The sequence below is a fragment of the Arachis stenosperma genome, chromosome 2 (genome assembly GCF_014773155.1).
Source record: "Arachis stenosperma cultivar V10309 chromosome 2, arast.V10309.gnm1.PFL2, whole genome shotgun sequence".
In the NCBI taxonomy this organism is placed as follows: domain Eukaryota; kingdom Viridiplantae; phylum Streptophyta; class Magnoliopsida; order Fabales; family Fabaceae; genus Arachis; species Arachis stenosperma.
The window spans coordinates 25,248,277-25,320,365 of NC_080378.1; the positions used below are offsets into that span (position 1 = coordinate 25,248,277).

General features: G+C 35.0%; 2 protein-coding genes across 2 annotated transcripts; one reads left to right on the plus strand and one right to left on the minus strand.

The window, feature by feature from the left end:
- Positions 1-3,289: 3,289 nt before the first annotated feature.
- On the plus strand, positions 3,290-19,079 carry LOC130961107 (uncharacterized). Its single transcript, XM_057886788.1, has 12 exons — positions 3,290-3,533; positions 3,646-3,735; positions 5,075-5,152; positions 5,336-5,410; positions 5,924-5,976; positions 12,801-12,954; positions 15,034-15,144; positions 15,935-16,061; positions 16,245-16,342; positions 17,009-17,147; positions 17,895-17,947; positions 18,741-19,079. Exons 1-12 carry the CDS (start codon positions 3,480-3,482, stop codon positions 18,822-18,824), a joined length of 1,116 nt encoding a protein of 371 aa, XP_057742771.1. The 5' UTR covers positions 3,290-3,479; the 3' UTR covers positions 18,825-19,079.
- An 11,803-nt stretch (positions 19,080-30,882) lies between these two features.
- LOC130962718 (glycine-rich cell wall structural protein-like) lies at positions 30,883-31,230 on the minus strand. The gene has a single exon (XM_057888894.1). It carries the CDS (start codon positions 31,228-31,230, stop codon positions 30,883-30,885), a length of 348 nt encoding a protein of 115 aa, XP_057744877.1.
- Between the last annotated feature and the right edge of the window lie 40,859 nt (positions 31,231-72,089).

A 72,089-nucleotide genomic window follows, 5' to 3' on the forward strand; every position in this document is an offset into this window, starting at 1 on the left:
ATTTATCATTTTGTTTTTTGACTAGCACTATATTGGCTAGCCATGTTGGGTATTTGACCTCTCTGATAAAGCCGGCTTCCAGGAGCGCCTGTACTTGCTCTTCTACTATGGAGGCCCTCTCTGGGCCGAGGTTGCGTCGTCTCTGCTGTACAGGTCGGGACCCTGGGTAAACCGAGAGCCTGTGAGACATGAGCTCGGGATCAATCCCGGGCATGTCGGAAGCCTTCCAGGCGAAGAGGTCGGAATTAGCTTTTAGGAGTTCACCCAACCTTTGTTTCAGGGTTTCCCCTAGGTTGGCTCCTACGTAAGTGTTTTTTCCTTCCTCTTCACCGACTTGTATCTCCTCGGTTTTTCCACCCGGCTGGGGTCGTAGTTCTTCTCTGGTTCTTGCTCCACCCAACTCTATGGTGTGGACTTCTTTGCCCTTTCCTCTCTGATTTAGGCTTTCGTTATAGCACTTCCTTGCCAATTTTTGATCTCCTCTCACCGTTGCTATTCCTCCTGGAGTCGGGAATTTCATGCAGAGGTGAGGAGTTGATACCACTGCTCCGAGTCGATTAAGGGTAGTCCTGCCAATTAAGGCATTGTAGGCTGACCCTTCATCGATGACTATGAAATCTATGCTCAAAGTCCTCGATTTTTCCCCTTTTCCGAAAGTTGTGTGAAGGGGCAAAAATCCCAGTGGTCTTATTGGCATATCCCCTAACCCATATAGGGTGTCGGGGTAAGCTCTCAACTCTTTTTCATCTAACCCCAGCTTGTCGAAGGCGGGTTTGAAAAGGATGTCCGCCGAGCTTCCTTGGTCCACTAGGGTTCTGTGGAGATGGGCGTTGGCCAGGATCATAGTTATCACCACGGGATCATCATGCCCGGGGATTATCCCTTGCCCATCTTCTTTCGTGAATGAGATGGTGGGGAAGTCGGGTGTCTCTTCCTCGACTTGGTAGACTCTTTTGAGATGTCTTTTGCGAGAAGATTTGGTGATCCCGCCTCCCGCAAATCCTCCCGAGATCATATGGATATGTCTCTCTGGGGTTTGTGGTGGCGGATCTCTCCTGTCCATATCATCCCGCTTTCTCTTTCCATGGATGTCCGACCTCTCCATGAGATATCTGTCAAGCCGGCCTTCTCTAGCCAGCTTTTCTATCACATTTTTGAGGTCGTAACAGTCGTTGGTGGAGTGACCATATATTTTATGGTACTCACAATACTCGCTGCGACTTCCCCCTTTTTTGTTTTTAATAGGTCTTGGGGGTGGCAGCCTTTCAGTGTTGCATATCTCTCTGTATACATCCACTATAGAAGTCTTTAGAGGAGTATAAGAGTGATACTTTCTGGGCCTTTCGAGACCGGGTTCTTCCTTCTTCCTGACTTCCTTTTCCCTCTCCCTAGAGGAGGAAGTAGGTCCGGGTCGCGAACTCAAGTCTCTTAATTTGGCATTCTCTTCCATGTTGATGTACTTCTCGGCCCTTTCTTGTACATCACTTAGAGAAACGGGGTGTCTTTTAGATATGGACTGTGAGAAGGGACCTTCTCTAAGTCCATTGACTAACCCCATTATTACTGCCTCCGTGGGCAGGTCTTGGATTTCTAAACATGCTTTATTGAACCTTTCCATATAGGCTCGTAGAGACTCTCCGACCTCCTGTTTTATCCCCAGGAGGCTCGGTGCATGTTTTACCTTATCTTTTTGGATTGAGAACCTCATCAAGAATTTTCTTGAGAGGTCTTCAAAACTGGTGATGAATCTCGGGGGAAGGCTATCGAACCACTTCATCGCTGCTTTCGACAAAGTGGTCGGGAAAGCCTTGCATCTCGTAGCGTCGGAGGCGTCAGCTAGATACATCCGACTTTTGAAGTTGCTAAGATGATGCTTTGGATCCGTAGTTCTATCATAGAGGTCCATATCAGGGCTTTTGAAGTTCGTTGGAACTTTTGCCCTCATTATGTCCTCGCTGAAAGGATCTTCTCCGCCTGGGAGTTGATCTTCTCCTTCGTCGCGGGAGTTCTTGAGAGAGGATTCTAGCTGCAAGAGTTTTCTTTCTAACTCTTTTCGCCGCTCCATCTCTTCTTTAAGGTACCTTTCGGTTTCCTTTTGCCTCTCCCGCTCTTGTTCCAATTGCTCCAGGCGGCTATGAACCAATCCTATTAGTTCAGCTACGTGAGCTGGTCCGCCTTTTTCTGATTCACGCCCATCTGAGGAATTTACCTTAGGATTCTTTACTCCGGAGGTACCCTCTCTGTGTTGATCATTGTCTTGATGTTGGGCTGTGTCTTCATTGTCATTGCCCATGTCTAGATTCTCTTGCTCAGAATCTGTTTCGACATGGCCTTCTTCATGGGATCTTTCTGCCATCGAGGGATGATCTCTCGGGTCCCCGGCAACGGCGCCAATGTTACGGTAGGTAACCGGAGATTAATACAGCGGATGGCGTTAGGCGGCCCAAGTGTGTGATGGAGGAGGACTCCGAGAAGGTCCGCAACTCGGGAGGCTCCGTCCGACTTGTGCTCGCGTGTGAATGGGGGGTGGTACCTGCAAAGACACTCCGATGCCTAAGTTAGCAAGAGTGTGAGCAGGTCTTAGAGAGTATTGGACTTAGGGATACCTGAGGGGATGTCAGTGTATTTATAGAGGTGAGCCAATAACCACCGTTGGTGTAGTGCCGTATCTTTAGGGTGGTAACCGTCCCCATTATCTTGGGGAGGTTAAGATATGGCTTTATGAGGCGGTTAGAGAGATTTTAGGGGCGGTTACTCATTTGAATGAGTATTTATCTGCCAGCTAATCTCACATCCGACCTCTTCATACCAAGTCGTGGTTGACACCGACTTCTTATGTGAAAGTCGGTATTTTGTAAGGTTTATCCTATTGGATTAGGCCTTTCGGTTGGACCTGGGCCCTTATCATTGGGCCAGGGTATGAACAATAATAATAATAATAATAATAATAATAATAATAATAATAATAATATTATTATTATTATTAAAATTTTTTTTCAAACAATATGAACTAATTATTTTTTTTATCAATATTTAGTCAATAAAACTACTTTTATATTAATTTCTAACCGATAAATTATAAACTCTAAATTATAAGAGTATAAAAATAAATATCGTTTTAATATCAGCAGTTTATTTTAACAATTAAATATATTTTTTTGTTTTGTTTATTAAAAATAATTTAAATACATAATTAATTAGCGATCGATGATCATTTATACAGAAGTCGAGAATATTTAATACATGAATAGTATTTTTGTATTGATAAAAAGTGTTTGCCTAATAACACTTCTTCGTCCTCCTTTCTATATAACGTGTTGATCGCTATCACTACCTTCATCTACTCTTCAATTCTCCCAACCCCCCTCCCCCCTCCCCCCTCCCCCCGTTTCATAAACACACACACAGTGATTGTTTAAATCTTTTGTTTCTACTCTTTTCCCTATAATCTATATTAACATTTAATTTGTAACCCAAAAATGAGTTCTGATTCTGATGAATACGATCTTCCTCTCCCAGAGAGTTGCATCATCGTAAGTGCTTTCTATATATGCAGTAACAATATATATAATGTCTTAATAATAAGCTACATTGTCGAAGCTCTTGTTGAAGTGAATGATGAGTGGCATGTGATTTTGCATGCAGGTGGGGTTTGGTGGAGTTTGTGTGGATTTATTGGCAACAGTGACATGTTTCCCAGTTCCAGACTCCAAGATGAGAAGCACCCAACTCAAGGTATTAATTCATAATTACTATCTTTCTTCTTTAATTTCTTTTGTTTTAAAAAAATAAAGAGACAAGAGATCATAGAAAGCTTTGTTGGGCCGGCGGGCTGTTTATATGATGGTTCTAAAAATCGGATACACTTAACTGGTTTAAATGAAATAATCGATAATTGATAACTTGATGGTTCGATTTAAACTAGAATATCGGTTGTAAAAAAATGGGTTAAAAATTAATTAGTTAGTTGATAAAGGATTTAACGATTCCATAATATTTGGATTATTAAGTGATTTTAGTAATAAAATATGTTTTTTAATATTTTAATAATTATTAAATAATTTTTATTTAATTTTATTTATAAATTAATTTTTTATTTATTATTTAATTTTAAAATTTATTTTTTATTTTATTGTCAAAATATGTATGGAGATCACTAATGCAAGATCTATTTGATTGTTATTTCTAATTGTTAATAAATATAAATGATAAATAATAATTATAAAATAAAAAATAAATTTTATAATTAAATAATAGATGAAGAATTAATTTTTAAACAAAATTAAATAAGGACTATTTAATAATTATTAAAAAAATTTAAAAATATATTTTGTTATTGAGACTATTTAATAGTCCAAACATTATGGGACCATCAAAATTTTTGCCGAGTTAGTTGATTGAATTGAAAAATTTAAAATCAACAATAAATAAGATAGAATAAGATTTAGATTCAACTCTATAAATTAAAAATCTTTCTAAAATTTTAATTATACTCTACTGGCAAATTTAAAATTCTCAATTAGAATTTTACTAGTACTTTAAAATCCTAAATCCAAGACTTGATCTTACATGTAAAAAAGCAATTATTTTAAAAAATACAATATTTTATCATATAACATTTGATAAACTTACTAATAATAATTATAAATTAAATTCATATTAAAATAAAAAACAACAAAAAAATCATAGCTAAATCCATGCTAAAGTCACAAAAGATACAAACATCAATTCATCAACATTTTTTTGTTAAAATTAATAACACAAATAATATTAAAATAATTATTTTAGTGATTTAGTGAAATTATATAAAGTAGGAGTGTTTCAATTTACACCACTAAGTGTATATATAATATTTTTTTATAAAATACACTAACATATTAAAAATATTAGTAGAATTAGATCTAAATCTGCGTTTTACTAATGACAGTACAATCTATTCCACCTCCAACTCTATTCATTGTGGCACGAATTGTTATGTCAATTCTATTCGTATGAATTAGATCGAATTGAATATCAATAATTAAGGTTAATATTGTCAATTCAAAAAAATTAATTAAAAAAACTGAAAATACAGGTCCAAGGTGGTGGAAATGCTGGAAATGCTTTAACTTGTGCTGCTCGGTTGGGATTAAAGCCAAGGATCATTGCAAAGGTTTCAATTCCTTCTGTCTTTCTTATTTATTTATTTAAGGCACATGATGACGACTAGCTACTTCAATGATGATATTATAATATTATTGTTCCACAACTTGATGGTTATTGGACATTGGGTGTGGCCAAATAAAGGGTCAATTTCTAATCAATAATATTTTTTTATAAAATTAATAATGAATAGGTTGCAAATGATATTCAAGGTAGGGCCTTGTTGGAGGAGCTAGAAGTTGATGGAGTTGACACTTCGTTTATGGTGGTATATGTTTTCACACCTATATAAATATCTTTATGTATTGTCTTAATAATAATGAGTATGAGTAGTTAATTATTCTTGTTTCTTTTCTACCTTATAACTAGAGAATTTTATTGTTATGTGTTAACATATCTGTAAAATAATTTATATAATATTCAATTAAATATTTGAAGAGGCAAACTCTTAATACGTGTGTGTGTTTGTTTTAGAAGATATTTATCATTTATGAGTTATGACATAAACTTAATTACTATATTGAATAATTATATTGAATAATTAATATTCATTTTAAATTAGTCCAAAGTTCTGTCAATTCTTGAAATAATGAAAATAAAATTTTAATATTTGAATGGCCAAATTTATGTCATAAATTAAACTTTTTAAAAGCTAAAATGTAAAAAACATTTTGAAGACTAAACCTACGTTACACACATAACCAATGCAAGGTTATTCTTATGTGTTTGCCCTAGTAATTTTGGTGATGTTTTAACCAAATTTATTATCTTTTACTTCTAGGTTTCTAAGGAAGGGACTACGCCATTTAGCTACATCATTATTGACACCCAAAAGTATGTACCATTGTTTAATGATTTATACATTAACTTCATATTTATTTTGTTTTATTTTCTTAAGAGACTTGGCTAGTGCCATAACTTTTATTCACCTAATTAAAATTAACTGGAACGATATAATAATGTTTTTTGTGTAAGTAAAAGTTTTAGGTGCTAATATAACGTGCCTTCCAAAAGATATGATTTCTTTTTCTTTTCAATAATTAAAAGTTTAAAGTATTGTTTTAGTCTTTAGAATTTGAAATATGTTTTAATTTTATTTTTAATATTTGAAATATTCTATTCCTGTCTTAAATGTTTTATTTTATTCTATTTTAATATTTTTGTCAATTTTTTTTTTAAAATATTCTTTTTTTATCATAATTTTCTTCTAAATATTAGTAAAAAAACATAACTATAGTAATCATAATAGGAGGAGTAGTAATTTGAGAGTGAAAATTGTAGAAGAATAAGAGAGAAAAAAGACAATAATAGAAGAAAAAATATATTTTTAAAAGAAAAAAAATATAATTTTAACCAGAGAACAAAATTCGAATAAAATAAAATAAAATATTATAAAAAACCTACAACTTAACTACAATGTTAGTTAGAGATTAAAATAATACTTTATCTTATTAAAATAGAATATTTTTAGATCATTTGTACTAACTCAACCCAAAATAGGAGAAAAATATTTTTTATTTATAGTTTACTCCATTTGATGCCATCAAGAACAAATTATAAATCACAAGTTTTTATCAAAACACAACAAATACACCTCAAAGTCTCAATAATCAAGACATAAAAAAGTTGCATGCAAACAAAATAACAAAAACAACTCAATAATCAAGACATAATATATTTTTATCCAAAAAAATCTTTTAGTTTCTACAACTCCACGCTGTCCATACAATTACAAAGAAACAAATAATTTATTTTTCTTTTTCATATTTTTCACCTCTTGATTCATCCAACTTTTAAACCACTTTTTTACATTCTTCATGTCTATCCAGACCACATCTCCTTATCTTTTGAGCCAACTACTATAAACGAGAAAAAAAAGTTGCAATGCAAAAATAAATAATTTACCATTTCTAACTCATTTTCACATAGAACACACAATGTATCTTTTTATATATTATTTCTTCTTATCAGTTTATTCTTACTGTTCATCGTATCCGTTATTACGAATCATACAAATATTTTCACTCTCAGTGAGACTAATTTTTTCATATGTCATAAAAAATATGCTTCATTATTGGAACTCCATAAAACTTTTCTATTGTTGTAGTAACAAATGATTTGGTTGAACTGAGTATCTACGCCATATTATCCTATAACCCAGGACAAACTTTTCAAAATATTTTCTCATCAATTAGTGGTTTTTCTCTCTTAAAAAATACCCTCTTCCATGGAAGGTTTCAAACCATTAGGATCCAATCTAAACATAGTCACCAATCACATGCTCTTTTCTATTTAAAATATTAAACAATCTTAAAATTTTTTCTCTAACTCTTATCTCTTACCTAAAAATCTTTCAAAATCTTGTTCGTTTCTTTTCCTAACACACATGTTGCATCTTTTCTTATTCACTTCTTTTTATGTCTCATTTGTTTTTGCAATGTTTACAATCTTCTTCTATAAACTATTACAACCTTTGCAATTGTTTTCCGTCATTAGTATGTGTATGTCCACATCATAACAAGAGTTATTAACTTTTTTTTATAACTTCTCATCTTCATCTGAGAATCTCTACTACCACTTGAATAATATTACTATTTTTTCAATCAGTATATCCCCAATTCCTAAGCTGCCATGCTCATCTGCCTTCTGAATAATACTTCACTTTAATGTTAGCATTCATTTTTTCTCATTTTATTTTTTTCCAAAAAAATTGCATCTGCTTTCAAGGGAATGCCAAGCGCTACTTAATTGGTAACATCCCAACTTGATATTTCATAGATCATTTCAATTTTTCAATCTCACCACCATGACAATTCACTGGAATAATGAACGACTTAACAAAATTAATTATAAGTCTTAACATCATAACAAAATACCTAAGAATTTTTTGATAATTCCTCAACACCCTCAAATTTGATGGACAAAATAAAATCGTATCGTTCGCAAATTGTAGACACAAAAGCAATACTTTTCTTTTATCCATTACCATACCTTCAATCTCTTGCATTTATATTCCTTCTCAATCATTTTGTTAAGAACCTCCACAACTCGAACAACCAAGAACAATGATATAGGGTCACCATGTCTTAGCTGCTTTTCCATTCTAAAAGGTTTTGTTGGAGACCCATTAATCATAATCGACATTGACGTTGTCTCAAGCATACCTTGTACCCATCTTTTTTATCCCGATTCAAAATCCATCTTTTCCAACACATGGTCAATGAATTTTCATCTGACTGAGTCTTATGTCTTTCTAAAGTCTAATTTAGCTACCACCCCTATATTGTTAGTCTTCTTGAGTCAAGCCACCTATTCACTCGCTATTAGTGCACCATCTTAAATCTATGAATTTTGAATAAATGTTGTTCAAACCTCTCCAATTAGTCCTCCCATTAAAGGTCTCAATCTTTTTCCTAATACCTTAGAAATTACTTTATAAATACATCATACCATACTAATTGTACGCAAGTCCTTTATCTCTTTACCCCGCCCAATTTTACTGCTAACACTACCTGAGTCATAATTATTTTCTTTGACATTTTTCCTTTACTAAAAAACATCCTAAACCATGTTCGTGAATTTCACTCCTCCATGTCTTCTTGATGAGCTTAAAGTTATACCCATCTACCATAGTGCTCTTGCTAACTCATATGCCCACGCAACATTTTTTATTTTCTCACCAGACGAAATATTTTTAATCATCTCTGCTTGTTCATTTGTTATTCTCCATATCATACCTTCCTATATCTTTATCATTAATATATATTATTGTGAACATACATTTTTAAAATACCTCTTTGCCAATTATTTAATTTCTGGCTGAATTCTTCACTATTTGCCCATTTTTTCACTTTTTCGATTCTGCTTTTTTTTTAATAGTAGATTTTACATGAAGTATCTCATTATTTTTACCAACGTCTTTTATATACCTATCCCATTATTGTATTTCCAATATTCGTCTTTCTTCTTGTACCACACCTCTAATTGATTTTTCAAAGCTGCCTTTTTAATTAAGTTCTCATCTTGGTTAATTCCATATTTTAACATTTTTTCAATGTTTCAATCTCCCTTTTGAAATATTTTAATTTCTCTTTAATTTTTATGAACATCTCTCTATTCCAATTCTTTAGAATTTTTCTAATGTTTCTCAGCTTTATAGCAACCGACTTTTTTTCTGTTTTTTTCCATTTCTTATCAAACATCTTGAATTAAGGATGTGTAAACTAAACGTCCAAAGATCTGAACGATTTAGGTCACTAATCCTTTATCTCCTTTTCAAAAATTATCAGCACATAATCTAATTTAGCACACTTCAAGGATCTAAATTTTTATGCAGGAAATTTTTGAACCCACGTCGTATCCAAGCATAACTTGTTAATCTTGCTTATACTCTTTCCATCTCTCTAAGTGTATTTTCTGTCCACCAATGACATCTCCATTACCTCAAAATCTTGTACCCCTCTTTAAAATCTACAATGGTCTCAGTGTTGACTCTGTCATTACTCCTCTTATTTAGATGAGTAATCTCATTAAAGTTCTCAAATACCATAATAATAGGGATGTTATGTTGATTCTTGATGCACTTAATCTCCTCCTATACTACCTTTTGTTCATCCTCCCTCTCAGTATTTAGGGCGTACACAACTCCAATTAGTACTTGATCATCACTTTCATCTACGATACCTCCCATACTACCTTTTATGACCTATTGGATCTTAAAGAATGCCTTCTCCCAAACACATTATCTCCATTACTATTTTCACCTGCAGCCATATTCCACTCATAGTCAATGTTATCCATAACCATTTTATCTCAAAATTCTTCACCTTTGCTACCTTCGTTTTCATCAGACCTAAAAATCTCACACAATTTTTGCTCACTAGTTCTCTAATTATTCCCATTTTACCGCCATTCTCCAGTCCTCTACAATTCCATAAGAGAATCATTAGGCATAGTTAATAAATCACATGTATCCTTAATACTCTTTTTTAGGATTTTTTTGTGCCGTGCTTTTGTGTCCTTCCTCTTCGTGCTTCTAGTCTCTCCATTCTCCTCTCTCAAGTACTTTTTTGCTACATTTTCTTCATGTGTATACAATTTCAATTTGTGTTCCCAAAGTTCATGTTCTATTTGCCTCTAAAATTTAGATATTCAATATCTTCCTCACTTTTCGAGCACACTTTGAGGTTATCCTTGGATTTTTTCTCTCTTTGTGATTTTTTTTTCTCTTTTTTCTTTCTCAATATTTTTTTCTCTCCTTTCAATCTTTGTCCTACCTTTCTTTTTGGCATCTTCTTCTTCAAACTATTGTTCTTGTATTGGTTGCCTCTCTCTCTTCTTCACTTATATTTCTATCCCCTATCTCACGTGCCTCATTTTTAAATATGGTGGTTTAGATGGACCAGAGCCTGAGTCTCCTTCATTTTTTATCTCATTATAATCCTTATTCGCCCCATCCTTCTTTAAATATGCTCATTTTTTAAATATTTTATTTCATTATTTTCATTTAGCTCATTAAGTAGACCAGATTAGACTCTCTTACAACCTCTTTTATATCTCTATCATCTTACCAAGTTTGAGTTTTTGACTCATTAGTCCAAATTTTCCTTTCTTTACTACCTATATTTTGATTGTGGGCCTTGATGACATCATTATTCATTCCCATCCATGCATAGCCATTTGCGATTCCACTTCTATCAACCTTCCCACTTCCATATTGTTGGCTATCATAAGCATATCATCTTATTCACCGTCACTAGCCTCTGTCTACGTGCCAGTGTGCCTCACTTTTCTTATTGTTTCATTGGACATATTTCTATCATTCTCACATACTACAGTGTCCTGCACACCCTTATGCTTCCCATGCATCCCTTGTCCTTTTATTATCACTTTATTCTCCATTAGCATAACCTATCATTAGAATGCGTATTCATTTGCCCTATATTTCTTATAAATTACCTGAAATTCCTCATCATCAATCAATATATTCAGGTATGCTTGTATGGTGGGATCGAAACTTGAGTTCACCAATACCTTAAAGGAGTTATAATGTTAATTTTTCTAACTATCCACTTTTATCACTATCCCCCAAACACCCCCTCCATATTATCCTTATTTTAAGCATGTATGGGGAGTTCTATGACTTCCACCTAAAGCTTCCTCGACCTATTTGTTTCTCTAAAAGTTCATCTTTTGATGTCTATGAAGTGATTTAGTAGAAAAAGAAAATTGTGCTGCTTCCTCCATATTTTTCTTATTGTCAAAAGTCATTACCATATTTACCTCAGTCATGTTGTACCAGTCCCTCATCACTGTCTATTTCACCTCCAGAAAGTCTATTTGATTAATTGCTTCCTCAATTAGACTCTCTATTTTCTCAATCATTCCTCCATTACTATCTAATACCACATTTGATTTTTCAAGTGACAGCATCACATTGTGTCATTGTCGTCTCTTGGATCTATTGTTCTTAGTCCTCCGCTTCCAAACTTGACCACATCCTTATACAATCTTTTTCCATTATATCTCCTTTTTTCATATCATCTATATCTTTTACTATGTTATTCTTCTGCTTGGGTCTTCTCATTCTTTTCATCTTTATGCATCTTACCCAATTTTACTCTTTTGTATCTAACCTCTGATAATCTTATCTTGTATCTCTGCACCACTCACCCATTTAGAACCAGTTCTCATCGCAAACTTCACAAAAGCAAACATTAGCAGGTTCCTTATCATCTTTTTCTTTGACAAGAACACATCCACTACTCTTCCTTCCCTTTCAAACACTTGTCAAATCTATGCTACCAATGTATTTAGTGGTAGGTTGTTAGTGAATACAATAATTGACCGATATTCTCGATCTCTAAGAACTTCTCCTAATCTCTGATCATTATTTGTGAGAGCCTCTGAGGTAATAGACTGTGATGTGTGATTGGTTGGTTTGATCTCCAATAGATTTTAAGTCTTCTCCTAGTCACAATTTGTCACTTTTCTCGTTCAAATCCCTCACTTTCTCTTTGGTTTTCTCTCTATTTTTCTCTTTTCTCTCTCATCTTTCTATTCCACTTCTCGTACTGAAAGAAAAAATTCAACAGTACAAAAGTACTTTATTCGATAAATTCTCATTGACATCTATCTCATCATTTTTTACTTAATTTATAACTAATCTTATAAAAGAAATAATTTATGGACTTATAAATTTGTGGTTTATTTTATTTTTTTACTTAATTTATAACTAATCTTATAAAAAAAATAATTTATGGACTTATAAATTTGTGGTTTATTTTATTTATTCTCCATAATTTGTAAAGTTAACTTTTAAATATTATTCTTAAACATGTTATTAGTTCTCTCAACTTTTAGATCTTTCCACAAATATTTTCACTCAAATGGATTTTGAAAAATGAATAATGATGTTTAATTTATTTAATATAAATTTCCTCAACTGCCAAAATATGTAGAATGAAATTACACAAACATGTTAATAGAAATGATGTAGATTCTTATTTATTATTCATTCTAAATCTATCTTCGTCTTAAGATTTTATCTTTGACAATTTCTGCGAGTAACTTTAAATTATTATCATTATATAAATTTATTAAAGAGTGTAAATTATTGGCTAATTATATTAATTAATGATAGTATTTTATGCATTCAGGAAGACACGAACTTGTATATTCAATCCAGGAGAATATCCTCCAATGAAACCTGAAGATCTTCATAGTACTAACTTGGTATCTATATTGGCTGGATCAAAAGTGGTTTATTTTGATGGAAGGATGCTTGACACCGCTATTGTCATTGCTCAAGAGGTAATTAATAAGTTACATAATTAAGTTGAATAATGAAATGTATGTTTTCAGCTCATGGAAAATTTTACTCACTAGATTAGTGATGATAATTTACTACTAATATATTACCTATTTAATTTGTGAATCACTAACTCTTAACCAAATATGTAATGTGTAAATAATCTTACTATTTTTTTAAATAACCTTACTATTATATTACACCGTTGAATAATTATTTTATCGATGTAATATATTTTGTGTAAAGCCTCTTTGATTAAAATAATTGATATACCTTTCTATATATCAAATTAACAATAGTATAAAATTTTAAAATGTATATAAAATATAAAGGGTTAATGGTCAAATTAGTCTCCAAAAGATAGGCCAATCATCATTTTTATCTTCGAATAATTTTTTTAATCAAATTAGTCCCCGAAAGATTTAACATCAATCTCGTTTGTCTTTCTGTTTTTGGGCTAAAAGTTTTTGTCACTGAGTGTCCACGTAAAACATTAAATGACAACTCAGTAGTGACAAATCGACGTCGTTCTATACCATCAGTGCGTTTTGAATAACTCAGTATTATTTTACCCTATTACTGAGATAACTCTTCCATTATTCTACCACTGTTCTCTTTTTTCCCACAACTAACGAAAAGTCACCCAAAATTAGAGTGAGAAGATGAAGCTGTTCCGATCACTGGAATGACCGTAGAAGCATTAATCGGCGAAACCTTGTAAAACCCTAGCAACAACTACCCTGGCACAAAAATTCTAACCCGAAATCAACCAATATTCAACCTTAACCCCCAGCAACTACACATTCAGACTAAAAAGAAAAAAAAAGAAAAAAGAAAAATCAGTGTACAAAGATTCATACCTCTCACCTAGAGACAGCACCTACTACGATGGCGCAGTAAAACTCTAGAGACCCAGACAAAGAGGAGCATTCGCATTCTGTATAGCGTCACCGATGATTGCTTCCTCCACCATTCTAATTATCAGAGCTTTTTCATCTTCTCTTTCTATTCAGTGACTTTTTGTAACCCTTGAGTGAAAGGAGAAGACCCGCGGCCGTGCAACGGTGCCCTAGAGATCGAGACGAATAAGCGTAGTCGCAGTCTGTTATGTGTCGTTGATGATTGCTTCTTCTACCCTTCCAACGATTGGAGCTTGTTAGTCTTTTCTGTGTTTCGTTTATTTTGAGTGAAAGGAGAAGAGAAAAGTGGGTGAATAATTTGGAGGTGAAACTGTAATTAAAATGGCATCGTTTTATCACTAAGTTATCACTTAATACTACACGTGGAAAATTGTTAACGGAATGGATTAAACATTTGATGGAAGGACAAACGCGATTGACTTTAAATTTTTAGGGACTAATTTAATTAAAAGATTTATTTGGGAATAAAAATTATGATCGGACAATCCTTCAAAAATCAATTTGACCATTAACTCGAAATATGAATGAGTTTTTAGAATAGAATCTTATTGATGTTTAATTTTTACAAAATTTAGTGCAAATGATATTTATAGTAAGTAATTATATTTAACGATTGGATCGATAAAAATTATTTTTTTTTATAAAGAGTTAAATTGAAACAATGTATGTGATTTAATATGTATGTGTAGGTATATAAAAGCTTTAGGTATCTAAAACAAAACGATACACCCAACGTGAGAAAGTGGAATTAGAAGATATTCAATTAAATTAAACAAAATTTGTTATTTAAACATTATAAATCAATAATCATATATTTGTATAGATTTATATATACTATAAATATATTTTTTAAGTGGAATAATCAATTTTTAAAATAATCAAATTGTTCATTACAGATTAATCAAACATTTCTACAACGGAATAAATAAATTTTTCATAAACACAACAAACGAATAACCACTATGTTTTTGTACTTTTATTCTTATTTTTTAATTATAAATGTGAATCTAATTCGATTATATTATCTATGTGATGTTTGATTATAAATATGAATTTAATTTAATTATATTATTTATAAAATAATTAATTAGTGCTGATTTCTAATGTATATTTAATATGGTTAAAAGTTAATTATTATGATGATATTTGACCATTATACAGGCATTTCAGCAGAATATACCTATCTTAGTTGATGCTGAAAAACCAAGGAAAGGATTGGATAATCTCTTAAGATTGACCGATTATATTATATGCTCAGAAAATTTTCCACAGGTAATTAATCAAAATATAATATCATGAAGCACCTTAGCTTATATTATTGCTTGTGAGTTTTATAATAGTTTGAGCTTTGCTTTGTAGCTAAAACAGAGAACTTGAAAAGACTATGACAAATATTCTATTAATACTAAAAATCTACCATCAAATAAGCTATTTTAAATTCATGTATATTTATTATATGTGTTTTACATATTTTGGTAGCAGATATATACAATAATCAATCACTAAAATAATTAAACTTTTTGTAACATAATAACCAAATTTTCGCAACAAATAATTAAGATTTTCAAGAAAATAAAAAAGTTAGTCACCAATGTATTTTTTAATTTTATTTGTATTTTGATTATAATTGTGAATTCAATTTGACTATTTTGTTTTTGAAATTTGATCATAAATGTAAATAAGTTTGATTTTATGTGTATATATATATATATATATATATATATATATATATATATATATATATATATATATAATTTAATTAGAAATGTCAATATAAAATTGTTTTATATTTTTATATTAGTGGTTAATTGATAACTGATTTCTAGTGTCTATTTGATGTGCTTAAAATATAGATAATAGTTAATAAAATGAAAATATATGAGAGTATTAATTTCTTCTTTCAAATATGCAAAATAGCATTAGTTTACTTTAGGTGGAAATTAAGGTAACTTTTTCCCATTCACTAAAATATTTTCTCATTATGGTCAGTCAATATGAATTAATTATTTATTTGCTAATAATATAACAACACAGTTTATTTTTTATTCATCATATTTAACAGGTTTGGACAGAGGCATCAACTATTCCAAAAGCACTAGTTTCAATTATGTTAAGGTTACCAAAACTCAAATTTGTGATTGTAACATTGGGAAAAGATGGTTGCATAATGCTTGAGCGATGCGTGGATGGTGAAAATACATCTTTTTCTTTCTCCTTTTGATTATGTTTTGAATTTTGTCTAGTTTAATTCATATGATAGAATAGAAGATTAATTAAGCACAAATTGTAGCTTCTAGTTCATTAGCAATATTTTCTATGCATCTAATTATTTTTATGATTTCTATACTGAAAATAAGTGGCTATATATGCAGATATTTCTCCATTAGAAGAAATGGATATTGATAGCACATTTGAGTCATTATCAAAGAGAGAGGATGATACCATAACTATGCCTACCTGTATAGCTTCGGTAATGATATTAACTTAATTATGGTACATTTTTAATTTGATTAATATTTTTTTTCTAATAGTAATTTATCTTTTGCTATTGAAAAAAGGTCCTGCAAGTAAAATAACAAAAATCAATCAAACAAAATTTGTACATTTAAAAATTAAAATAGCATATTTATAATTTAAAAATTATACATCTAAAATTCATGTTAGTTAATTATTGGTTGATTTTTATCATTTTTTCATATTTATCCCCATTGAAATTAAATGAGCACACTACAAGAAATTCGATATATAACAACAGTATTTTTATAGCGGTTAATCAAAACTGATACAAAAAGAAAATTAGTGGTAGATATTGCGACAATTTTGACAGGCGCTGTAATTATATTGGTATTTCACGGTAAAGTATATCTGCTGTTAAATACTGGTTTGTAGTAGTTATTCCAATGATAAAAAAAAATCGTCACTAATGATTTAGTCGCACCCTATCTTGAAACATTTCACAAATCGTGACTATCCCATTTAAAAACTGCCACTATTTGTTGGAACTTTTGTAGTGACATTGGTCAATCTATGTGTGAGAAACAATTGAATAATGATAGTTTTAGATAAAATTTAGGATAATATTCTACTTAGGTCGATAGTTTTTTTTCTTTTTTATAAATTAATTCTCTGCCACCAGTCTATAATGAAGTTTAAAGCAAAAGGAGAAGGATGTATGTGTGGGAAGTTATATATTGGAACAGCTGAAAAGATTCCACCATCAAAGCTTATTGACACAACTGGTGCTGGAGATGCATTTGTTGGAGCTATTTTATATGGTATGTGTAACATCTTTTATAAATATTAATACTATTCTTAACCATTCTATTTTTTAAATATTTTATTAAATACTTCAATGTTATCCTCATTTTATATACGGGCTAAAATATACTAATGGATGATGTATTTTTTTAACTCTATTTTTTGCAATTTAATGGAAAAAACATAGTTTTATATAGATATAGAAACTTAATAATATGGAGTGGAGAAGAATACCATAATATCTTGAATCTTTTTGTGAGTTAATTTTCCTTTATTTTTTGTTTTTAATTCTATTGGATTTTAACTATTTTTCAATTTTTTACCCCGATAATATTATAAGAGTTTGCTTTATATAGAAATTATTAGTGTGCATAAATTCACTACCTTCATTAGTATCTCGTATAGAGTTAATAGTAACGGATAACATTGAATGATTTTTAAAATGCTTGAGATACAAAAATAGAATAAAAATTAACAAAAATTGATATTTTCTTCATGGAAAAAAATGACACTTTATCATTTTTATCTTAACGCCACACACACATATAGCCTTGTAGTTTTCTCATTATAAATTTGGTTATACATGGAATTATTTTTTAATTGAATATTATAAGGCTAATGTATCATGAATTTAGTACATTATTTGCCATTCAATTTTCATTACTTCTAGTCTTTTACATATTGCTTAATTAATTAAAAATATATCGCACAAATTTGTGTACGATACAATTGTAAAATTTAAAATGTTATATTTTTGTTTTCAGCAATATGTGCCAACTTTTCGCCACAGATAATGTTGACATTTGCCTCTTATGTGGTAAGTAGTTAATCATATAAATGAACATAAAATGGTATTAGATTTAATTTAAGGGAGATAATGACATTCTTATGTTGATAATGTAATTTTCTTTTAATTTTATTTTTTATTTTTTTAAAATTATTTACCATCTTTATAGATATGACAAAAAAATATTAAAAAATATTGATATGATAAATAAGAACTAAAGATATTATTCGAAGAAGATAAAATAAATAAAATTAAGAGAGATTGGTATTACACTATTATTGATTTAAAAAGGTTTAATTACTCTATTGGTCTCTATAGTTTTGCGAAATTTTTAATTAGGTCCCTTTACTTTTTTTTTAATTGAGTCCTTGCACTATTTTTTTTTAATTGGTCCCTACACTTTTTTTTTTTCTTTTTATTTAGGTTCCTATACTAATTTTTTTTAGTTGGGTCCCTATAAAACTAAGTCAATTACTACTAAGAAGGACTTAATTGAAAAAAATTTAGTGCAGGAATCCAATTAAAAAGAAAAAAAGTATAAGGACCTAATTAAGAATTTCATGAAATTATAAGACCAACAAAGTAATTAAAATATTTAAAAATAACATTATCATTTTTCTATATTTAATGGTATAAATGTTGATGAGAAAATTACACATATATTTATATATAGATGTTTAATTTATAGCTTATTATATATCATAAGTTATTAGCATTAATGATGATTGGGATGAATTACTTTTCTTTTTCTCTTTAAAGTATATCTAGCACTTTAGAAGAGCCAAATTAATAATTTTTTATTTTATTTTGATGGAAATTTCAGGCAGCCACCAATTGTAAAGCTCTTGGAGCTCGAAGTGGTCTTCCATATCGTACTGATCCCTATCTTGCATCTTTCACACACTAGAGCCTCAATTTGGGTGCCTAAAAATTTAATATATATAGTATAGAAAAAAATCAAGTGTATTAAAAATATTAGTGTTTCGGTAATTTTAGTTATTGATTTTAACTATGTATATGTTGTACGATTGAAATAAATAAATAAAATTATTGAAACACTAATATTTTTTTATATTTAAAACTCTTTTATTACTATATGGAAAAAAATTAGAAAAACTAACAAATAAATTTCTTACTATTTTTGTATGGACATGTGTAATTTTAACCAAAATTCAAAATTTATAAGTTCTGATTATTAAAAATTGAGACAAATAAATATTTATTTATTTTCATTAAGACATATAATTCTTTTCTTATTCATATGGTTGGCACCGGTATCCGAACTCGCAGGTACCTGTCCCGCTCTTACTCGATTGGGACAGGTAATTATTCGATTCGGTACGGGATGGAATTTGACTGGGGCAGGATTTCAATCAGGACGAGACGGGATCAGGTTTAGGGTGTATCCGTCCCGATGTATATAAATAAAATAAATAAAATATATAATTTAAATATATGCATATATATTGTGAGAAGAGTAGGGTTTGTGTTAGTGTGCTATGGCCTCTTACTCTCTCAGCCGTCACTCTTCTCTTTCACTTCTTCTTTCTGGATATAAAGCTTTCATGGCTGAATCTGATGGCTCCATGTCTCCATCCCTCTACCTCTAACCTCCTCCTCCTCCTCCTTCTTCTATCACGTTGCCTCACTGTCATTGTGTCGCACTCAAACCCCTTTTTAGCCACTGTGTGGCGCTCATTACCAACCTCATCTCCTCCTAGCCACACGCAAATCACCGGCGTCGATGCATCACCTTGTTCTTGCTACTTCATCGTTTGCCTAGCTTCACCATTGTTCCTCATGCTTGCTAGTTGCACTTTACCGCAGTTCATAGCATAACCCCCTCCCTTCTACTTCATTCGCCAGCGTGACTATAAGTTCTTCAGTAACCAGAAGCTACACACCTTTCAGACTCCTCTTATACAATCCGCTACGCATCTTTATTATTTCTCAGTGAACTTCTTTATTTTAATTTTTAATCTTCAGTTTTAATCTTTTTTTACTAATCTATATTTTTGTTGTTGCTAAAAAATGTGTAATTTTTTGAAAGGCTTTAATTTGTTCATATGCATATTTTTATGTCTTTTATTATGATGATTTATATATATTTTTTTTCAGAAATAATTTAGTATAAACTTCAACTGTTAAGACGTTTTTGTTGAAGTTGATATTTAATATTTCTCATTTTAACTATTTATTTATTGTTCAAAACTAATGGCTAAAAATTCTTCCAATTTCTATAACTTTCATAGGTTGTGAAACTCTATGGAAGATATCTGATTGTGTGTGCCAACTATCCTGAGTACTAAATGCGTTATGCGGAGTTCATAAAAACTAATGGGAGATTTATAGCATCTGATTTAGTAGGATATTTATGTTTTCAAAGAGTTTTGTTTCTGTAATTGTTATTGTGGGTGTGAAAATTTTGTGGCAGATGGAAGTAGAATTATTGTAGCGAATGCTGAATATCTCTGTCACAATTGATGTTGATCACAATTTAAAACCATCTTAGAACTTTAAAAATCAGAAAGTGGTGAAGGAGATTTGAATTTGATTATGGTGTCATATTTGTTAATTTCTCATACATTAGTTTATTTTTTTAATTGTATGTTATTTGACATTCAATAAATTATATGTTTTTATTTTAATTTATGTATAAAATTTATATTTTTATTTAGATTTATGTATGGACATATAAATTTTAAAGTATTATTTAATTGTTATAGGGGCAGGTACCCGTAGAGGCGGGTTAGGGTACTGTATTTTATTACTCGCGGGTAGTGGTAAGGCGGATAGTATCTAAATTAAAAAAAGGCGGAACGGGGTCGGGAGGGGAAAAAATCCGTCCCTACCAGCCCCGCTGCCACCCCTACTTACTTAACAGAGGGATACATATAACTAATTTTTAAATAATCCGATATTTATTTGTCTTCTACTAAAAAATTAAGGTTTTGGCATATAAAATTTTATCAATGTATAAGTTTGGGCTCTTTCTACAACAAGAAACACATGAAAAATCATCAGATTTTTCCAAAAGTTTATATCCAACAACGATATACCAATAAATTTTTAACAATTAATCCATCGAAAACTAAAAGGGATAAAAAAATGAACATGCCAAATTATTTGCAAGTTGTAATACATAATATTCAAATCCTTATACTCGAGTCATAAGTCAATGATAATAAGGTGGTACGATTCAAGGTGAATTCATAATACATATATAATTAGAAGGGTTTATTATTAACCGAGAAGTCTAAAAAGAGTAAAAAAATCACGATTGAAAAACTCACGTATCGATGAAAAGAAGATAAAGCGTGTTCGGAAGGCGAAAAAGTAAAATAAGACACTAAAGGTAGAAATAGGATAAAGACTGGATATATATAAACATAAATATAATAGCCACTACTCACAACCTGCGAAATTTAGGCCGGCTAGGATTATAATAATAAAATATTAGTTTGACAACAACATTTTCTATCTCTCCCAAATATACATCAAAGCCTCTATAGGCGAGTTTTCAAAATGAAATTACATACATATAAGTTTTTTAAAATAAGTAAGGAAAGATCTAAACAAAAGTAAAACAGGAGTCTAGTATACTTCGCCATCTCCCAGATGAATCACAGCTCACTGCTGAGTACCAAGACCTGCTTCTGAAAAATAAGAGATATATACGGAATGAGAATCCCAACCCATGAATTTTCAGTACGGTAAAAGTACCAAATAGATACTGCATAAGGTAATAGGAACTCATTAAGCAATCTTATACTCCATACATCACCATATCCATCCTAAGTACTCTCTAATTCATAATTTGGCAACTATCATAAGGGAGTCTAAATCTAAGTCAACCTTTTCCACCTTTACACAACTCTCCAACAGAATAAAACCAGCCCTCAGTGTCAACCAACACTAGCATGAGGGACCTCTCAGATGAGCAAACACAAGTAATACATAAGTATATTAGAGTAAAGCAATTAGCATATAATCATGTAGGATATACAATTAGGCAAACCAAATACAATTAAGCAAACCCAAATAAATCAAACATATACAAATGATGTATGCCTGCCTTATGGCTGATGAGTCTCATCTGTCGGTTATATAGACAACTCGACATGTCCAATAGTGAACCCTGGACAGTCCCTAAGCACGCATCTCCAAGAGTCCATGAATATATATATATATATATATATATATATATATATATATATATATATATATATATCGATTCTCATCTTATCGGAAAATCTTGGGAGTTAAAGTTTCCTGTCACAGCTTGTGTTGAAGAATCAACAGAATCTCAAATCTCAACCTGGAGCAAGTGGAGCTGACCCACTGTATCTACCTAGGAAAATCCATGACTCAGATAAATTCTCATATCACATGTCATTCTCAACCAGTAGCAAGTGGGGACAAACCACTGTATCTATCTCAGGAGACTCAAACCATAACCCGGAGCAAGTGGAACATGGCCACTGCATCTATCCAATTAGGTATATCTCAATCATAACTATTTTTAATATCAATTTCATTATCCATCTTATTATCAATCTCTCCTTCAATCTCATCTCAATTCATGTTCAATAGTAATTAAACTCATTCTTCATCATCCTCCGTCATCATAAACAATTATCACTCATCATCATAATCATCCTCATTATACATCACTTCACATTTTGTTCATTTTCCTCTCTCTTCACCAACTCATCTCTTTAGCTCTCATTTCTAACTCATCAATCCTTAAATACACTGGCTCTAGACTCTTATCAGGGTTTATAAAGGTTTAGAAGGCTCGAGGAATGGTTGAAAGCTTAAAAATTCACTTTTCAGAAAATAGGAGTGGTCACGTATGCATGCACATGTTCGCGTACACATGAATGTAAATTTCAAAGCTTGCATACGCAGACCACCTTTGCGTAGGCGAAAAGTTTGGCCAGTGAAGCTTGCTCGCGTATGCATGACTTGCGTCACGTACACATGAGCGTAAACGTGACAAAATGGTGTATGCAACCCATGTTCATGTATGCATGAGCATTGGCAGTGACCAACTCCTGCGTACGCACGATGTTGTCCGCGTACACATGGCATATCAGACTTTTAAACCTTCGTATCTTTTTCCACAAAATTCATTTTTCAACCATTCTTGAACCGTTGAAACAGATTGATAAATAAATTTTCACAAAAATCAAATTTTGAAAAGTTCCAAACTCTGAGGATCGACTTACAGCTCGCCAAAGTTGGCAAAAAATTAGTTTTAACCAAAAACAGAATTTACCAACTTTTGCAAAAGTTCACAAGCCAAAACAATTTTTACTCAATAAAATGACCCCAAAACACTCAATCTCACACATTCACAACCAACCAAACTGAAACTTACTTCATTCACACATTTTAACTCAAATTCATCAATCTCACACCTCAAGTCCTCAAATTCCACTATTCTAACAATTATTACCCAATACCTCATACTCAATTCCAATCTCAAGCATCAACATACATTTCAATCTTAACTTACCAAATCTTACCTTTCCCGACCTCCGGCCCAAATGCACGGTATTTGGCCCAACATTTATCAATTCAATACATAATTCACAAATACACAATCACTATCCAAATCATTAATTTTCACAAGACATCAACTACATATATCAATTCCAACCAAATACACAGTTCAAACTTAATCCTAGGGGCATCTAGCCTAGGATTTCATATCATATTATACGGTATTTAAATAAAACTTAAACCGTACCTCTTGAAAATCAAAATCAAGCCTCTCACTTGTGAATTTCCACCAAGCCTTAGCTCCAAACTTCACCAATGAGTAATCTAATGCCTCTAACACCACTCTATACTATTTTCACATAATATACAAAATTCTCAATACATTAGAGTTTCATAAAATACCATAAACACAAGAGAAGTGGTTCTTACCTCTTGTCCACTAGAATATATGATGAAACCTAGCAAGAGCTCGTTCTAGAGTACTTCTAAACCATCAAAATCATAAGATTTCTCAATACCCAAAGCTCAAATTTAAATTCAATATATACTACAAAAATGGGGTCAAAGAATTCAAAATTCTTATAATATTTTTAGATAGAATTATAGAAGATGAGATGGGCTTTGTGTGGCCACAAACGATGCAGCAATCGGAGCTCTGGAGAGAAAGTTATGGTGGATTGAATGTTGGTGAGCTAGGATTTTCTCTCTTCTTTCCTTTCTTCTCAATTTTTTATATATGTTGGGCTTGGACCCAGTTAACTTATATGGTCCGTTTGGGTTAAAACCTTTAAGATTAACGTTTTAATTTATGTTTTAAATATTTTTACTTTTTAAATCATAATTTTTAACTTTTTAACCTTCTTTACTCATAATTAATTTTTTCAACCATAGTATCAGACAAATCTAAGCCAGTACTGCCAGTCAAATTTTTAGTGCGCATTTTTACGCCAAAAACTATGTTTTCTGATTCGAAAAAATTCTCTGAATCTAAATATCATCTTCAAATTCTCAAATTATGATTGCTAAATTTTTCAAACCTTTTTGTCGGTACTTAATTAATTACTTATTTAATTATCGTTTCACCGGATTTTACACAAGTGACTGAAATGACAAGTTAATTCCTTAGTAACTTTTGGCTCATTTTGGCAACAGTTGAAACTTTGCTAACAAAATTTCTGTCAATAAGTGAAATAATTGGTTGGTGATTTTTTCTAGTGCTCAACGATACAAAAACTAAAACAACTACGTTTATAGTGAAAAATTTTACACATAATGAATTTTTAAATATTTTCATAAACCAAATATAGCCTTAACTAGATTTCAAAAGTGAATGATTAACTATGTTTTAATTAATTAGTAAGTCTAACACATAATAAAAGTTAACGTTATGACTAACATTGACCATCTGACAAATTGATTACCCAAGAAAAGACCTAAACTAACTGATCAACTCCGATCAAGCGACAGTTAGACAACTAATTTTGTTCGATCGCTAACGATCTCGAAAAACCAACCAATTGCTTGCCTAACTGGTCAAAGACCATCAAATCATTGACACCACTAACCAATCGACCAATATATTAATATTGCCTGCTGACCGCCTATCGACAGAACTATGCCGATGGACTGACCGCCAATCTACCAACCAACCACCCTTTGACTGATGTTAGACATGTGACTGTCTGAATGCCCACATAGGACCCAAACCAATTGACCAAGCGACAATCGGACAACTTATTATGTTTGATCGGTGACAACTTGACTAATAAACCTACCGGTCGCTTGACTGACTATAGACCATCTAATGATCGACACCCGCTAACCGATCAACTGACCGCCTCCCGACCTCGACCTACCTGTCGTCTTTTTGACGATACCAAAGGAGCTACTTACTGCATATTTATCTCGCATGTCAACTAATGACTATTCGTCGACCTACCCAATCAATTCCCAGTCGACTGACTACCTAGCCCGATCAACCAACTACTAACCACGACTGATGGATTCACTGCTATCAAATTCTCGCTTATTGACCTACCGTAACCTGTTGATTCACCACCGACCTGCTGACCTATCCCAAATCACATACTCAGTCGTCAACTGACTGTGAGCCCCCACCTTATGACCTACGTCGACCTACAGGCTATTGATCTGCAATCACTGCTTGACGAATGACCTTGCCAACCTACCCAATCTACTACCAACTAACCTCGGCCAACATAGACAATTGACGAACCTCTGGCCAAAACCTGATCAATTGTTGGACGACCTTGAATTATGCAAGCTGACTATGATTGCCCATCCCTAACATCTCCCAATTGGTCTTTGATGTACTTTTTGGTCTGGTCACCTTGGCTAACAACGAGCTTTTAACCTTATGTATCTCTTGACACTATGGGTCTTTTATAAACCACATGACTAGGACTAAGTCCATATAGAGTTAATGCTATAGACAACATTATATATTCTTTTCTTTCTCTAATTTGATAATATTTTTAATATTTATTGCAAGAACCTTAGATATTATTAAATTTTTTATTTCATAGTAAAAATGAAATATTGACCTAGGCTATTTTAAAATATTTACAATTCTGTAATATTATCATGGACAAATATATTTATATAAATATAAATATAAACAAATATATAAAAACTTGATTTAATAATAAATTTTTAGTATAAACCAAACAATTTTAATATGTTTTTTAAGTATTGTACTCTATATTGTTTTTGGAATATTATAATTTACTTTGTCATATGTGTACAAGTGTACAAGTACAATTATGTCCAATCGAATTAACTATTAAATTGGTATTCTTGTAGTGACAAAAATAATATTAAAAGACTCGAAATAAAAAACCTAGAAGATTTTAAAATTTGACAAAAGTAATGAAAGGTAAGATGGTGACGTTACCTTGAATGGAAAATGCTGAATTGGCTCGCCGGATTGCCGAGATAGAAAATTGTGTTAACCCAACGCGTTACCTGAAATTATTAATTTTTTAAATTCAATTGACAACTTGAAAAATTATTTTTTCACTATTTAATTTCTTCATGGTAAATTCTAATTTAATTACTGTGATGCGAGCTCAATACCATTTTCAACTAGTTTCTTCACAATCAAACCCTCCACACTATCTGAATTCTCTCCCATGTACACCTTGATTTCCTTCTTTACACCATTGTACTCCACCCATATCATGTAGAATCGAGAGACATTACTTGGAGCCAACTCAATAACAAACTTGGAAAGAAGGATAGTAATTTTGAAGATGACGCCATTATATTATCAAGTCCAATGTGGTTGCCGTTAGGGTCAAAGTCCTTTTTTACGGTATCGAACTCAACTTCGATGATTTGTTTGGAGGAGTCGCCATTGGTAAATTCATTGGTGAGAGATTTACTGGGATCCCAAGGATGACAGGCAACATAAATAAAATTAAGTACAATTTTCTCTTATGAGAAGGATGATGTGTGGTACTCTTACTCTGTTATTGATAAACCCATATTTTGTGATATATTTTGTGCTTAGTTTGAGTGATTTATTCAATCCTTCACCCACTTATTCATATTAATTGTATGGTTTTACTTTCCCTTCCTTACTATGGGATGTATGTGAAAAACATGTTTCCTATGCTTTAAAATTAATTATTTTAATTACCTTTATTTCTATTCGATGCCATGATTAGTGCGTTGAGTAGTTTTAGATCTTCTAAGGCAGGAATGACTTAAAGGATGAAAAAGAAAACATACAAAAATGGAAGGAAAGCGTAAAACGGAGTTTTGGAGAAAATGGCATCCACGCGATCGCATGGACGACGCGGCCGCATGCCAAGCGCGAAGAAGCAGCGACACGGCCGCATGACTGACGCGACCGCGCACCTAACGAAGAACACCTATGACGTGGCCGCATGACTGACCCGACCACGCGACAAGGAAAACTCCAATTGACGCGACCGCGTGACCCACACGGACGCGTGACAGAGGCCACGCACCAGAAATTGCAGAAAACGCTTATAGCAAATTCTGAAGCCCTTTTTGGCCCAAATCCAAGTCCAGAAGGCATATACCAGAGGTTATGAAGTGAGGGAATGCATCCATTCAAGGGAGTCTCGAATTTTTAGTCACTTTCCATGATTTAGGTTTAGATGGAGAGAGGTTCTCTCCTCTCTCTTTAGGATTAGGATTTAGATTTAGGATTTTGTTTGCTTTGAGGATTATCTTTCTTATCAGGTTCAATATTCCTTTTTCATTACTTGCTTTTCAAATCAGTTTATGAATTCTTCTATGTTACAGATTACTCTTTCGAATTAATGTTATTTGAGGTATTCCAGTTAATATTGCTTTCTTTTATTTATGTTATTGATTGTTCCCAATCTGAAGACATTTTTATTCTAGTAGATTTAATTCGTTTTCCTTTTGGTCTTGGTTAAGAAATCAGTAACTCAGGAGTTATCTTAGCTCAACATAATTGATAACTGTTATCTTTGCTAATTGAACTGAACTTCAATAATCCCAACCTTTTCTTAGGAAATAAATAGGATTCGAAGGTCAAACTAATTAGTCCCTTGACTTTCCTTTGCTTTAGCAAAGGTTAACTAAGTGGAATTAAGATTCAACTTTCATTATTATTGATAAGAATAACTAAGTCTGGACTTCTAATTTCTCACACCTTGCCAAAGGGTTTGCTTTACAGTATTTATTTATTTTAATTGTCATTTAAATTATTTGCCATATTCATTCCCCATTCTCAAAACCCCCGATTTACAAAACTCATAACCAATAATAAGAACATACCTCCCTGCAATTCCTTGAGAAGACGACCCGAGGTTTAAATACTTCGGTTATCAATTTATTTAGGGGTTTGTTACTTGTGACAACCAAAACATTTGCACGAAGAGATTTCTGTTGGTTTAGAATCTATATCTACAACACGACTATTTTTATAAAATTCTTTACTAGCAAAAATCCTAACGTCAAAATGGCGCCGTTGCCGGGGAATTGCAAACATGTGCCTTATTATTGGTTATTGTAAATATTTAAAAAAAAAATATTTTTCTTTTACTTGTTTATTTGTTTTCTCTCTTCCCTCTTATTTCTGATATCTATTATGAATTCTCACCCCTCTCGCTTTGAGTTTGGTTCTAATTTTGTTGCAAGGAATGGAAGCTATAACAGGACTATGCATCAAGGTCTAAGCAATCAAAGATGGATGGAGCCACAAGGATCCGATCAACCCTTTAGGCAACAACATCCTCCTAGATATCATAGACAAAGACCTTTTTACAATGCATGCCCAACTGATAGATTTGGTGGACCGCCTTGTAACTACCAACAAGCCCCACCCTGTGCTCAGAGACCATCCTCTCGATATAACTTCGAACCACCACACTCACAAGCTTCTTTTCACCATTCACTACCACATGATCCTTATCCGCCCCAACGCCAATCCAATTACTCTCAAGAACCACCACTCTCCTACGCACCATGTCCATATCCATCAAGTCAAAAATCACAGGTTCGCTTCGAGGAATCAGTAAACCAGTTCAATGCAACCCTTCATTAACTGGAGCAAGCAATAAATCAATTATCTTCCAGACGTTCAGATACTCAACAGACTCCCATGGCTTCATGTGGAGAATCTAATGAAAAATGCAGCACGAAGAAGACACTAGAGACTCTAGTGGACAGCATAAAGCATAACTTCGTACTGGAACAAGTAGAGGATGCTGTCATTGTAGAAGAAGAAGAGTTGGTTGAAGATTTAGGAGATGCTGAACCTCCTAGGAAATACAGAGTCATGGAAGACCCCGTCAAAGATGTTACAATTGACGCTAAAGAGGAGGTTGAACAGCCTCCAATGCAGATATCTTACGAAGAGCTGGATGGAGTAACTCAAGACGCATATTTCCTTGATGATGATAGTCACCAGTCAAGTCCCCCTAGTGATGAACTTACACCCGCAAGTGAATTCTTTGAGACAGAAGAATCTTCCCCAAGTAAATACGAAGATGATGCAGAGGTCGACTTTTCTCAACCTCCCAATTATGACTCAAGTGATGAGGAAGATATGGAAGACTTTGACCAGGACATGGCTGGAATGGAAAAGGTTTGCAAGGAAGTGGAGGAATTCACTGAAGACCACAAGGGAGTAGAGCTTGCCGAACCACTAAAAACATTGATCCCAAGGCCACTACCAACCAACACAGACTTCAAGTGGGTAAAATTCTTGACTCTTATCTTTATTTTTCCACTTGAATATGGTTTACTTGAAACAGATGGCCAGCTTAGAGTTCTCTGTGGCTTTAAGAGTAAAAGGAAAATGGCTCGCACTCAGAGCTGGTATACAAGGTTCAATAAGGTTTCACGCTTCAACTCGAAGTGCACGGATTGGTATCATGTTCAATCGAATGGATCTCGGAAAATGTTTGGTCATCTTGGTGAGAATCTAATTTCTAAACCGCCCGAATGGAAAAGTATAGATAAAAACGAAAGCGGATTTGGAACCAGAGTTTGGGATCATGGAATATATTCTGATATTCATCACCCCGGGAGCCTGAAAATATGTTTGAAGCTGCTCATAAGCTTCACATGCCTAGATTGGGACCCCGGAGGCTATTGGCATTCCAAGCATTGGTAGAGATTTCTGGACGAATTCAAGCACAAGTCACCAAAACAGGAAGCTCATCAAATGTCCAACTTAAAGACTTTAACTAAAAGTGCTAGGTGGGAGACAACCCACCATGGTATGATCGTTTCTGTTTCCATTTTATTTCGTTTTTGTTTACTTTATATTGTCTATTTCTATTGAACCTGGATACTATTCATAACATTTGCATTTAGCACTGCATACTGCATAAATACATACCTGCATAAAAAAAAATGGGCGTTCGACACGACCACATCGATCATGCGATCGCGTCAGTTGCGACAAAACACCTTTCACGCGTCCGCGTCATCCACGCGGTCGCGTGACCTGGAAATCGGCGTAAAGATCCAACGCCCAGAAAGATGGGCTGGAATCGTGTGGCCATTGTGCGTTTCGCACAAAATGAACCACGCGGTCGCGTCCCTGACGCGATCGCGCCACATGCACAAACACTAATCCCACGTGACAGCGTGAGCGACGCGATCGCATTGCGTGGATAGCACACCACCCCAAAGGAGACAGAGAGTTGCGCTAAAGCGACGCTAGAATTGTGCATTTCGCACGATTTCCAGCGACGACCTACGCGATCGCGCCATTCATTATTTACCAATCCCATGCGATCGCATCAGCCAAGCGATCGTGTCAACCCCATTTCACCTCGGCCATGAGACCGCGTGTCCCACGCGATCGCATGGATTCAAATTTACTAACCCCCCACTCACGCGAACCCTACCCATTCGCATCACCCACCCACCCTTCTCCTTCCTCTCTTCTCGCCACAGCCACCACCCACAACCTCCAGCCACCATCACCGAACCATCGCCACCCCCGTCGACCACCCAGAACCCACCGCCACGCCACCCCCTTCCTCCTTCCCCCTCTTTCTTCCTCTTCTTTCCCCTTCTCCCTCTACCGCCGCCACGCCACCCCCTCCACGATAGCCACCCACCGCGCCGCCATCACCGCCGCACTCCATCCGCCCACCACCACCACCCTCACCCCCGTCCCAAACCTTTCCCCTACCCTCATCACCCCCTCCCTTTCCCAAAGTCCCTGCCCCCAACCAGCAGCCACCGCCGCCGCGCCACCCTCCTCCGCCGCGCCTGACGCCACCACCACCATTCCCCAGCCACCTCTCTGCCTCAATCTCCTTCATTAGCCTTCTAGGTTCCGCAAAACGCCACCCTTCTATTCATTCGTAGTTACTTTATATCTTTCTGTTTCTGTTCATATTTAGGCTAGTTAGATGTGCATGTTGTAGTGGATTTTAGGTTGTTAGGTAGCCTAGGATGTGGTTAGTGTATTTAGGCCTGATAATTGCGCTGTTCGTGTTTCTTGCTTTATGATTTTCGCAATTCTGATGATTCTGTGATGTTGCTATTGTTCATATGTTGTACTTTTTTGTTTCATGCTGCTTTTTACATTGCCTTTTTCATGTTCATACTCCTTATATGTGATTGCAGCTATGTTTTAATTTTCATATGAACTATTTTGTTGTTGTTTATTTTCCGGGATAATCCACTTTTAGCCAGAATGCTGCCCAAATTTCTGTAAAATGTTTTCATTCTTGTCTTGGTTTTGGCATTTTCAACTGTGCTTTCCTTAGATTTCACCAAACCAATTCATGAATTTCAGGGAACGCATTCTTATTCTCTTTGATCTCCTGGTTCATAAATTGCATTTTTGACGATTGATTCCAATTTTTGCTATTTCTATATCTATCTGAATCAACATCCCCCTGTTTTCCTTGTTTGGTTATGAGTTACCTGTAGCTTCTAATTATGAATGCTTGTTACCTAGAAACTTATCCTTATGCCACTTACCTCAACCCATTTTTCACTAACTCACTAATTTTAACTTCTTAAACTCTTTTTCAATTCTAACCAAACTAACCTTTTAAAACATCTCTTCTGGTTTTTCACTTTCTTTTAACTTTCTACTCATGGCATACTGATAATTTTTCCTAATTAACATGCCTTCTATTACATTATGGATTGTGCATATCTTTTCTCGGATTTCAACTCCTACACAATCTTTAATGCACATTGCTTAACTCAATTTTCATTCTTTTATTGCCCCTTTACCACTATGTGCTTATTTTATTATGTGCCTACCTGTTTTTCTATTCCCATTATATCCTTGATTTCTGTCTTTCAGGATGTCTGACACCCAACGAAAGGGAAAAGGAAAGGCAACTACGGGCAAACAGAAAAGAGGTGATTCCTCTATGTCTCTCATGGAACTTCTGCATGATGACTCCTGGCGGGACAAGCACTTTACCGCGCAGGAGAAGGCTGACCAACTCCTCCCTGCCAATGATCCAATCAAGTTTGCAAACTGGTACTGTGAGCTGAAGTTTCCTAAGTTTGCTACTTCCAGAAACCTGTACCTGGAGAGGACTTTGAAAATCCCAGAAGAACTACAACAGTACACCTCCGATCAGATCAAACAGAGAGGCTGGTTCTTCTTAGAGCGAAACTTGACTGAGGTAAATGCTTCCTGGGTAAGAGAGTTTTACTGCAATTACTTCAAGACTTCCCTAGATACCGTGCACCTCAGAGGAAAACAGATACTGGTCACTGAAGAGGTCATTGAGGATATTCTGCACTTTCCACCAAAGTCTGATCAGCCTGACGGTTACCACAAGGCTGAGGAGGACATGCGCTTCATGAGGTTTGATTGGAATGCTGTCAAGGCTAGGATAGCCCTTGACCCGACTGTTCCATGGGAATTGGGTCAGGACACCACCATGCCTAAGGGAATCAAGCGGATTTACTTAAATGATGAGGCTCGGCTATGGCATCAGATCCTGAGCAACTTTGTTATGCAGAGTACCCATGAGACAGCGATACCGGCCGCTATGATCACCCTCCTTTGGTGTGTGATGGAGGGTAAGGACCTGTACCTGCCACGTTTTATCTGGTCCTACATGGCCAGGGTCCACATCCGAGGCACTCTCTCCTTTCCGTATCTGATTACCCAGCTCGGACGTCGAGCTGACGTACCGTGGGAGGATGCTGATGGGAGGCCACCTGCTGCAGAGCACAGGAAGATTATTCCTCACAGCAGAAACTTTCTGGCCTTGGGCTACAGACCTGATTTCCTTACTCCTTCAGATGAGACAGCTACACCTTCAGCTGCCCCCTCTTCTTCCACTGCTGCACCTACCCCGCCCACTACACCTCTACCTGCCTCAGAACCAGTTTATCACCTAGTGCACCGCTTGTTTCAGCAGCTAAACAGAATGGAGCGCCGCTACCGGCGCCGGTATGAGAGATCTGAGCATCGCAACTGGCGACGCTCTGAGCACCTGAAGCTATTGATACGATCTGGCAGCGACATCCCCTCCGAGCCTGACACACCATCAGCTCCATCTGAGGAGGAGGTGGATGAGCACGAGGAGAAGACCCATCCACAGAGAGAGACTGCGCAGGCAGGCATAGAGCAGGCTGCACCACAGCAGGAGAACCCACCTCAGATTCAGGTTGCAGACTCCAAGATTCCCATTCAGTCAGCACCTCCTCTGCAGCAGACAGATCCTCAGACCACCACCACAGAGACTCCAGCTACCCATCCTTCTGGAGATGACACTCCTTCACACCCAGCTTGAGTGAGCATCGAGGACGATGCTATTATTTAAGTGTGGGAAGGTTGCCATCTCTGGCATATCTTTATTTTGGTGAACCACTACAAACTCTCTCTTATTTTGTTCATTTTCTGTATTTTTGCATATTTTTCTCTTTTTGCTTTTTATTGTACTTTTTGTATTTTGCACTTTGAGCTATATATATACTATTTTGGATATTTTAGCTTGATTTGCACATTAGTTTACTAGTTATATTTTAAGTGGATTAATTAGTATAGTTTACCCTTTTAGTATATGATAGTTGACTTGATGAAAATAAAAAAGGAGTAAGCTAGAGACCTCAACAGAAACAATCCACACACCTTGTATATATAGCATTACATGTTAGTTAGTTAACAACATTTCATCAAGGAGAAATACTAAAACCTTAAAGGCCACCCAAACCAATTTTTTTATGAGAATAATGGAAATTTTTAACTAAACCTGCATGACATACTTAAGTGATATATGATTTATGAGTTAAAGAACACGCAGCCTGTGAGTTTTGAGCTTTATTGTATGGTTACATTTAAGCCATAATATTTTATTCCTGTGTGTTTCGCCCTTCTTATTTATTCTGGTGTTCTTTACTTTGTTTTAATCTATATGTCCAATTATAGAATATAGATATATGCCAAGATAGGATTGAGGCCATTTTTGATTAAAACTCACTAATCCCAAATAAAGCCTACCTTTTATGCCATCCTTGTTAGCCCCCTTGAGTTTTTAAATCCCCCTTGTTTTATAATCACATTACTAGCCTTAAGCAGAAAAATAAATTAAAAATCCCAAGTTGAATCCTTGGTTAGATTAAGATAGAAATTGTGTAATTGTTTAAGTGTGGGAAAACTTTATGGGAACATGGATGATAGAAACGAAGGTAGAAAAGTTGAAAAGAATAAAGATGTTTTGGGAAGCATGCTCATGTGAGATTAAAATAATTAATTACCATGTGCAGTTAAAAAAAATGCAAATTAAAGCAAGTGCACATGGAGCAAAAATTAAAACTAATGCATGAGCATGTAACATAAAAAGTGGGAAATATGGGAAAATAGGTAAAGAAGCTTTGCTTTATAAAATATGTATGTTAGGTGAGATCTTAGACTAATCAAGGATTCACTTAATTAGCTCACTTGGCCATATACATATACCCTTACCTTTACCTTGGCCCCATTACAACCTTAAAAAGACCTCATGATCTTTGTAAGTCTATATTTTATGATTGTTGATTGGTTAGATGAAGAACAAAGTTAAAGAAAGTAAGGATAAAAAGAAGAATAGAGTGATTAACCCAATAAACACTGAGTGATTAGAGAGTAAACACAAAATCCAGTGAGAGTTCAATAACTCATCAACATATATCTATGCTTAATTTGTTAATTGTCTTGCAAGTTTATAAAATATTTTTCTTCCCATCTCAAGTGTAAAAGTGCTTTAACATTATCTAAGGTTGGCTATGTATATATGATTCCTTGAGAATGTGAATTGATTTAACTGCATGTAAGCTTTATATATGAGTGAATAAAATTAGGATTGCATGACTCATTTAGGTAGTTGCATTTAGATTAGATTGCATTGCATGGCATTCCACCACTTCAACCTTACTTTTTTTTACCTTGAATATAACATGAGGACATGCTATTGTTTAAGTGTAGGGAGATTGATAAACCCATATTTTGTGATATATTTTGTGCTTAGTTTGAGTGATTTATTCAATCCTTCACCCACTTATTCATATTAATTGCATGGTTTTACTTTCCCTTCCTGATTATGGGATGTATGTGAAAAACATGTTTCCTATACTTTAAAATTAATTATTTTAATTACCTTTATTTCCATTCGATGCCATGATTAGTGCGTTGAGTAGTTTCAGATCTTCTAAGGCAGGAATGACTTAAAGGATGAAAAAGGAAACATACAAAAATGGAAGGAAAGCGTAAAACGGAGTTTTTGAGAAACTGGCATCCACGCGATCGCATGGACGACGCGGCCGCATGCCAAGCGCGAAGAAGCAGCAACGCGGCCGCATGACTGACGCGACCGCGCACCTAAAGAAGAACACCTATGACGCGGCCGCATGATTGACGCGACCGCGCGACAAGGAAAACTCCAATTGACGCGACCGCGTGACTGATGATTTGGATTTTTGACGGTTTAGAATTCACAAATGAATTCTCGTTGCAAGTATAGTTTCTAAACCAACAATAATCCTTTCATACAAAAGATTATTTGTCACAAGTAACAAACCCCTAAATTTATAAACCGAAGTATTCAAACCTCGGGTCGTTCTTCCTAGGATTTACAATGAAGTGTCTTGTTATTGGTTATGAGTTATTTTTGGGGTTTTGACAAGAGGCATGAAAGATAAATGGCAAGAAAGTAAACTAATGGCTAAAAAGGTCTTGGCAAGGGTTGGTGGTTAAGGATCCCTATCCTAATCACTAACCACAATATGAGAATCGGCAAGGATTAATCTCATTAAATCATCCTCTAACTAGTAGTAAAGGAAAGTCAAATGAGCTATATCAATCCTAGTCCATAAGTCCTAACTCTCCACTAATTCAATTAGTGAGAACTAGAGTCAATGGATCCCAATCATCAATTACTTGGACATTAGTAACTCAAGAGTTCCTAAGTTACCTTTCCAAGCCAAGAGTATAAAATTCTACTCTAAAATCCAACCAAGCATTTCATCAAACACTTGGAAGGCATAAAAGGAAAGCATAGAAAAATTGCAAGAAAAGTAAATCTACACTACTCAATTGCAAGGAATTAAACAACAACAAATCAAATGAATACAATTATTATGAATTACCTCTAATTGAATTGAAAGAGAATAGGAAGAACAAAAGTAGATCTACAACAAAGTATAAGAACAACATAAAGGAAATTACAAGAAAAGAATAGAGGAAGATGAATGTAACAACAAGGAATTGAGAGGTAGAAGTAAAAGAAAGCAAAGATTAAAACCTAGATCTAAGAACTAATCATAATCCTAATCCTAGAGAGAAGTGAGAGCTTCTCTCTCTAGAAACTAACTCTCACTACTAAAACTATGCCAAACTAAACTAATGGTAACTAACATCTGTTTCCCTCTTCACTCCTTGGGTTAAGTAGCATCAAAAATGAGTTGGATTGGGCCCACAAGGCTTTAGAATTCGCTGGCCATGTTTTGCTTTAAGTGAACCAGGTGGCAACAACGGCGCGTGCGCGTACTATGCACGTACGCGTCACCATGCGCGGTTCAACCATAGCAAATCTTATATTGTTTTGAAGCCCCGGATGTTAGCTTTCCAACCCAACTGAAACCGCATCATTTGGATCTCTGTAGCTCAAGTTATGGTCGTTTAAGTGCGAAGAGGTCGGCTTGACAGCTTTCCGGTTCTTTCATTTCTTCATGAGTTCTCCAACTTTTCATGCTTTCTTTCTTCATTCCCTTGATCCAATCTTTGCCTCCTAAACCTTAAATCACTTAACAAACATATCAATGCATCTAATGGAATCAAGGTGAATTAAATTTATTTATTTTAAGACCTAAAAAACATGTTTTCACTCTTAAGCACAATTAAAGGAGAATATACAAAACCATGCTAATTCATTGGGTAAATGTGAGAAAAGGTCTACAAAATACTCTAAATTCAATACAAGATAAACCGTCAAATTGGGGTTTATCAACCTCCCCACACTTAAACCTTAGCATGTCCTCATGCTAAACCAAGAATGAAATAAGGGATATGACACTTATTCAAAGCAAAGAACCTATATGCATGCAACTAAATGCAAAATGATTCTACCTACTTGGTTAAAAATAAATCAATTTCCAAGACATACATGCACAAGTAGGGCTTAAGATCATATAACGATTCATGAGTCCTACCAATTTAAATATCAAAATGAAGTTCAAGTAGACTTGCAAGAAGAACGCTCATGAAAGCCGGGAATCAAGGAATTGAGCATCGAACCCTCACCGGAAGTGTTTGCACTCTAGTCGCCCAAGTGTGTAGGGTCAATTCTCTCAATTCTCCCCTAATCATGCTTTCTAAGATTTGTTTTTCTTCTAACAACCAACATATATTTCATGCATGCATACAAGTATCATGAGGTCTTTTCTTTAGGTTGTAATGGGGCTAGGGTCAAGGTAGGATCATATATGGCTAGTGGACTTAGGATTTGAATCTTTGATTAACTTAAACTTTCCCACCTAACCTATATACTAACCTATACAATTAAGTACTAATCTAACTCCCCATTCCTCACTTTTTCGCATACTCATGCATTCTCTTTTGATTATCACACATATGCATTGATTTTATTTGAACTTTACTTTGGGGCATTTTGTCCCTTTTTATTGCTTTCTTTTTTTCTTCTTTTTTTTTCTTTCTTTTCTATTTTCATGTATATCATTTTTTTCCTTTTGTTTTTCTCATTTTTTTTTCTAGAATATCAATGCATAAGGTCTTACATTTAATTAACACATGAGTATGTACCCGATTCCCAAATATAAGAGTACAAAACAAAACACATCCTTTTACCTCAACCAATGTCCCTCCCAAATTTTCCACACTTGAATGATGCTCACACACACTAGCCTAAGCTAATCAAAGATCCAAATAAAGGATATTTATTGTTTTTCGCTTTAAGGCTTGTAATGTGCTAAAATTGAGAATAAGTGGGTTAAGCGTAGGCCCAAAATTGGTTACAATGGAGAGTAAAAGGTAGGCTATTTGGGTAAGTGAGCTAATGAAATGATGGCCTCACTCATATAAATGCATGAATACACAAAATAATGGACATAAAGAATCAAACAAATCAAAGATTACATTCATAGAAAGAGAGTAATGCACACAAGAAGGACGATAAGTGGTTATAAGATGTAACCACACCACTAGGCTCAAATCTCACTTGCTTGTGTTCTTAGCTTAAAAACCATGTTCCAAAATACATTCTTTCAAGCAAGTTCAACAAAAATTTTTCAAATTGGTAGGTTGCCCTAAAACGGTTTCTTGGGAAAGAAATCATCACTCTAACCAAGTAGTCCTAATAAGAAGAAGGTAGTAAAATATGTACAAATTCTAACTAACATGCAACCTATCATGCAATGCAACAACTAACTAACATTGGTGTTGAAAAGGAAATTGTTACCCATGGAGATCGGTCGACGACCTTCCCACACTTGAAGATTGCACCGTCCTCGGTGCATGCAAAGAAGAGCAATGTGGACGGGTTGCTATAATTGATGAGCTCCTTCAAAAGGTTGTGCGGATGACTTATTTGTTGCCCCATTTAGAAACTTTTCCTTCCTTCCGTATTGGTGGCCAACCCCGAAGGAAAGAAAGAAAGAAAATTAAGCCTATAACAAAGATATCAAGGCAATTAGAACATAGGCGGGGGCTAATGCCAAATAAGAGTATGATTCCCTACTACATGTTAGCTAAGCATGTGAGTGAGAAAACAATATAAGCTAATGGCATATTAACTAATACTCGATGTAAGAGTAAAATCGAAGCATGAAAAGCATATGGCACATCAAGTTCAAATAAGAAGAAGTGGGTCATGAAAGACAAGATAAGGTCATATCAATGCACAAAGACATAAGAGTCATACAAGATGAAGCATTGATTTAAAAGTTTCATCACCCAACAATATCAAACAAGTCAAGAGGCACCAAAATAATGTAAAAAATTCTCAACAATTGAGTAGAAAAGTTCAACACCATTATTAAAATGGGAAACTTAGAAAATAAAATGAGAACAAGGTAGAAAAAACAAAATTAAAATGCAATGAAAGAAAATAAGCAAATGCAATAAAAGAAAATAGAAGAAAAGAGAAAAAAAAATTTTGTATTTTATTTATTTATTTATTTATTTATTATTATTATATTATTATTATTATTATAATATTAAATTTTCATTTATATTAAAAGAAAAAAAATTTTCTAAGAGAGAAAGAAGAAAAAAAAATAGAAAGAAAGAAGAAGAGAAGAGGAAAGAAGGAGAAAGGAGGAAGGAGAAAAGCAGGGTGCAAATCCGTGCGCGCGCATAGCGTGCTAGCGCGTGGATGCAGCAGGGACAATCCGCGCGCGCGCGCACAGCGCGCTTACGCGTGGATGTAGCAGGGACAATCCGCGCGCGCGCGCACAGCGCGCTTACGCGGATGAGGTTGTGCTCCCAGCACAATGCTAGCACAAAGCGCGCACAACTCTCTGGTTTTTCTACGAGAAGTTGCAGAAGTGCAATCCGCGCGCGCGCACAGCGTGCTAGCGCGCCGATGCCCGTTTTTTTTTTTTACCAAAAAGCAGAAAAAATGCCCAAGAGCTCCCTATAATGCCTACAACTCTTCTTTATTCAATCAAATATCATACAATTCACAAAAATGCAATTTAATTTTAGGATTTATTCATCTACTACTAGTGAATATAACATACTAACAACCAATCTTCACAAACAAATCAATATGAAATGAAAATCTACCTACAATGGCAACTCAAATCACTTATTAAACAAAACTAAAAGAGAATGGACAGAGTTTACCATGGTGGGATGTCTCCCACCTAGCACTTTTAGTTTAAGTCCTTAGGTTGGACATTTTGAGGAGCTTATTGTCATGGTGGCTTATGTTTGTACTCATCCTTGAATCTCCAAGGATCTTTGCTTCTCAATTGTTTGTCAAAATTTCCAACCATCTTCATCAAGTTTGGGCAAAGTTCTACCTAAGATATGAGTCCCCATAGTTGGTCTTCACATAGCGAACCGGGATCTCATATCTTGTTTTCGCACCCGTCTTCGATTTGGTCTTCATACTCTCTCTTTCCGGGTGGTTGACATATAGAATTCTCTTTAACATACCAAGCCTTCCGTCGAGACCCTTGTAAAGTGGCATTCTTCCAATCATCGTTCCTATACCTTGAAGCTTTGACCTTAATGAGCCTAATTCCTAACTTGCAACCACTACACAACTCATTCTTGCTTTTAATTCCACAAAGAGCTCTAAGTTGTCCATCCGTTTCAATCAAACCATATTCAAGTGAGAAAGTAAAGCTTAGGGATAAGAATTTTACCTACTTGAATGTTGTGTTGGATGGTGACTTGGGGAGAGAGACTTCCCCACACTTGGTCAATGCAAGGTTGACTTCCTTGTGCTCTTTTTTGTATATTTTCACCTCTTGACAAATTTCTTCACTTTCAACCTTTTTCCTTTTATCACTTGGCTTGGTGTTGTCTTCAAGAACTTCATTTTGCCCAATGGGAGGTGAGTCAATTTTGGATAGGAATTTATTGATGAATGAATCCATTTCTTGGTCAACCTCTTCATATTCTTCAATTTTGATATACACCATGCCAATGTTTTCCTCTTGGTAACTCTCTTTCTCATTGCTCACCAAGGGTATGGGAGGTTGTGCACACTCTTTTGTAACTTCAACTTTATGTCCAATGGGAGAGGATTCCATTGTAGAGAGAAATTCATCCATGATTGAATCCATCTCTTGATAAGCCTCTTCCAAGTCTCCAACGATGATATGCCTTGGAGGTTGCGCACCCTCCTCAACATCGATATCAAGCTTCTTGGAAGAGTGCTCCATGATGCTACATTCCCTTGGACTTTCAACATCTCCTAAATCTTCAACCACCTCTTCCTTTTCTTCAATGATCATAGGCTCCTCCAAATGTTCTAACACAAAATTTGACTCCTCCTTCTCCACCAAATTTTCCAATTTCTCCTTCATGCTTTGCTCTTCTTTTGACTTTTCACATGTGGTCACGGAAGTACCTTGAGTATTCAAGCATTGGTGGGCTAAAGTGTGCACCACCTTGGTCAAATTGGTCACAAACTTAAGTGTATCCCGCTTCATGGCTTCTTGTCCTTGGAGTAACAAAGTGAGAGGATCGTCTATTGGGGCTTGGGGTGAATAGGAAGGTTCATTATTTTGGAGAGAGGGTTCATAGTAGGAAGGTGGTTCTTCTTGGTAAGGGTATAGAGATGGTGTGCATTGAGGTGGTTCTTGAGAGTAATTGTGTTGGAATAGTGGTGGTTCCATGTATGGTTCATATGGCTCATAAGGTGGTTGGTATGGTGGATAAGGATTGGGGTCATATGGAGGGTTTTGGTGATATGGGGCTTGTGCGTAAGGTGGTTCAAAATCATGTTGAGGGGGTGGTTCATAGGCATGTGGTGGTGGTTGTTGACAATCACAATAAGGGTTACCACATCCATTAGAATGATATGCATTAGGATAAGAGTTATACCCATAAGGAGTTGGAGGTTGTTGCCAAGAAGGTTGATCAATCCCTTGAGGTTCCTCCCATCTTTGGTTGTACCCAAATCCTTGATGCATATTACCATTGTAGTTCCCATTTCTTACAACATAATTTGAGCCAAACTCATAGCCAAAGTGAGAATGAGAATTCATAATAGCAAAGAAAAACAAAAATTAACAAAGATAAGCAACGAAGTCCTAGACCTAACAAAAACTAACAAATAAGCAAAAGACAAACATATTCACAATATTCACAATAACCAATAATGTAACACCATTGCAAATCCCCGGCAACGGCGCCATTTTGATGATTTGGATTTTTGACGGTTTAGAATTCACAAATGAATTCTCGTTACAAGTATAGTTTCTAAACCAACAATAATCCTTTCATACAAAAGATTGTTTGTCACAAGTAACAAACCCCTAAATTTATAAACCGAAGTATTCAAACCTCGGGTCGTTCTCCCTAGGATTTACAATGAAGTGTCTTGTTATTGGTTATGAGTTATTTTTGGGGTTTTGACAAGAGGCATGAAAGATAAATGGCAAGAAAGTAAACTAATGGCTAAAAAGGTCTTGGCAAGGGTTGGTGGTTAAGGATCCCTATCCTAATCACTAACCACAATATGAGAATTGGCAAGGATTAATCTCATTAAATCATCCTCTAACTAGTAGTAAAGGAAAGTCAAATGAGCTATATCAATCCTAGTCCATAAGTCCTAACTCTCCACTAATTCAATTAGTGAGAACTAGAGTCAATGGCTCCCAATCATCAATTACTTGGACATTAGTAACTCAAGAGTTCCTAAGTTACCTTTCTAAGCCAAGAGTATAAAATTCTACTCTAAAATCCAACCAAGCATTTCATCAAACACTTGGAAGGCATAAAAGGAAAGCATATTGCAAGGAATTAAACAACAACAAATCAAATGAACACAATTATTATGAATTACCTCTAATTGAATTGAAAGAGAATAGGAAGAACAAAAGTAGATCTACAACAAAGTATAAGAACAACATAAAGGAAATTACAAGAAAAGAATAGAGGAAGATGAATGTAACAACAAGGAATTGAGAGGTAGAAGTAGAAGAAAGCAAAGATTAAAACCTAGATCTAATAACTAATCATAATCCTAATCCTAGAGAGAAGTGAGAGCTTCTCTCTCTAGAAACTAACTCTCACTACTAAAACTATGCCAAACTAAACTAATGGTAACTAACATCTGTTTCCCTCTTCACTCCTTGGGTTAAGTAGCATCAGAAATGAGTTGGATTGGGCCCACAAGGCTTTAGAATTCGCTGGCCATGTTTTGCTTTAAGTGAACCAGGTGGCAGCAACGGTGCATGCGCGTACTATGCACGTATGCGTCACCATGCGCGGTTCAACCATAGCAAATCTTATATCGTTTTGAAGCCCCGGATGTTAGCTTTCCAACCCAACTGGAACCGCATCATTTGGACCTCTGTAGCTCAAGTTATGGTCGTTTAAGTGCGAAGAGGTCGGCTTGACAGCTTTCCGGTTCTTTCATTTCTTCATGAGTTCTCCAACTTTTCATGCTTTCTTTCTTCATTCCCTTGATCCAATCTTTGCCTCCTAAACCTTAAATTACTTAACAAACATATCAAGGCATCTAATAGAATCAAGGTGAATTAAATTTATTTATTTTAAGACCTAAAAAGCATGTTTTCACTCTTAAGTACAATTAAAGGAGAATATACAAAACCATGCTAATTCATTGGGTAAATGTGAGAAAAGGTCTACAAAATACTCTAAATTCAATACAAGATAAACCGTCAAATTAGGGTTTATCAGTGACCCACGCAGACGCGTGACAGAGGCCACACACCAGAAATTGCAGAAAACGCTTATAGCAAATTCTGAACCTCTTTTTGGCCCAAATCCAAGTCCAGAAGGCATAGACCAGAGGTTATAAAGTGAGGGAATGCATTCATTCAAGGGAGTCTCGAATTTTTAGTCACTTTTCATGATTTAGGTTTAGATGGAGAGAGGTTCTCTCCTCTCTCTTTAGGATTAGGATTTAGATTTAGGATTTTGTTTGCTTTGAGGATTATCTTTCTTATCAGGTACAATATTCCTTTTTCATTACTTGCTTTTCAAATCAGTTTATGAATTCTTCTATGTTACAGATTACTCTTTCAAATTAATGTTATTTGAGGTATTCCAGTTAATATTGCTTTCTTTTATTTATGCTATTGATTGTTCCCAATCTGAAGACATTTTTATTCTAGTAGATTTAATTCCTTTTCCTTTTGGTCTTGGTTAAGAAATCAGTAACTCAGGAGTTATCTTAGCTCAACATAATTGATAACTGTTATCTTTGCTAATTGAACTGAACTTCAATAATCCCAACCTTTTCTTAGGAAATAAATAGGATTCGAATGTCAAACTAATTAGTCCCTTGACTTTCCTTTGCTTTAGCAAAGGTTAACTAAGTGGAATTAAGATTCAACTTTCATTATTATTGATAAGAATAACTAAGTATGGACTTCCAATTTCTCATACCTTGCCAAAGGGTTTGCTTTACAGTATTTATTTATTTTAATTGCCATTTAAATTATTTGCCATATTAATTCTTCATTCTCAAACCCCAATTTACAATCTCCATAACCAATAATAAGAACATACCTCCCTGCAATTCCTTGAGAAGACGACCCGAGGTTTAAATACTCGGTTATCAATTTTAAAGGGGTTTGTTACTTGTGACAACCAAAACGTTTGCACGAAGGGATTTCTGTTGGTTTAGAATCTATATCTACAACGCAACTATTTTTATAAAATTCTTTACTAGCAAAAATCCTAACGTCAGTTATAAAACCTTTTTTATTGTCAAGGCTAATCCTGACATCTGATTCTAATGGCCAGTATCAAGCTACATATGGATGCAAGGTTCTCGTACATACCAGCATATCAATGTGATTACTGATGCGTGAGCATCTTATCTATATTTCTATTTATTTTAGATACAAATTAAGTGAGTTTTAATTAAATTTTAGTGTTTGAAACCTCTTTGGATGCTACTTTGAGTTGCTTTGGTGTTTTAATTATTTCAGATAAAGTTCGGATCAGTTTGGCAGAGTTAGTATGCAAGAAAAGAGAAGAGTTGGAAGCTACCAAGCTGGCACTAAACGCGGACCTGGGCATTTAACGCCAGCAGCTCAAAAGCGCGAGAGAGCTCTCTGCCCACTAGGGCGCTAAATGCCAAACCTGGCGTTTAACGCCAGCAAGCCAGAATGGATAGAAGCGTTTCTGCCCCCTAGGGTACTAAACACCGAATCTGGCATTTAGCGCCAGCAATGCGGATCACACTTCATAAAAAGAACATCTTTAGTTGCATTTAGCTTTTAATTATTCTATTTATTTTAATTTAGTAATTTTTAATTACAAACAAAATCTTTCAAGTTAAGAATTTATTATTTTTATTTTAGTTTCAAATCAATTAGGTTAGATATAAAAAGGAAAAGATTCAGCCCTTCGGGGGGGATCTTCTCTCTTCCACACTTTCACAATTTCTAAATCCTAGTTTTCTCTCGAAGTCATGAGCCACTAAACCTCCTTGGTTAAGGTTAGGAGCTTTGTTTATCTCCATGGATTAAGACTATTATTCTATTTTAATTAATTTATTGATTCAGTTTCAAGGATTACTTTCATTCTTCATCTTATGAATCTGGGTAGATCGGAAGAATAACACTTATTCTACATGCGTTCTTGTGATTCTTGGAAGAGTTATCTCACTTGAACACTAGCTTGAAAGTAAATTCGTCATAAATTGCTAATTACTTGGACTTAACGGGATGCGTGATATATAATCCTCTTATACCTGGGTAATTAGGGTTTTTGTGGCCAATAAACTAGAATTGAACCTAACCCTCTAATTAAAATTAAGTGACCAAGACATTGGCGGTTAACTAGGTTAGAGGAGACTAAATCACCAAGGAATTAGGGTTTAGTTACTCACAGTTTGCCATGAAATAAATCTTGCATGATTGAAATAATTAGTAAGAAAACTTAATCCGGACGAATAAATAACTCTGAGACCTTAACTATTTTCTCAGATATATTTCACACCAATCCCACTGTTTGCTTCCTTAAACTCTGAATTTCTGTTTAATGCGATTTACAACCCTCAAAACACTACTTTCTGCTTGCCTGACTAAGTGAGTCATTCGACCATTGTTGTTCAGTCCATCAATCCTCGTGGGATCGACCCTTACTCACCTGAGGTATTACCTGGTATGACTGATGATTGGATTTTTGACGGTTTAGAATTTTCCAAATGAAATCTCGTTGTAAAGTATAGTTTCTAAACCAAACAATAATCCTTTCATACAAAAAGTTGTTTGTCACTAGTACAAACCCCTAAAATTTATAAACCGAAGTATTGGAACCTCGGGTCGTTCTCCCTAGGAATTGTAATGAAGTGTCTTGTTATTGGTTGTGAGTTATAATTGGGGTTTTTAAGATTTTGGACAAGAAATATAAATGGCAAAGAAAATAAACTAACAACTAACAAAGCTCTTGGCAAGGTATGAGAACTAGAAATCCTATCCTAGTTATCCTTCTCAATTGTGATGAGAATTGTATATTGCTCCCACTTAGTTAACCTCTAACCATGGAGGAAAGTCAAGTGGATGAATCAATTTGATTCCTCAAGTCCTAATCGACTCCTAAAGGGAAGACTAGCTTTAGAGGCATTCAAATCAATTAGCAACTTCTAATTATCAACCAACAAAGGAATTAGATAACCCAAGAGTCACTAATTACTCTACCTAGGCCAAAAGGAACAAAACCTACACTAAAATCCAACCAAGCATTTCATCAAACACTTGATAGGCATAAAAGGAAAACATAGTAAATCAACAACAAGAGCAAAATCAAACAACAATTATTGAAAGGAATTAACAACACAAATCAAAAGGAACACAATTATTATGAATTACCTTTATTGAATTGAAAGAGAAAGGAAGGAACAAAAGTGGATCTACAACAAAGTCTAAGAACAACATAAAGGAATTTACAACAAAAGAATAGAGAAAGATGAATGTAATAACAAGGAATTAAGAGGATAGAAGTAGAAGAAAGCAAAGATTAAAACCTAGATCTAAGAACTAAACCTAATCCTAATTCTAGTTCTAGAGAGAAGTGAGAGCTTCTCTCTCTAGAAACTAACTCTAAACTAATCCTAATGATTCCTAATGACTAAAGTGATGAGTCATGATGCCTTCCCCTTAATCCTTCATCCTTATATTCCTTTCCCTTGGTCATTGGCGCCAAAATGGGTTCAGAAACCCTCTCAAATTGCCAGGCACGTGTTGCATTAGTGAGGTCATGTGCCCTCATCGACGCGTGCGCGTCCTTGGCCTGTATCGCAATCTGCGCGCGAGCGCCTTGTGCGCGTGCGCGTGCATGGCCTAGATCAATTCTTTGGCTTTTTGTGCTTCTCTCCACTTGCATGCTTTCTTCCTTGCTTCCTTTGATCCATGCCAGCCTATTTCAACCTGAGATTACTAGCAAACACATCAAGGCATCTTATGGAATCAAAGAAGAGCTAGAATTCATCAAAATAAGGCTTAAAAAGCATGTTTTTACACTTAAGCACAAATATGGGAGAGATAACAAAACCATGCTAATTCATAGGCTAAATGTGGCAAAAGGTTATCAAAATACTCTAAATTCAATGCAAAACAAACCGTCAAATTGGGGTTTGTCAATGACCTGGTGCACTTGCCAGTTCAATTGTCGTATTCAAAATCCGGAGCCAAGTTTTTGGCACCATTGCCGATGATTGACTATGATTAACAACTAACCGTTGTTTGATTGCTTAGATTAGGCGTTCTCAGCTTTTGAAAAAAAAAATTTATTTTCTTTGTTCTTTAAATTTTTGAAAATTTCAGCTCTATTTTAGTTAAAGTTTTTCTTTAATTTATGAAATTAACTTTGGTGTCCCCCTTAGTAATTTTATTTTATTTTCCTGATCATTTTTCTTTTTATTATTTTTTTATTTTAGTGGTCTATTTTTTTGTGTGATTTTCGAAATTTTAGTGTTATTCATTCAGTTTATTTTATCTTATTTCACTTTACACAGGATATCTCACTAGGAATTCTCTGCACTCTAACGTAGATTTTTTCACTTTTCTTTGGTTGCTGTCTGTTCATGAGAAGAATCGGGACAAAGAACCCCTTATAGACTTTGATCGTGAGATTGAAAGGACTGCAAGAAAATGTCTGAATGATAATATGAATTTAGATAGGAATGTTCCTTATGTAATTCAACGTGATCAAAATGTTGATAATGTATTGGAAGAATTCTTGTTAATCAGCGAGGGGAATGTTATCAAGTAACTGGGATTGTCGAGGATATTCTTAATAGGGTTGGTATTAATATGTGTTTTATGAATTGACCATATTTTATTTTCACAATCCCTGCTACCGTGCAAATGGCAGAAGTGCCAAAGGGTGTGAAGAACCCTAAATTAGTAACAAAATTTGCAGAATAAGTTGGTGAGTCCACCACTGAGAATTTGAAAATGAAATTTTTTCCTTCTTTATTAACGAAGAATGCTTTTACTTAGTTTTCGAACTTAAGGCCTAACTCGATTATTACTTGGGCACAATTAGAAACTAATTTTCATGCTCAATTTAATAGAGGAGAGTTAAATATGACATTCACCGATTTGGTCATTTTGAAGCGCGATGATGGTGAATTAATAGATGACTTTATGATTCGATTTAAAAACACCCAAAGTTGATGTTATGTTTTCTTCCTGAAAGTGAGGTAGTGAAGACAACAACTATGGGTCTAGGTTTTTACATGAGTTGAAAGTTGCTTAATGTATATATACCTGATTTGGCTTACTTGGCTGAAAGAGTTAGACAAGTAGAAATTCTTCTAAAAGAAAAAGAAGTTTTTAAAAGTGTGAAAAAGTTTAAGAATAAGTCTTTTACTCAGAAAAGAAAAAACTTGGTATATCAAAATGGGATCTTCGAGTGAAGAACCTGATTTTGAATATTTTGAAGTCGATTTGTCTGAACTAAAGAAAGGGCAACCTTATGTTTGCTCTTAACTTAAAAAAAATCGCAAATGTTGATAAGTTCAATAATGTGAAGTATAAGAGTAGTAAAAAGTATAGTTTCAATATCTCAAAATCGGAGCAAATATTTTATTTGTTTCTTAATGATAAACAATTGGTTTCACCAAAAGGCAAAACATTGATTTTGATTAAATATTTGAAAGAAAAACTTTATTGTAAGTTTCATCAAGCAACTAGCCATTCAACTAATAATTGTGTCCATTTCAGGGACTTGATTCAAGAAGCAATTACGGAAAGACGATTGAAGTTTGATGATAGGTAAAAAGAGATGAAGTTCGGTACTGATCCTTTTGATGCTGAAGCAAATTTTGTTGAACCTTATTTCATAGGGATAAACATGGCTGGTTTTACATCCTTCAAGTTTGATTAAGCCTTGGGGGATTTTGAAGGGAATGTTTGACAAGTCTATCTTGGAGTAGGTGAGGGGCTATTAGAACTTCTAATGCAACAGAAATTAAAGGATTGAGATCTTTCCTTATGCCCTTAATGCAATATTGTATTTGATGCTGAAGTTATAGCCATTTTCAAGAAGGAAAGGATGAAAAATGAATTGGCTCATAAAGAAGAGCAAGTCCGTGAGAGACATCCTTCTCGGCATCAGGAAGGTCAAAGTTCTCGAAATCTTTAATAGAATTCCTCTCCTTAAATTAATCATTCTAAAGTGCTTGGAGTTCAATGCATTAAGAATTGTCATGAGTTTCATGATCGAGAAGTGCAAGAGCATTAGTAACTCCAAGATCAAATGGGCTATCGAGGATTCAATCAAGGTCGTTACCCATATCCTCGAGGAAGAGCAAGAGAAAATCAAGGTGGAAGATACTTTTGACGAATTGCATCTAAGAGGGCATCAACTTCTGTGGATAAAGGGGCAACACTTTCTGTTCATACAAGGGTTGTTTTTCTATCAGATGGGGAGACTTATCCAAAGAAAATACCTTCTCCAGCAACAAATGTAACACTCTAACTTTTAGCACCTCATGATCGTACCAAAGTCCGAGCGTTACTTACCTCTAAACCTTTTTATTATATACTATTTAATATTGAGCCTTTACGCATAAAACTATAGATGGTTTTACTAAAACTTATAATTTTTCCAACAAGAACAAACAACACATATTCACATACTTAATATTAATAATACATTGTAGTATTACATACAAAAGCAATTACAGAACCTACCCTTCTGAATAAAACTCTAACTGACAAGACGAGGAGAAAAATAAATTCTAACAACTCAACTCGCAAACACATTCCTCTGTGCTCCCGCAACTTCGCAATAAGCTTTCGCACCTGTAGCCAAAAGGGGTGGAGATTGGAGGTAAGAACTGGGGAGTTCTTAGTAGGGTCGGGGTTAGAAGTTAAGTTCATTATCTAAATTGAAAACTCTTATTTTCCTTATAAATATTTCACGCAAAATGACATTTCATATATTTCACCGCTTACTAAAAAACTATTTTAACCAAAGCCTACCGCTAGTCCTTCCAATCACGGTCTGTGGCCAAAATCAAATCAACTCGATCTTTGGTCCAAATTAAATCAACTCGGCCTACGGCCCAATTCAACACAAATCACCATCAAAACTCAATCACAAAACAGAATCAATCATAGGCACAAACAATGCAAGCCAAACACAAATCAGAAGGCAATTACAGAACATAGAATCCAATCACAAGCACACAAAATCATGAAAACATAATCACAGCAAGTATCCGTAAACAAGTATGATGAATGTCTAGTTCTATACAGGCCATGAGCTCATGTGTCAGTTTGTTACCCGATTCCTGACACTGGTTCTAAGATAAGTGTTTCGTAATGCCATCCTTATCTCAACGAACGTCCCCTCTATGAGTGTTACGCATCGCCGTCCTCATAGAAAAATCTTTCTTGCGGTCTCCAGTGAGCGTTACGCATCGCCGTCCTTACTGAGCTATCCCTATAGTATCAACGTCCCCTCCATGAGCATTACGCATCGTCGTCCTCATGGGGGAACCTTCCTTTCGGTCTCCAGTAAGAGTTACACATCGCTATCCTCATTGAGCCGTCCTTATAGTATCAAGTGAGTGTTACATATCGCCGTCCCCACTAGACACTTGGCACTAAAGCCCAAACAGCACTCAATTTTTTTTCAGTCTTTGCTCTCTACTCTACTGCGGTAGAGATCCCTTTAATTAATACCTTCTTTTCTGTCTGCTCTACTGTGGCAGACGTTCATTAAAATTTTTTTATCTTTGGTCTCTGGTCTCCTGTGGCAAAGATCTACTCTCCTGTGACAGATATCCCTTTAGTTAATACATTCTTTTCTTTCTCATCTTTCTCTTTTATTTTCTTACTTCCTTTCTTTCTCTCTTCTTTTCTTCAATCTTTTAATTCTTTATCATAACTCAACTTCACATTCTTCCCTCACTTTTTCCTAAGTATCTTATGAAAAAGAAGGTTTAATTACTCTGTTGGTCCCTATAGTTTCCTAAAATTTTTAATTAAGTCCCTATATTTTTTTTCTTTTTAATTGAGTCCCTCCACTAAATTTTTTTTTCAATTAAGTTCTTCTTAGTAGTAATTGGCTTAATTTTATAGGGACCCAACTAAAAAAAAGAATTAGTATAGGGGCCTAAATAAAGAAAAAAAAAGTGTAGGGGTCCAATTAAAAAAAATTTGGTGCAAGGACTTAATTAAAAGGAAAAAAAGTATAGGGACCTAATTGAAAATTTTGTAAAACTATAGAGACCAACAGAGTAATTAAACCGGAAAAGAATCATAAAATATTTTAATTAAGTCTGCATTCTCTAAAATTTTTAAGATTACTCTGTTTGCTATTCTCTAACATATAATAATATTAATAATATTTTTATTAGATAATTTTTTTAATAGAATAATAATAATAATATAAATAAGATCTTTTAAATAGTAAATAAATAATATATTTATATCTTTTCTTAAAATTTAGTTTATAAAACCTTACTTTTAAACTTTTACCAATTACTTTCTAAATCACAAATCTTTTAATATTTTATTTTTAATCTCAATATTTTATAAAATTATATTCAAACCCTAAATTATTTTTATATTTATAAAAATAGGCTGAACTTTAATAAAATACCTATTTTACTTCTAAATTTTACTTATTACCCAAAATACCCAAAAAAAACGTATATAATTACGAAACTAATTTCAATTTTTATTAAATTACTAATTCATTCTCAAACATAAATCTTAATTTTCCGATTATAACTTTATCAAAGAACTGAATCTCATTTCCAAAATTCTTCAGAATTTTCAACTTGAGTTTTATGTCCATTTTTTAAGCTTTACTATTACTGATTTTTTTTCTCAGTTTTTAATTTAATCTTTTAACTACTAAATCTCATCAATTTTTTCAAAAATATCATATCACAACAATTCCAGAATTATTAAAACTACCACTGCTGAGCTATTTTTCAAAGCCAAACTAATAAATCACAAGCAACAACAATAATTCAACATAAACTCAAACAATTATCAACTAAATCAACATTCACTTATCAAATTTACAATTAATTATTATAAAATTACAAACTCTATCTCCGTACGAAATCGAACCAACGGGAACTCTAGAAAAGTTTTTTGATCGAACTGCTGAAGAAGAAAATGTCAGAAATTATCTATGCCTCCTAGAACTTCAACTGACCAAACTCAAAAGAAAGAGAAATTACATCACTGTCAACTTCTACTGAACAAAAATAACACTAATGTATAAAAAAATACAAACACTTTTAATAAAATAAATTTTTTATTAAAATTACGAATCGCAAAACATCAAAGTCAAAAACTCTCGGAGATGACATGAATTCTCTTTCTCACTTACGGTCCATTTCTCTCTCATTTCTTTCTTCTTGTAACGCTGAAGAGATATTATGAAGCATTGGTGATGATGATAATTAATTTAATGAAAGCTAAAAAATATCTTATTATAATAAAAATAATTTAAAAAATCTTAATAAATTTTAAATTTAAAGTATCATAAAATTTAATTTAATTATTATAAAAAAAATAAATTTTTTTAAATAAAATTATTAACAAATATAATAAATAGTAAATTACTCTACATTTAATTTTTAAAAATTTAGAGTCTTACAAAAAATTATAAAGGTAAAGTTATTATAGCTGAGACTATTAAAACTAATGAAAAAGGTGTTGATCTCGATGAGGAATATTTTGAAAAAGTTGATGAAGAGATGATTAGCACAATCTCCATTATTACTATAGAGTATTTAGAAGAATATGAGGGAAATCCTAGTGAGAATTATAATTTAGAAGATGAAGAGGCTCTTGCTTTCATTTGTGAGAATGAGGAGGTAGGTTGTTTCAAAAGGCTTACAGAAAAGCAAAAGTCACACCTTCAACGATTACATATTAGTGCTACGATGAGTGGCATATGAGTTAACAAGGTTTTAATCGATGGGAAATCGGCGATTAGTTTATTACCTAAAAGGATGTTAAACAAGATTGAAAAATATTTTGATGATCTAATTCCTACTAATATTTTGGTAACAGACTACAGTGGAGTTTCGATGCTAGCAAAGGGTTTGGTTACTCATCGAGATTAGGTTGGTTCATCATCTCGAACCACTATATTTGTAGTGGTATCTTCAAAAGTCAATCATAATGCATTGTAAGGCCAAGATTGGATCAATGGTGTTGGAGTTGTACTTTCAATTGGCCATTAAAGCATCCTTCTTTGGACTAATGAAGGAAAAACTGAAGTGTTAAAGGCAAATAAAAGTGTATAATTATAAGCTGAGACCTTTTAATATCGACAGGATGCTTAACTATTACAACTATGAAGGATATTTTTTGACTTCAGAAGGGCTGAACATGAAGCTTCGACATCCAAAACTCGATTACACTCCTAAAGGTGGGAGTAATTGCCTTTTTGCTAAATAGTTCAATTGTGTTTTGCAATGGTTGATAATCAAAATGTGCCTAGCTATTTACTTTCTTTAAAAAATTATTTAAGTAGTTTTAATTCTACAATATGTTCTTCTATTTCTAGTGATGATTCTTCTAACACAATTTTAAATTTAGCAATATGTAGTTCAATTTCTAGCACAGTTTCGATTTCCAAATTCAAATCTGAGTAATTTATGTTATGTAGCATGTATTTCTATTCCTAGGTCTAGTATCATTAGCTAGTCTTGTGTCCATGTATCCTAAGATCTTTGCTTTGTAACTGACTCGACTGTTGATTTGGCTGATAATTCTAATAAAGTGTGTGTTTCTTCATGTGATTCAATAGATTTCTCTTTTGATTGCATTTATGACCTCGAGCCTTTAGGTTTTGAGAAGACCTTAGTCATTGATGATAATGTTAAAAATGGATTTAAATCTCAAGATCCGCTTGAGGAGATTAACTTAGGTGCTAATGGAGAGGTTAAACCCACTTATATTAACAAACAAATAAACGAGGAGTTTTGAACGAAATTAATTAAACTTCTGATTGAATACAAAGATTATTTTGCTCGAGATTACGTCGAGATGCTAGGTCTTGATTGATCTTTGGTAGAATATCGATTACCACTAAAACTATTTTCTCGACTTGTGAAGCAAGCTCCAAGGCATTTTGCACCTGAAATATACCTTAAGATAAAGGAAGAAATTGAGCGCTTGATCAAGGCTAAGTTTATCCAGACTACTCGACATATTGACTGGGTATCGAATATTGTTCCTGTAATAAAGAAAAATGGGAAGTTGCGTGTATGTATCGATTTTTGAGATTTAAATAATGCAATTCCTAAAGATGAGTATTTCATGCCTATAACAGATATGTTGATCGATTTTGCTGCTGGTAATGAAATTTTGAGTTTTATGAATGGCTATTCTGATTATGATCAGATTTTTATTGCAAAGGATGACGTATCGGTAACAACTTTTGATGTCTTAGTGCTTTGGGTACTTATGAGTAGGTTATGATGCCTTTCGTTATAAAGAATGCGGGGACAACATACTAACGAGCAATGAATACAATTTTTCATGAGTACATTTAAAAATTTATAAGGTTTATATCGATGATACGATGGTTAAGTCAAATGATGTTGACAACATCTTAAAAATCTACGAAAAGCTTTTGCTACAATGCGTCGAAAAGGCTTAAAATGAATCCCTTAAAATATGCTTTTGGCGTGTCCACTAAAAACATTTTAGGTTTTGTGGTTCAGACAAAGAAAATTACAATTTACCAAAATAAAGCTAAAGCCATTTTGGAATTACCACCTCCAAAATTGACGAAGGTGGTCCAATCCTTTTTGTGAAAAGTGGATTTTTTACGAAGATTTATTTCAAATTTATCTTGTCAAACCCGGATATTTTTTTTTGGTGAAATCGAGAGATGCTTCACAATATGTTTGGACCCAAGAGCATCAAGAAGCTTTCGAATCGATAAAAACTTATCTATCTAATGCACCAATTATAGCTACGGTTCAACCTTATGAGCCATTAAAATTATATATTGTAGTTTCAATGAATACACTTGGGTATATGCTTGCTCAAGATGACAATAATGGTAATAAAAAGGCATTTTATTATTTGAGTAAGGTTGTATCTAATATCGAGATAAGATATTTTTTATCAAAAATTTATGTTGGTCACTTTAATATACTTGTACTAAGATTAAGTGTTACATGATTGCAAAGAATATTTAAGTTATTGCACAAACTGATCTTTTCAAATATATGTTGTCCTACCCAGTTTTACGTGATTGAATAGGTAAGTGGATGCTTGCTTTGACTAAATTTGATCTATAATATGTTCCTGCTAAGGCTATTAAAGGTTAGGTCATTACAAATCTCTTTGTTGATAAACCAAATAATCTTCATGACCAGGGGACAAATCAAGAGGCAAATGTTGTGGAAGTTGAACCTTGAAAGCTATATTTTGATGGTTCGAAATACAAAAATGGTGTTGGTGTCGGAATTTTGATTATAACTCCAGATAGAATTCCATCAAATTTTTTCTGAGTTAAAATATCTATGTTCTAATAATGTGGCTGAGTATGAGGCTATAATATTAGGACTAGAGATATTGATTAGTAAAGAGGCACAAGATATTTAGATTTTCAGAGATTCTCAATTAGTGTTAAAACAACTTTTGAAAGAACTTAAATTTATAAATGAAGTATTGCAAAAATATTTATCGATGGCATGAAAATTATTGGTGTCATTTTGAAAGGTGATATTAACACATATTCTGAAGATTCAAAATGAAAAAGTAAATGAGTTAGCCCAAATTGTTTCAAAGTATAAAATTTTTTCTAAGACATTAGAGAAATTGATAAAGGTAAAGCAAATTCTTGTCCCTATCGAGGAACGTAAACATTTTGTCATCATGGATTGGGACGATGATAATTGAAGAAAGCCAATTGCGAGCTATTCAGAGAATCTGAATATTCAAGTTGATCAAAAAATAAGACTAAAGACAATGAACTTTGTATCGTAGGAGATGAGTTGTATAGAAAAGGTGTCGAAGAGATTCTTATGAGATGTTTGAGTAAGTCTAAAGCAATGATTGCTCTTGGAGAGGTTCAAAATGGCATTCGTGGAGTGCATCAGGCTGGAGAAAGAATGAAACGAGTACTTTGACGTGATTGGGTGTTTTGGCCGACAATAATTAAGAATTGTATTGAATATACAAAAGTGTGTCAAGAATGCCAGAAACATGGTGTAATACAACAAATACTTGCTTTTGAATTACATTCGATTATGAAACCTTGGCCATTTAGAGGTTGTGCTTTGGATTTGATTCGAATGATTCATTGTTCATCATCAAAAAATCATAAGTTTATTCTGGTAGTGATTGAATATTTTACAAAATGGATCGAGGTTGTTCCTTTGATAGAAGTTAGTCAAAATGAAATCATTGATTTTATCGAGGAACATATAATCCATCATTTTGGAATTCTTCAAACTTTAAGTATTGATCAAGGTACCATGATTACTAGCCAACGTATTAAAAATTTTTCAACATCGAGAAATATAACTATAGTGATTTCGACCTCGTATTATGCGCAACCAAATAGCCAAGTTAAGACTGCAAATAAAATTTTAATAAATTTAATTAAGAAGCAGATTGGTCAGAAATCTCGTACTTGGCATGAGACATTAAGCCAAGTTTTATGGGCTTATCGAAATTCACCAAGAAGATCGACAAAGACATCTCCTTATAAATTGGTATATAACCATGATATGATGCTATCTTTGGAAATCAATCTTAATACGATGAGAGTGATGAGGCAAGATGAATACTAGTCGAGGATTATTGGAATGTAATGTTTGATGAATTAAATGATTTATATAGTGATCGTGTCTTAGCACTTGGTGCACGAAATTGTGATTCATTCTTTTCTAACTCAAAACAATCCCCGGTAATGGCTCCAAAAACTTGGTGCTCTATATCACGGTGTCTAAAATTCAATTCACAACTCCGCACAACTAACCAGCAAGTGTACTGGGTCGTCCAAGTAATACCTTACGTGAGTAAGGGTCGATCCCACAGAGATTGTTAGTATGAAGCAAGCTATGGTCATCTTGTAAATCCCAGTCAGGAGGATAAAATTATGGAATTTAGAAAATCAAATATGATTAATAAAAATAAACAGAAAATAAATGGATAGAGATACTTATGTAAATCAATAGTGGAAATTTCAGATAGGCGTATGGAGATGTTGTGCTCCTCTTGAATCTCTACTTTCTTATTACATTCATCCAATCTTTCTTACTCCTTTCCATGGCAAGCTGTATGTAGGGCATCACCGTTGTCAATGGCTAAATTCCATCCTCTCAGTGAAAACGTTCCTATGCTCTGTCACAGCACGGCTAATCATCTGTCGGTTCTCAATCAGGTTGGAATAGAATCCCTTGATTCTTTTGCGTTTGTCATCACGCCCAGCCTTCAGGAGTTTGAAGCTCGTCACAGTCATTCAATCCCAGAATCCTACTCGGAATACCATAGACAAGGTTTAGACTTTCCGGATCCTCATGAATGCCGCCATCTATCTAGCTTATACCACGAAGATTCTGTTGGGGAATCTAAGAGATATGCGCCCGGCCTAGAGTAGAACGGAAGTGGTTGTCAGTCACGCGCGTTCATAGGTGAGAATGATGATGAGTGTCACGGATCATCACATTCATCAAAGTTAAGTGCAACGTAAATCTTGGAATAAGAATAAAAGAGAATTGAATAGAAAGTAATAGTAATTGTATTGAAACTTGAGGTACAGCAGAGCTCCACACCCTTAATCTATGGTGTGCATAAACTCCACCGTTGAAAATACATAAGTGAAAGGTTCAGGCATGGCCGAATGGCCAGCCCCCAAAACGTGATCACAGGATTCAAAATACAATCCAGGATCCAGGATGAGATTATGATAGTAAAAAGTTCTATTTATAATAAACTAGCTCCTAGGGTTTACATGAGTAAGTAATTGATGCATAAATCCACTTCCGGGGCCCACTTGGCGTATGTTTGGGCTGAGCTTGATCTATCCATGAGCTGAGGCTTTTATTGGAGTTGAACTCCAAGTTATGACATGTTTTGGGCGTTCAACTCCGGATCATAACGTGTTTCTGGCGTTTAACTCCAGACAGCAGCATGTACTTGGCGTTCAACGCCAAGTTACGTCATCAATTCCCGAATAAAGTATAAACTATTATATATTGCTGGAAAGCTCTGGATGTCTACTTTCCAACGCCGTTGAGAGCGCGCCATTTGGAGTTCTGTAGCTCCAGAAAATCCATTTTGAGTGCAGGGAGGTCAGATTCCAACAGCATCAGCAATCCTTTTGTCAGCCTTTTTCAGAGTCTTGCTCAAGTCCCTCAATTTCAGCCAGAAATTACCTGAAATCACAGAAAAACACACAAACTCATAGTAAAGTCCAGAAATGTGAATTTAACATAAAAACTAATGAAAACATCCCTAAAAGTAGCTTGAACTTACTAAAAACTACCTAAAAACAATGCCAAAAAGCGTATAAATTATCCGCTCATCAGCACTCGACAATCTTATTTGTCAAAAAGAGAGTATAGCTCGTCTTAATAATCGATTGGTAAAGGAAAAGTGTTTTGCATCGGTGAATTAGTCCTATAGGCTATTCTACCATTAGATAAGAAATTAAGAGTTTATGAAAAGTGGTCCCCTAATTAGGAAGGACCTTTTCAAATGATCAGTTTGTATTCGGAGAATGCCTATAAAATTAAAAATATAAGTACTGATCTCGAGGTCAAATCGATTATTAGAAAGTATTTGAAATGGTATCGATACTTGGAAAATAGTATTTGACATAAAAGGCAAAGTAATAAAACTAAATTCTCAGAACATCGAAGTTATATGAAGTAAGTAAAATGAAATACAAAAGAACTCATCCCAATCCTTCAAAGATAGGGTTCCAGAAGTTCTTCCAGGTCAAACTTGAGATAGACTCTTTTTTCACCAATTGAGCTGAAAACGAGAATTTCTTCATGTTTTTTGAGCTGCAATTTCTCGTATTTCCTTTTAAGTTCAGCTTGAGTACTTTTCGTCTCACAGCTCTCGATTAAGATCTTTCGTTCCCTTATTAGCTTTGAGGAAAGGATCCATAGTAAAGCTACATCTACACAAACATGAGCAAGTTCTTTTTCAAGCTATTCTTTTCGATGGACTAGTCACTCGAGAGTTCTAGTTGCATGAGTAACGCTGGCTTCATATTTTTTATAAGTTTTTTGTGAAGATGCATATGAAACATGAAGTTGAGCAGATTCTATTTCAATGTCTGTCACACCATTTTTGTAGTCAACAAGCTTGCTGTGAGAGATGAGCAAGTTATTGATAATTTTCTCGAACTTTTTTACTTGCTCGAAGAAGATGATAGGTACATGATACTTAAGGGTTGAGCTCAAGATGTCAGAAAGTAGATTGTTCAAGTCATCCTGATTCAGCCATTCATCGACAGTATGCTTTGAAAATTCGACAAGTTTCTTTAAACCTTCAAGAGCATGAAGAGATAACTCTTTTGGAAGTTGAGGATCTAGTGACCTTTTGACAGATGATTCCTGAGATCCCATGCCAATTTTATGAGATAAATTGGAAACAGCTGAAGGAGTTCTTCTAAATCGGCCTCACTAGGAGCTTGATTCGATACAGGTTTATTGCATTCTTGATGAGTGTCAGCGTCAAGATTAGCTTTGTCAGTAGGTTCGGCTTCATCGACGTAAGCGGGTGTTTCATTAGCTTGAAGATTAGCTTGAGAAATAGGTTTGATGTTTTTCTTGGTTTTTTCGATGGACTCTTCTCGATAGATGGATTGAGTTTTTGAAGGATGTTTTTGCTCTGGTTGAGCTCTAACATTTTCTTCTTGTCAGATTGATTTACATCCTCTTCATTTTGCAGATAGTGCGACAAAACATGTCCACTTGATGATGAGGATGGTGATTTTTCTTTATTTTCTTTGACAGAAGATTTACTTTTGGATGGTGTGGTGTTCAAATTCGAAGTTGGTTATTTAATAGATTTTTTGACCTAAAGAAGTAAATGATAAGTGTCAAAAGTGAATATTTAATATTATGATTTCATTGAAATAAAATAGAAGTTATTGGTATGCCTCAATTTCTTGAGCAGGTGAGCTTGGAGAGTGCATCAAATATATGGTAGTGCTATTTGAGCTCGAAGTATATGAGGAAGCAATCAAATTGTTTGAATTTTCGGAAGAAGTTCCCTATGTAATGATATGATTAAAAAATAATGATATATAAATATGTAAAATTATAATTCTAAGAAAGAAGGATGGAATGAAAGTCTTAAGAGTTATCATGTCAGTTGGTTTTATTAATGGTGAAGATTTACATGTCTTCTTTTTCTGGTGTTGTGGTGATTTGGTTTTCCTTTTTAAAGTTTTAGAGGTTGAAACGTCAAGGAAAAATGTAGGAGATTTGATAAGTCCTTGAAAAATATCTTCTAATGTTCGATCATAATGGGAATAGTAGTTTTCCCACCAGCCAACAAATGACTTGGTAACGTAATTACTACGAGCAAAAGAAAGAAAGAAGTAATTCTTTTAACATCTCTCATTGTGTTCAAGGCACTTGTCGATTTCTTGCTTACTCTTGAAGTTGATCTGATAGAAAGGCGGAGTTTTGCTTGGAAATGGTGCAGGAATTGCTTGGAAAAAGCCCATTTGTCTTGCAACATAATCAGGAGCATGGAGAGTAGCTTGAAATTAATCCTTTTTGTACTGAGGAATACCTGTTGGTATCACCTGGATTGAAAGAAAATTGGACCATATTTCATCATTCAGATGTTGTGCTTCTTTATCATTATCTTTCTGAACTAGTGGACATTGAAACCAAGGTAGCCCACATTTATGATCGACAAATGGAGCAAAGTTCAAGTTTCCATTTTGAAAATGTTTGCTCAATTATAGCTTTGAAAAAACTTCCCAGAAAAGTTCAGTCGTAGAATGAGAATGAAGGAAGTATGGTCACAGTGTAACTAATCGAAGGCCTTCAGTACCTGGTATATCAAAGAGAGGTATTCCTCCTTTGTGCTTCATGTGTTTTTTAAAAACTGCATTAAGACAAAGTTGCAAAAGCCAAAGTGGTCCTCCAACACTAACAAAAGACTTGGTATGAAAGCTATCAACCATTTAGTATAATTCATCATACAAGTTTCTTAAAAGGAACTTGGCTAAATTGAATTTCTTCTTCTCATGAATGATTAGCAAGAGGAATGTATAATCTCTACATTGAAACACTATTTAAACAAAAATTATAGTATTTAGCCAGTAATATAAGAAGGTTACATGCTCATCATCTGTGACTGGTGTGTCTTGTTTCCCTATATTTCTCTCATGAACTCTTCATAGAAGTTCTTTTCGAAAATGTGATATTTGTTGTCGGGTTTCAAGTCGAAGGTAGCTGTAGGTCCAATTGTTGATAACCTTGTGATAGCTTATATGTCGAACAGTGTTGGTCCAACCATTCTACATGGTAAGTGAAAATTATTGGTGGTCTTACTCTAAAAGCATAAAGAGCCACAATCATCCATTGGTGTGTCGATGATTGAAATTGAGAAAGTTTAAGGAGGTCATAAATTCCTCGAAGCTGCCAATCTTTCTTCCTGGAAGGTTCTAATCTTTTAAACCAAGCTAGAAAATTTGTATTTTTGAAAGAAATTTTAAGGTTATTTTGAAATAGTCGAGCATGATTGACAAAGGAGCCACAAAAAGATTTTGTTTGATTAACAAATCCTGATTTTCACTACTTGAAAAATAGTGAAAATCTTTCTTTGCTTGTTTGGGAGAGTTTAGAGGGCTAAGGAAACAGTGAAGTTCCTCCTCCCGATAGAAAAAGGGAATACAGTCTTCTTGTCATTTTTTGTATCCTTTTGATCTTCGATGATAGTATCTGCATCAGTGGAGAGAATTTTCAAACTTGAATGCTTGAAGGATTTTGTAGTTTTCTTCTCTTCTTTATGTTTCTCAGTGTATTTTCCTTTAGTTTTTTCTGGGGATGAAACTATAAAAGGAGAGGCATCCATTTTTGCATAAGTTTGAAAGGAAGAAGATTCAATGTTGAACTTAATAGAATGTAAAAGAAATAATCGTGCATTTTTGAAAAAACCCTAGCGATTTAGAAATGTTGTTATTCGATTTTTCATGAGTAAAAAATTGAATAGAAGTGGTTCATTATAATAAAAATGGAAAAGAAGAGGAACGCACGTACCAATAAACAAAACAGAGAAGTAAGAATTGAAGCTTGAACTTTCTTGTAATAGTGGAAATGGAGTAGAAGATGTAAAAGAAGCTTTTTTAAGATAAATGGAGTCAAAGGAAATTTTGAATTTTTTGAAAAGAGAAAGTGTTCCTTATTAAATTTATAATCCTAGAAAATTGAAGTGCAATTAAGTAATGGTGTGCGTAATGCCCACAGTTAATAGGATCGTGTTCACTAATGCAGTTATTGGGCATAGGAACGGATTTTTTTTCTCTTTATTTATTATTGGTATTGAATAAAATCTATTTAAGATTAATTATTTTCATTTTTTTGAAAATTTTGATGAAAATATTAATTCTAGGGGGCAATTTATTGGTCGAAGTTTTTCGACCTATTGGATCAATAGACGGTATCGGGTTGAGAAGATTAAGATTAATATAAAAGGTCTCGATTCATTCAAGTTTGTCGAAGAGTGAAGTTAACAGGGAGAAGTGTTGATATAGAAAGCAAGCTGTGCAAAGGGAACAGTTACTTAGATCTGCACTTGGCTGGAACAGTTATGTTTTGAATTCTTCAAGGTGTGACACTTGGCAAAATAGGATTGGTTGGCTCGCTCTATAAATTAAGAAGGTTCAGTAGCGTCACGGAGTTGGAATTCGTTTTCAGAAAACATTCACGCACACTCACATCCCAGCAACTTTCTAAGTATGCCTCGAGTCTCTTTTCTGTAGAATTTCATCCACCCTCTTTACATTTCTTTCAGAATTCCTTGTAACTTTCCTTTTCCGCAATTTACTTTTTCTTCGCAAGTCTTTTCTTTCTTCTTTTTAACATTTGCCCATTGTCTTTTGAATTCAAAGTCCATCGACTTTTTTGGAAGCATTTTATTGCTTTATTTTAATTCAAAGTCATTTACTTTGCTTCCTATAACTTCAATTTCAAGCAATTTAATTTTACTTTACATTCCAAGTTGTTTCCTTCGTTATTTGTTCAAAAAATTGAATCTTTGGTGCACGTTCAAAAATTGGTACTTGTTCAAGAGAGAAATAAGTGACACTTCCAGATCATTAGATATTGAACCAACTAAGATTTTCTAAAAATCTGCATAACACATATTCTAAACATAAACCCACAAAAAAGAGAACCAAAAAATCAGATAAAAGAATCCTCAAAACTTCAGAATCGGAGCATTACATAGCATTATCTTCTATTCATAGAGGTATGCTATCTACTTGCATGTTCTGTGCTAATTGGCACAAAAGTGTTTCTTTGTCAGTTATTGCACGTATTTTGGTTGGATGAAAAAGATGAACTTTTTAACTTTTATATAGTATTGAGGGGTTTTCGAAAAAAATTGTGGTTTGGCGATAAATTAGTAAAGGGGAGAGCGGTATAAGGTTTTGGTGAAGGAAGCGAATGATGTCATTGTTGAATTTTTGGTACATATTGGTGCACGAAATTGCAATCACACTTTTGCAATCCCGCACAACTAACCAGCAAGTGCACTGGGTCGTCCAAGTAATACCTTACGTGAGTAAGGGTCGATCCCACGGAGATTGTCGGCTTGAAGCAAGCTATGGTTATCTTGTAACTCTTAGTCAGGATATCAATAATTATCAAGGTTGATTGTAAAAAGCAAAAGAACATGAAATAAGTACTTGTTTTGCAGTAATGGAGAACAGGTTGAGGTTTTGGAGATGCTCTATCTTCTGAATCTCTGCTTTCCTACTGTCTTCTTCTTCAAGCACGCAAGACTCCCTCCATGGCAAGCTGTATGTAGGGTTTCACCGTTGTCAATGGCTACCTCCCATCCTCTCAGTGAAAATGTTCAACGCGCTCTGTCACAGCACGGCTAATCATCTGTCGGTTCTCAATCGGGTTGGAATAGAATCCAGTGATTCTTTTGCGTCTGTCACTAACGCCCAGCCCTCAGGAGTTTGAAGCTCGTCACAGTCATTCAATCCTTGAATCCTACTCAGAATACCATAGACAAGGTTTAGACCTTCCGGATTCTCTTGAATGCCGCCATCAATTCTAGCTTATACCACGAAGATTCTGATTAAAGAATCCAAGAGATATCTACTCAATCTAAGGTAGAACGGAGGTGGTTGTCAGGCACACGTTCATAGTTGAGAATGATGATGAGTGTCACGGATCATCACATTCATTAGGGTTAAGAACAAGTGATATCTTAGAATGGAAGCAAGCATGATTGAATGAAAAATAGTAATAATTGCATTAATCCATCAAGACACAGCAGAGCTCCTCACCCCCAACCATGGGGTTTAGAGACTCATGCTGTAGAAGATACAATGAGAAACGTGTAAAGTGTCATAAGGTCTAGATACAATGTCAAAAGATCCTATTAATAGTGAACTAGTAACCTAGGGTATACAGAAATGAGTAAATGATGTAAAAATCCACTTCCGGGGTCCACTTGGTGTGTGCTTGGGCTGAGCATTGAAACTTTTATGTGTAGAGACTTTTTCTGGAGTTAAACGCCAGCTTTTATGCCAGTTTGGGCGTTTAACTCCAATTCTTATGCCAGTTCCGGCGTTAAACGCCGGGAATTCTGATGCTGATTTGCAACGCCGATTTGGGCCATTAAATATCGGGCAAAGTATGGACTATTATACATTGCTGAAAAGCCCAGGATGTCTACTTTCCAACGCCGTTGAGAGCGCGCCAATTGAGCTTCTGTAGCTCCAGAAAATTCACTTCGAGTGCAGGGAGGTCAGAATCCAACAGCATCTGCAGTCCTTTTCAGCCTCTGAATCAGATTTTTGCTCAAGACCCTCAATTTCAGCCAGAAAATACCTGAAATCACAGAAAAACACACAAACTCATAGTAAAGTCCAGAAAAGTGAATTTTAACTAAAAACTAATAAAAATATAATAAAAACTAACTAAAATATACTAAAAACATACTAAAAATAATGCCAAAAAGCGTATAAATTATCCGCTCATCACAACACCAAACTTAAATTGTTGCTTGTCCCCAAGCAACTAAAAATCAAAATAGAATAAAAAGAAGAGAATATACTATAGACTCCAAAATATCAAAGAAACTTAGCTCCAATTAGATGAGTGGGTCTAGAAGCTTTTTGCTTCTGAACAGTTTTGGCATCTCACTTTATCCTTTGAAGTTTAGAATGACTGGCATCCATAGGAACTCAGAACACAGATAGTGTTATTGATTCTCCTAGTTAAGTATGATGATTCTTGAACATAGCTACTTTATGAGTCTTGGCTGTGGCCCAAAGTACTCTGTCTTCCAGTATTACCACCGGATACATACATGCCACAGACACATAACTGGGTGAACCTTTTCAGATTGTGACTCAGCTTTGCTAGAGTCCCCAATTAGAGGTGTCCAGGGTTCTTAAGCACACTCTTTTTGCCTTGGATCACAACTTTATTTCTACCCTTACCTTTTGGTTTAAAGGGTTATTGACTTTTTCTGCTTGCTTTTTCTTCTTCTCTTTTTTTTTTTTTTTGCTTTTTCTTGCTTCAAGAATCAATTTGATGAATTTTTAGATCCTCAATAACATTTCTTCTTTTCCATCATTCTTTCAAGAGCCAACAAATTTAACATTCTTTAAACAACAAATTCAAAAGACATATGCACTGTTCAAGCATTCATTCAGAAAACAAAAAGTATTGTCACCACATCAAACTAATTCAACTAGTTTCAGATATAAATTCGAAATCCTGTACTTCTTGTTCTTTTGTAATAAAAACATTTTTCATTTAAGAAAGGTGATGGATTCATAGGACATTCATAGCTTTAAGGCATAGACACTAAGATACTAATGATCATGTAATAAGACACAAACATAGATAAACATAAGCATAAAAATTTGAAAAATAGAAAATAAAGAACAAGGAGATTAAAGAACGGGTCCACCTTAGTGATGGCGGCTTGTTCTTCCTCTTGAAGATCTTATGGAGTGCTTGAGCTCCTCAATGTCTCTTCCTTGCCTTTGTTGCTCTTCTCTCATGATTCTTTGATCTTCTTTAATTTCATGGAGGAGGATGGAATGTTCTTGGTGCTCCACCCTTAGTTGTCCCATGTTAGAACTCAATTCTCCTAGGGAGGTGTTGATTTGCTCCCAATAGTTTTGTGGAGGAAAGTGCATCCCTTGAGATGAATCTCTCCATCTCCCATGGCTCGGAGGTGGAAGCTTTTGCCTTCCCTTTCCTCTTTCTAGAGGTTTCTCCGGCCTTAGGTGCCATAAATGGTTATGGAGAAACAAAAAGCAATGCTTTTACCACACCAAACTTAGAAGGTTTGCTCGTCCTCGAGCAAAAGAAGAAAGAAAGGAGTAGAAGAAGAAGAAAATGGAGGAGATGGAGAAGTAGTGTGTATGATGTGTGAAAATGAGGGGGTGAAGATGGGTTTATATAGGGGTGGAGAAAGGGGTAGGGTAGGTGGGGTTTTATGAAGGATGGATATGAGTGGTGAAGAGAATGGTGGGATTTGAAAGGTGAAGGGTTTTTTTTTGGGGGAAGAGGTATTGAGGTGATTGGTGAATGGGTGAAGAAGAGAGAGAGTGGTGGGGTAGGTGGAGATCCTGTGGGGTCCACAGATCCTGAGGTGTCAAGGATAATTCATCCCTGCACCAAGTGGCAAGCAAAAATGCTCCTTCTGCCAATCCTGGCGTTAAACGCCGGGCTGGTGCCCATTTCTGGCGTTTAACGCCAGCTTGGTGCCCAATCCTGGCGTTAAACGCCAGTCTGGTGCCCCTTTCTGGCGTTAAACGCCCAGAATGGTGCCAGACTGGGCGTTAAACGCCCATTTGCTGCCCTTACTGGCGTTTAAACGCCAGCAAGCTTTTCCTCCAGGGTGTGCTGTTTTTCTTTCTGTTTCTGCTTTTTCAATTGATTTTGTGACTTTTCATGATCATCAACCTATAGAAAATATAAAATAACAAAGGATAATAGATAAATATAACATTGGGTTGCCTCCCAACAAACGCTTCTTTAATGTCAATAGCTTGACAGTGGGCTCTCATGGAGCCTCACAGATACTCAGAGCCATGTTGGAACCTCCCAACACCAAACTTAGAGTTTGAATGTGGGGGTTCAGCACCAAACTTAGAAGTTGGTTGTGGCCTCCCAACACCAAACTTAGAGTTTGACTGTGGGGGCTCTGTTTGACTCTGTTTTGAGAGAAGCTCTTCATGCTTCCTTTCCATGGTTACAGAAGGAGAACCTTGAGTCTTATAGTTTGCACTGTCTGCAAGCCACGGAGCTTCCTGAATAGTAAATAATTGCTCATCCGGAAAGGTTTCAGAGATCTCAGTAGGAGGGAGGGACGCTCCTGCTACTGGTTCTATCCGGGACAGGTGATCAGCTACTTGATTCTCTGTCCCTTTTCTGTCTCTTATTTCTATATCAAACTCTTGCAGAAGCAACACCCATCTTATGAGCCTGGGTTTTGGATCCTGCTTTGTGAGTAGATATTTAAGAGCAGCATGGTCAGTGTACACAATCACTTTTGATCCTACTAGATAAGATCTGAACTTGTCAATGGCATAAACCACTGCAAGTAACTCTTTTTCTGTGGTTATGTAGTTCTTCTGTGCATCATTTAGAATACGGCTGCCATAATAAATGACGTGCAGAAGTTTACCATGCCTTTGTCCCAATACTGCACCAATGGCATGGTCACTGGCATCGCACATTAGTTCAAATGGTAATGTCCAGTCTGGTGCAAAGATGACTGGTGCTGTGACCAGCTTAGCTTTCAGAGTCTCAAACGCCTGCAGACACTCCTTATCAAAGATAAATGGCGTGTCAGCAGCTAGCAGATTACTCAGAGGTTTGGCAATTTTTGAAAAATCCTTTATAAACCTTCTGTAGAATCCTGCATGCCCCAGAAAGCTTCTGATTGCCTTAACATTGGTACGTGGTGGTAATTTTTCAATTACTTTAACTTTAGCTTGATCCACCTCTATTCCCTTGTTTGAAATTTTATGCCCAAGGACAATCCCTTCAGTCACCATAAAGTGACATTTTTCCCAGTTTAAAACTAGGTTGGTCTCTTGGCATCTTTTCAGAACAAGTGCTAGATGGTTAAGGCAGGAGCTGAATGAGTGTCCAAATACTGAAAAGTCATCCATGAAGACTTCCAGAAATTTCTCTACCATATCTGAGAAGATAGAGAACATGCACCTCTGAAAGGTTGCAGGTGCATTGCACAGACCAAAAGGCATCCTTCTGTAGGCAAATACTCCAGAAGGACATGTAAATGCTGTTTTCTCTTGGTCCTGAGGATCTACTGTAATTTGGTTGTAACCTGAATACCCATCCAAAAAGCAGTAATATTCATGACCTGCCAGTCTCTCTAGCATCTGGTCTATGAATGGTAAAGGAAAATGATCCTTCCTGGTGGCTGTATTGAGCCTTCTGTAGTCAATACACATACGCCACCCTGTAACTGTTCTTGTAGGAACCAGTTCATTCGTTTCATTATGAACCACTGTCATGCCTCCCTTCTTGGGAACAACGTGGACAGGGCTCACCCTGGGGCTATCAGAAATAGGATAAATAATCCCAGCCTCTAGTAACTTAGTGACCTCTTTCTGCACCACCTCCCTCATGGCTGGATTTAGCCGCCTTTGTGGTTGAACCACTGGCTTAGCATCATCCTCCAATAGGATCTTGTGCATGCATCTTGCTGGGCTAATGCCCTTAAGATCACTTATGGACCACCCAAGAGCTGTCTTGTGTGTCCTTAGCACTTGAATTAGTGCTTCCTCTTCCTGTGGATTTAAAGCAAAGCTTATGATCACTGGAAAAGTGTCACCTTCTCCCAGAAATGCATATTTCAGGGATGGTGGTAGTGGCTTGAGCTCGGGTTTAGGAGGCTTATCTTTTTCCTGAGGAATTTTCAGAATTTCTTTTATTTCCTTTAGTTCCTCCAGATCAGGCTGAACATCTTTAAAGATGTCCTCTAGCTCTGATTCGAGACTTTCAGTCATATTGATCTCCTCCACCAAAGAGTCAATAATGTCAGCGCTCATGCAATCATTTGATGTGTCTGGATGCTGCATAGCTTTGACGACATTTAACTTGAACTCATCCTCATTGACTCTCAAGGTTACTTCCCCTTTTTGGACATCAATGAGAGTTCGTCCAGTTGCTAGGAAGGGTCTTCCTAGAATGAGGGTTGCACTCTTGTGCTCCTCCATTTCCAGCACTACAAAGTCAGTGGGAAAGGCGAATGGCCCAACCTTGACAATCGTGTCCTCAATTATGCCTGATGGATATTTAATGGAGCCATCAGCAAGTTGGAGGCACATTCGGGTTGGTTTGACTTCTTTAGTCAAGCCAAGCTTTCTGATAGTGGATGCAGGTATTAGGTTGATACTTGCCCCAAGATCACATAGAGCTTTCTTGGTACAAGTACCCTCTAATGTGCATGGTATCATAAAGCTTCCAGGATCATTAAGCTTCTCTAGTAAGCTCTTTAAAATGACTGCACTGCATTCTTCAGTGAGAAAAACTTTTTCAGTTTCTCTCCAATCCTTCTTATGACTTAAGATCTCTTTCATGAACTTAGCATAAGAAGGTATTTGCTCAAGTGCCTCTGCAAACGGAATCTTTATTTCAAGAGTCCTTAGATAGTCTGCAAAGCGGGCAAATTGCTTATCCTGTTCCGCTTGGCGGAGTTTCTGAGGATAAGGCATCTTGGCTTTATATTCTTCAACCTTAGTTGCTGCAGGTTTATTTCCTACAGAAGTGGTTGGAGAAGCCTGCTTAAGGGGTTGTTATCAGCACTTGCAAGTGTCTGACCCCTTTGTGGCATTTGAACGCCAGGATTGGGTGCTTTTTGGGTGTTTAACGCCAGATTGCAACCCTTTTCTGGCGTTTGAACGCCAGAAGTGGCTACCCATTGGGCGTTTAACGCCACTTTCTTACCCTTTTCTGGCGTTTGAATGCCAGAATCATTCCTCTCTGGGCTCTTACTGTCCTCAGAGGGATTTTGGATAGTTGGTTGGTCATCCTCTGTCAGTTGTTCCTTTCTTAGCTTTCTGCTGCTTTGAGTTGATACATTCAATATCTTCCCACTCCTTAATTTAACAGCTTGGCATTCTTCTGTTATCTGTTTAGATAGTTGCTGTCTTGTTTGATTCAATTGTGCTTCCATATTCTTGTTAGCATTTTTAGTGTCTTGGAGCATCTCTTTAAATTTTGCTAATTGTTTTGTCATAAGGAGTAATTGTTGATTAAGCTCAATTATCTGTTCTTGAGGATTAGGATCAGCAGTTACTGCCATAGCTTCTTCTTTTGTAGAGGGCTCACTGCTTGAGTATAGATATTGATTTCTAGCAACCGTATCTATGAGCTCTTGAGCCTCTTCAATTGTCTTCCTCATGTGTATAGATCCACCAGTGATGAGCGGATAATTTATACCCTTTTTGGCATTGTTTTTAGTATGTTTTTAGTAGTTTTAGTTGAGTTCTTAGTATATTTTTATTAGTTTTTAGTTAAAATTCACTTTTCTGGACTTTACTATGAGTTTGTGTGTTTTTCTGTGATTTCAGGTATTTTCTGGCTGAAATTGAGGGACCTGAGCAAAAATCTGATTCAGAGACTGAAAAGGACTGCAGATGCTGTTGGATTCTGACCTCCCTGCACTCGAAGTGGATTTTCTGGAGCTACAGAAGCTCAATTGGCGTGCTCTCAACGGCGTTGGAAAGTAGACATCCTGAGCTTTCCAGCAATATATGATAGTTCATACTTTGCCCAAGATTTGATGGCCCAAACCGGCGTTCAAAGTCACCCTCAGGAATTCCAGCGTTAAACGCCGGAACTGGCACCTAAATGGGAGTTAAACGCCCAAACTGGCATAAAAGCTGGCGTTTAACTCCAAGAAGAGTCTCTACACGAAATTGCTTCATTGCTCAGCCCAAACACACACCAAGTGGGCCCGGAAGTGGATTTTTATGTCATTTACTCATCTCTGTACACCCTAGGCTACTAGTTTTCTATATATAGAACCTTTTACTATTGTATTTTCATCTTTGGACATCTAGTTCTTAGATCAGATCTTGGTTCTTCTGGTTCCCCCTCTGGGGCCGAAACCAATGATCACTCTTGTTCTTATGTATTTTCAACGGTGGAGTTTCTACACACCATAGATTAAGGTGTGGAGCTCTGCTGTACCTCGAGTATTAATGCAATTACTATTGTTCTTCTATTCAATTCCGCTTTTTCTTTATCTAAGATATCACTTGTTCTTCAACTTGATGAATGTGATGATCCGTGACACTCATCATCATTCTCACTTATGAACAAAGTGACTG

Bases quoted from the DNA above. Each gene is read 5' to 3' on its own strand.
- LOC130961107 (XM_057886788.1), top strand. From the start codon at position 3,480: ATGAGTTCTGATTCTGATGAATACGATCTTCCTCTCCCAGAGAGTTGC. The intron at 3,534-3,645 runs GTAAGTGCTTTC...TTTTGCATGCAG, and splicing joins TCCCAGAGAGTTGCATCATC to GTGGGGTTTGGTGGAGTTTG. The intron at 5,411-5,923 runs GTATATGTTTTC...TTTTACTTCTAG, and splicing joins TTGACACTTCGTTTATGGTG to GTTTCTAAGGAAGGGACTAC.
- LOC130962718 (XM_057888894.1), bottom strand. From the start codon at position 31,230: ATGAAGGAGATTGAGGCAGAGAGGTGGCTGGGGAATGGTGGTGGTGGC.